This window comes from Anticarsia gemmatalis, chromosome 2 (assembly GCF_050436995.1).
Source record: "Anticarsia gemmatalis isolate Benzon Research Colony breed Stoneville strain chromosome 2, ilAntGemm2 primary, whole genome shotgun sequence".
Lineage (NCBI taxonomy): Eukaryota > Metazoa > Arthropoda > Insecta > Lepidoptera > Erebidae > Anticarsia > Anticarsia gemmatalis.
The window spans coordinates 4,000,297-4,072,385 of NC_134746.1; the positions used below are offsets into that span (position 1 = coordinate 4,000,297).

The 72,089-nt window shown below is 36.0% G+C and overlaps 4 protein-coding genes and 3 non-coding genes across 7 annotated transcripts; 3 read left to right on the forward strand and 4 right to left on the reverse strand.

Moving 5' to 3' along the window:
* The first annotated feature begins 1,869 nt into the window (after positions 1–1,869).
* On the forward strand, positions 1,870–14,659 carry LOC142986216 (gustatory receptor 5a for trehalose-like). The gene is made up of 11 exons (XM_076134569.1): positions 1,870–1,991; positions 5,116–5,260; positions 5,506–5,624; positions 6,043–6,222; positions 6,674–6,822; positions 7,333–7,455; positions 11,125–11,279; positions 11,699–11,746; positions 12,254–12,422; positions 14,121–14,210; positions 14,525–14,659. Exons 1-11 carry the CDS (start codon positions 1,940–1,942, stop codon positions 14,657–14,659), a joined length of 1,365 nt encoding a protein of 454 aa, XP_075990684.1. The 5' UTR covers positions 1,870–1,939.
* Positions 14,660–21,207: 6,548 nt separating this feature from the next.
* On the reverse strand, positions 21,208–31,679 carry LOC142986223 (gustatory receptor for sugar taste 64f-like). Its single transcript, XM_076134581.1, has 10 exons — positions 31,522–31,679; positions 30,186–30,304; positions 29,614–29,793; positions 26,788–26,933; positions 26,204–26,326; positions 23,018–23,166; positions 22,486–22,542; positions 22,032–22,194; positions 21,627–21,716; positions 21,208–21,261 (listed from the first exon to the last, which is right to left on the reverse strand). The coding sequence occupies exons 1-10, from the start codon at positions 31,677–31,679 to the stop codon at positions 21,208–21,210; spliced, it is 1,239 nt and encodes a 412-aa protein (XP_075990696.1).
* A 5,152-nt stretch (positions 31,680–36,831) lies between these two features.
* Positions 36,832–39,936, reverse strand: cyp33 (peptidylprolyl isomerase cyclophilin-33). Its single transcript, XM_076125034.1, has 5 exons — positions 39,631–39,936; positions 38,985–39,176; positions 38,223–38,423; positions 37,475–37,647; positions 36,832–36,993 (listed from the first exon to the last, which is right to left on the reverse strand). The coding sequence occupies exons 1-5, from the start codon at positions 39,838–39,840 to the stop codon at positions 36,849–36,851; spliced, it is 921 nt and encodes a 306-aa protein (XP_075981149.1). The 5' UTR covers positions 39,841–39,936; the 3' UTR covers positions 36,832–36,848.
* Positions 39,937–43,855: 3,919 nt separating this feature from the next.
* LOC142979847 (uncharacterized) lies at positions 43,856–68,313 on the forward strand. The gene is made up of 8 exons (XM_076125048.1): positions 43,856–43,981; positions 61,552–61,659; positions 62,149–62,445; positions 64,425–64,631; positions 65,334–65,546; positions 66,179–66,262; positions 66,579–66,664; positions 67,033–68,313. Exons 2-8 carry the CDS (start codon positions 61,561–61,563, stop codon positions 67,166–67,168), a joined length of 1,122 nt encoding a protein of 373 aa, XP_075981163.1. The 5' UTR covers positions 43,856–43,981; positions 61,552–61,560; the 3' UTR covers positions 67,169–68,313.
* TRNAT-CGU (transfer RNA threonine (anticodon CGU)) lies at positions 60,304–60,375 on the forward strand. The gene has a single exon. It is a non-coding gene; the product is annotated as a tRNA-Thr (tRNA).
* Positions 61,729–61,810, reverse strand: TRNAS-AGA (transfer RNA serine (anticodon AGA)). Its single transcript has one exon. It is a non-coding gene; the product is annotated as a tRNA-Ser (tRNA).
* Positions 63,817–63,888, reverse strand: TRNAT-CGU (transfer RNA threonine (anticodon CGU)). Its single transcript has one exon. It is a non-coding gene; the product is annotated as a tRNA-Thr (tRNA).
* Positions 68,314–72,089: the final 3,776 nt, after the last annotated feature.

A 72,089-nucleotide genomic window follows, 5' to 3' on the forward strand; every position in this document is an offset into this window, starting at 1 on the left:
ATTAAGTTTAAGAGGCAAACAGGGTAAGTTTACCTCAAATTCAATCTCTAGACGGCTGTTTAATAAGGGGATGAAATGACGAACAGAACCGCGCGAGTGAGCCAGTTAGTTTACTTTTCAATCAACTAATGTTAAAAGTATAGACTTAAGAGACCCTAATTTATCAATTCCTGTTTCTCAAACTAATAAATAAAGCAACAGAACAACAATTATTTGTTTCTGTTCAAAACATCAATCGTCATCCACTTTTAACTAATAATATTGATTACGAAATACACCAGAATCACACAAATTGGCCGGTATAAACAGATGTAGGTAATTACACAAAAAAAACTTTGGTTGTTTTTAGTTCCGTACACAGTAACGTATATATCTTAGGTTAATAATATAGTCCTAGCCGGTATCCCGGTACAGCGATCAGTTTCATTGAAACTGGCCAAAGGTGCAGGACTTGGTTTATAATGTCATAGTGTGTGCACAATACACAGGTCAGTGTACACTCTCTATTCTCTTACTCTCATAACCCGGTGGGAAGGATAACCGACACGACCAGTGAGAGGTCAGGCGAAGGATAGACGGCTTATGTGCTCTCCGCTCAGTTTCGATCTCGATTCGAGTTCGATAACAGAAAGAAATTGTTGCTCAGATCTTTACTACTATCGACTACCGACGACCGGCTTGTCATCGAGAAATTTTGTATGAAAATCCATCAGCGCCTCTATCGGTCGTCGTAGGAACAATTCTGGCAGTACATTCTAAATGTCAATCTCTCGATACTCGACAGTACAGATTATATATATAAAGAATTGCTTAGCTTAGCTCGCGTTCATCCATACATCATAACAGGCCTGTTAAGCTTGAAGGTGTAGGCAAATGTGTATGAAACACACACGCGTTTCGTCGTTTCCAATATTAATTCTCATGTTCACATAATTTCTTCCCTTATTTCAGCGCCTTAAAGACTGATTTAAAAAAAAAGAAGTTATCTGTGTCTGATTTCGGACACTAAACTTTATGCAAATTTTCATCAATTTCGTAGTTTAAACGTGACAAACAGACGGACGTTTGCGTTTATAATATTGGTCCGAAAAGGCCTTTACTCTCTATTACTTGTTATACCTACATGTACAAAAACAAATAAAATCGATATCTATTAATAGCTTTATTGACTGCTGTGGTTCGGGCGGTAGTCTATGCGACTGCTGATCACAAGGTATCCAGTTCGACATTCCCGGTTAAGGTACAGTCGGGTTTTTCATCATTTATTCAACTGGTTTCCCTAATTTCTATAAGAATATTCTTCATAGTAGCTTGGAGTTTTTTAACGTTCTCGGTGTATTGCATAAGACACAATATTACATGGTACTTACATTGTTAATGGCGAAACGTGAGTGTATTCTTATATTCTTCCTCCTGGCTCAGGGGGCCTCCAAACCCTGATTAATAACCCTTTTATTTATTGGGTCTTGTAGTTTAAGTGGAGAGGGACTTAGTTTATTTGCACTAATATGCGTGTTACGTATCTCAGTTGACAACTAGTGTACTACAAATTGATGGTCACTATTCAGTACATTGCTGCGTTAACATAACTTGTAAATCACTAAGACCAAAGGGATCAAACAAAGTACAGCATAGTGGCTTTCAAATAGTTGCCAACTAAAATACGTGATAACTCCCTAGGTAGATTCCAGATATAGTCAACAACTGAGATACGTGATAGGACCTCAGGTCCCCAAACTACTTACCTACTTCACTGGAACACTGGACCACACAATTTAAGATTAACGCGATGTTAAAACAATATATACGTCGAAGAGTCCGTAGAACCGAGTACGGAACTCTAATGGTTTGTCACGAAACTGGTAAACAGTCGGAGTCCATTAGTTGTTTAGCACTCGAAGTAAACTGTAAACAGAACACGATATAAAACGATACAGGAATGGGACAAAAGTGTTTTAAAAAGAACCTCTCCTTCTGGATACCTGCCAAGAGTAAGGATTCATTTTTAGTTACCTTTGTGAGAGTTAATGTTGTTTGGAGTTTGTGGAAGAGTATTACACGCAAAAACTACTAAACAGATTTTGATGAAAATGATTTTATATTCTGTAGTAAACAAAAAAATCTTTATTTCTGGCTATCCACGGGAACGAAGTTAAAAAAGGTTATAAACCGACTTTATTAGAGAGCTTTGATATGCATGATATTTCCCTTTTCTAATAATATTATTCTGTTTAATTCTTGTATCAAAACAGCCCAAGTTTTAGCTGCAAGAGCCTGCGGATCACTGTTGTTGCAAATTCTAAAATTTCAATTTCTTCGCCAACCGCAAGAAAAGACCAACCGTAGATTGCCAGAAAAAGCATTATTTATATCCCTGCACGTTATAACATCATTTTGTGAGCCATTTCATCATTTCTTTCAAGGTATAAGTATTCCAAATCAAATGGATTTTCGACTTAGACCATAACCAAGACCTTAGCCAAGTAGTAAGACATAAATAGGTTATAATATATAAGCGTATATTATTAAAACATGTCGTGTTTTCAACTTGTTATACCATGATCGTAAATCGTTTGTGTTTGTGGTTCAATATAAAACCAAACAATCTATGTTTACCGCGAAGTAGGTATATGACTAGCTCGTTGCCTTTGGTTCTGCTTGCTTTGGTTTGATTTCGTTGAAACTGTACTAAGTTTTCCTACAGTATCATATATGCATTACATCGACAAATCTAATGTTATCCAAATCGTTTGAGATTTGACCATGAAAGGAATACAAAACCAATGAAGTTTTCATTTATATTATTATTACACCGGGTTAACCTAACAAATTATACACGAAATCCTTCCTCAGAAATTGCTCTATCTATTGGTGAAGCCCGAATGACAATCTGTTCAGGAGATTTTGAGTTTATCGCGATCAGACAGACAGACAGAAGCGGCGAGGAGGCTTTGCTTTATAATAATATGTAGTGTTAGTGAAATATTGATATCTGTACATTATTATGCCTGTTTATTCAGTAGTATAATTTTTTCACCATTTCTTGTCTTCGTATCGAGTATTGATCACTGAAAACTACTTGCTATTAATATTACGTATTTACTTCTTGCAAAATATGGCAGGGGCGCTGAGAAATAACCCTTTTTATTCAGCAGCTACTCGATGGCTACGCGACATTTAGTCGACAACCACTCGACAGGCGCTCGATACTAACTCGATGATTACTTGCCAGCTACTGGCAGCTCGATATCTATTCGACTATTAATAATTTATAGCTATTCACAACCTACTTGATAGCTACTCGACTTACCTTTAAATACAAAAGCGCACAGATTCGTTCAAGTGCTAACACGATGTATCGTATTCGTAAACAACAAACAACAACATGAATATCCTTGGCCAAACTGGTGCAGCTGTAATAACATGTTTAAAATCGAACATACGGATAATAGACTCAAGACTTGACTTGCGCTAACGGTAGGAATACACTGTGTCCTCAAAACTGGTACTTTAAATGCGAAAGTTAGTCTCTATGTTAGGTTTTTACGACTAAACTGATAAACAGTAGCATAAGTATCTACATTCAGTACTGCGAGCGTTCGACATTAAAAAAATCTTTAGTAAAATAGTTCTAACTAAATACCCTGGGGGCGCTAAATTTTCGTACAAGCAAAGCTCAAATAAATTTAGGTGAAATCGCTACAACATAGTATAACAAAGTCGCTTCCCGCCGTTCGTCTTCGTCTGTCCCTATGTTCGTCTGTATGTATGCTTAGATCTATAGAACTACGCTACGGATTTTGATGCATTTAGTTTGATTCAAAAGGGAGAGGTTTATGCGTAAAAATTGTAAAGGTTTTTATGCAAAATAACTGTTTACCTTGTGCTAAATATACTATTGTTTCGCGAATAGTAAATACCGTTATTACGGGAACGAATCGACATTAGTATCAACACCATATAAACATCTTCCTTTTTCTTGAAAATTTAGGCGCTGTCTCCACGAGCGAGAGAATCGCGGCGATATTATCGTCGTGCCACGTATTTCTATACACTCTCTATGGAACCGTCTCCACACGGCGATAATATCGCCGCGATACGACGAGTAGCAACGAGCGTGCGAAACGTCAATACATCGTCGCTAGTCGGCCGCGACAAGCAGCGGGTCCGCCGCGCGATCGCGACGAGCGCGCTGTCAAATGCAGCGTCATTTATTTTCAATGTTGCCTCTTGTTTCGAGAAGCTTTTTAAACAAGGAAAACGCGGGGATACCGTTACGAGTCGCCGCGGAATCTCTGCAATTCCGTTACGACTCGCGACGATACGCGGCGGAATTATCGCTCGTTCGTGGAGATTGTCCGACGATACAAGGGCGGACTCGTCGCGATTCTCTCGCCCGTGGAGACAGCGCCTTATATAGGTGGTTGAGTAAGAAATCACCTTTCGGCAAACATAATTGTGACCGCGTCGCTTTTTAAGGCTACACATACAAGCAACACAAGTTGAAGCAAGCAATAATACGAATAATTTCTGTTTACTATTTATTAAGTAATATTTAGACATTTTGGCTAAGTAACTGTGAATTTGGAAGGTTCCATTACGAGCAAAAATATGCATTTTCGCACTATATATTTATACTACATATTAGGTAGGTAGGTATTTTATACAAAAAAAATGCGATTAAAATGTGACAGTGGGCCTTTGCTGACTGTACCGTCAGCTTAAAATGTGTAGTAAAAGCTTTTTTATAGGCATATGCGATGTCGCGGTTATTTACACAAAATGTGTCAATAGCTACTCAATAGTCGATAGTTAGAGCTAGTAAAAGAGCAAGCCGTGAGTTTCTTGCCGTTTCTTCTCACGAGCAACAGCTTTTCCGAAACGGTGGTGGATAAAAAATATTTTGACGATTTCAAATACTTGTTAAAGTTTATGAAATAAAGAATATTTGACTTTGACTTTGAGTTGTAGTAAAATCCTCTTTTCCTAGCTAGACAGAAAACAGTACGAAATTAAGTATATTTTTGGGGTATTTTTAGAGGTAGTGGTAGGACTAAAGAACGCCACTTATCTCTGCAAATTTTTAGCACAAAATAATCCTATTTTGTTTTCTAGAGAACAAGGTGCACGTATCCAAGCTGAAACCTAAACGCTCCATCACCACCTTCCAGCAGGCTCTGCGACCGACCCTCATCATTGGCCAGCTGTTTTCCCTTCTACCAGTCAGTGGCGTGTTTTGTAACGACGCCAATAACGTCAGGTATGTACTTTCTATAGTACGTTTAGTAATGCGATTCCTGCACTCGATAATATTATATTAGGTCGGAAAAAAAGTTTTTTCGCATTATAGTATGTATGAACTTGTAATAAAATCTCTTTGGCTTCAAGAATCACAAATCTCGTGCTCGTGAGGTACCCAAATATCGACCTTTTTTTATGTAGAGACACAGTGGTATCGGCGTGGCGACCTAAACCATATGTTCTTAAAAATAAATCTTCTTACAGATTCGTACTAACATCATGGAAATGCGTGTATTCGTTGCTATCGTTGATTGGACAAGCCTTCATAGCGGTACTCTGTGTAAACAAGGTGGCACATTCAACCGTTTCACTAAATGGGACGTGTAAGTAGTTTAAAAAGTATTGTTAGATTGTAAGCGACACCACCGGTGAGAGGTCTAGCGCAGGAGTCAGGACCGACGACGTTACGTGCTTTAAGCTTGTAACCCCGTTATAAACCCGTAAAACTTATGCCCAGTTTCTGGGGTACATTTAGAAGTAGGTTATCTATTCAAAAGCGTTTTTTTATATGAGCTTGAACGCTATTAAATAGATAAACTACCGCTAAATGTACCTCATAAACGCACGGTTATAAGTCCACGACCATGTAGTTCATCTATTTAATAACGTTTAAACTCATCACCATCACCTTTTAGGTACACGAATGCTTATACCACTCGGCTGTCATTGCATTCAATACATTCTTGTATATCTCTTTAGCACGTGTAAAAATTGTTTGCCATTTTGCTTTAAATTTTCCAGCGCCAGTGATATTCTACGTAACCGCTTGCATAACAATGATGATGTTCTTCCAAGTGGCTAGACGCTGGCCACAGTTGGCACAACACATCGCCAGGTCTGAAGAATTGGATCCCACCTTCGACGGCAACTTGAACAGAAAGTGCATTATCACTTGTGCTGTGGTACTAACTTTGGCTTTGTGTGAGTAATTTTAAGTGTAAAAATAAGACATGTTAACCATTGCTGTCCAACTGCTAGGCCTTCTCCCACAATGAAGAAAGGATTAGGTCTTGAGGCCAACTGGCTAACCAAGTACGGTTTGAGATAAATAAGGCTGAACTTTGATGTTTTCCATCACCGTTAAGAATTATTTGCAGCTTATTTCTTAAACACTCATAATATGTATACTCGTAAACATTCCGTATATTATAAATCCGAAAGCCTGTCTGTCTGTTGTGCTCTCACGGCTACACCACAAGAAAGATTTTATTACAATTTACCTTAAAAATCATTAAAGACTTGGATCTAAACCTAAAGACTAAGGTGAAAAACAAATTTTAAGCAGCATAAATCTTAAACGCGCGTATATCAACTAGCTGTTAATCAACACAGACGCTGATTTTGATTCTAAATAATAAAACCTTTATTTCAGTGGAACACATACTGTCCCTATTATCTGCGTTTGCCGGTTCTGCAGCTTGTTACGCTAAAATGGACACTTACCGGGGATTTGTAACTCACTTCTATCCCTGGGTCTTTCTCACTATACCGTACTCTCCAATATTGGGCCTTCTTACTCAGGTAACTAACTATTCAACCGATATTTTTTTTACTTATTCAAGTGTTTATTCAATATTGAATCAGGTGTTTGTCTTCCATCCATCTATATTTGATAATTCTATGGATTTTTGAGGATTGAAACTTTATGCATGCAGAAATCTAGACAGACGCCTGTTAAGCAGCTAAACCGCCAAACTAATTTGCAAGATCAACTTGAATATGGTAACAGTGGAAAAAGCTAAATGTAATGTAATATTTTTCAATTAGTGTTAACAAGTGAACCTGCATCACTCAGATTATTTTTTTAACAATAAGTATTAGCAAGTAAGTCTGTTTTTTTCGATAACCACACAATTTTTCCTCCCTGCTTCTCTTCATCTTTCTTCTTATCGTATGGTTAATGATCAACCTAGTGTCAAAGTTGTTCAAGCCGCCACGAAGGTCGTCCTCCCTGCTGTTGTGGACAAATACAAACAAACAAAGCAACAATTTGCATAAAATGCACATAAAATGTTTTTATCTTTGTTACAGTTCCTTCATTTTCAAGCGACGTTTATATGGAACTTCTCAGATCTTTTTGTGATATGTATGAGTTACTACTTGACCTCACGACTTGAACAGGTCAATAAGAAATTATTGGCTGCACAAGGAAAGGTTAGTAATATCTTAGACTAAATTGTATTTATGATATATAATATATGCCATCAAAAACATTCTGTAAAAACCTCAAGTCTCGCCGTAAAAAGTTGTGAGATCTATATAATACCAAGTCGATTAATCTATTTAGTCTCTACTTAAAGAACCCTCTGTCTTAAGTTATTACGTATGTTATTATCATGCCATTTTTTTAAAAAATACCTCTAAAACAAATAGACCGACCTGGCCATCGCATGATTTGATTATTAGTATGTATCACACTACACAGCACGACGAGAAGTCAATGCTCCTGAAATGTTAATGGCGAATTTGTGTTTTCTTGCGATGACCAAGTCGATCTATTTGTTTTAAAGGTATTTTTTTAAAAATTGGCATGATAATAACATACGTAATAACTTAAGACAGAAGGTCCTTTAAGTAGAGACTAAATAGATTGATCGACTTGGTATTATATAGATCTCACAACTTTTTACGGCGAGACTTGAGGTTTTTACAGAATGTTTTTGATGGCATCTCACTTCTTTTTGTAGAGCGAACATAAGTCCAATTTGTATGGAAAGACGTTTTTTTTTCATAATTCAACATATTTTCTTATGGGAATGTTGTTCAGTTTCATGGGCTAAACACCCTTACCCACCCTATACCCCCTCCCGTTATGCCTCATATAGTAGGTACCTATTTACACCTATTTATTTTTATTTTATTTTCTACAGTAATAATAATTCATTAACTGCAAATGTAACCTTGTAATCTTATACATTTATATAGGATTACAAAGTTATTGTTGCAGTTGGTGTATTTAGAAAACTGGACCGAAATTAGAAAATATTAAATTTTTCCCATGGTTAAGACACTAAACCCTATTTGTATTCTAAATTTTAAGCTTCTAGGTCTGCTAGAAGTACCTTAGACTTTTGATGATCGGTGAGTCAGTGAGTCAGTGAATCAGTGAGTGACAAAATTCAAAATTTTAACAAGTTGTCATTCTTAAACTACTGGTTCAAATTGACTGAAATTTTAAATATATCGTGTTTATACAATGGCTGATTAGTTGCTGAAAATCCAGGCTTCTTGTTTTATCCACAACGAAATTATAGGGGTGTCAAAAATTGCCCGAATTGCTTCGAGAAAAGGATGTTACGGCCGTGCCGCTTTTTTTTTGCTCGACTTGCGGGGGCACTTCCGTGCCCCCAGATACTAGCTGAGAGCAGTGATAGCCGAGTGGTATAAGTTGGCACCTCCCACGCAAGTGGTCGCAGGTTCGAACCCAAGGCAACACACCACTGACTTTTCGACGTTATGTGTGTATTAGAAATAATTATCACATGCTCCAACGGTGAAGGAAAACATCGTGAGGAAACCTTGCATGCCTAAAATTTGTTTAATACATTTATTGAGGGCATGCAAAGTCCCCAACCCTCACTTGGCCAGCGTGGTGGATTCAAGGCCTAACCCCTCCCACATTACGGGAGGAGACCCTTGCCCAGTAGTGGGACATTAATGGGTTACATATATTTATTTATATACTAGCTGACCCGACGAACGTCGTACCGCCTCATAGTTGAGTCTTTAATTTTTTATTTCCGTAAGAACCATCGGTATCGTACTTCTTCTAGGAATCTCTCTCTCTCTCTCTCTTCCTGGCTATTCGTCCCATATGGTTGTGGGGTCAGCCTTCCTTACACCTTTCCTCCACTTCGCCCTATCCTTGACGTCGTCTTCCTCAACTTCACATGCCATGGTTTTTCTTCTAGGAATATTATATGCCACCAAAAACATTCTGTAAAAAACCTCAAGTCTCGCCGTAAAAAGTTGTGAGATCTATATAATACCAAGTCGATTAATCTATTTAGTCTCTACTTAAAGGACCTTCTGTCTTAAGTTATTACGTATGTTATTATCATGCCAATTTTTAAAAAAATACCTTTAAAGCAAATAGACCGACCTGGCCATCGCATGATTTGATTATTAGTATGTATCACACACTACACAGCACGACGAGAAGTTAATGCTCCTGAAATGTTAATGGCGAATTTGTGTTTTCTTGCGATGACCAAGTCGATCTATTTGTTTTAAAGGTATTTTTTTAAAAATTGGCATGATAATAACATACGTAATAACTTAAGACAGAAGGTCCTTTAAGTAGAGACTAAATAGATTAATCGACTTGGTATTATATAGATCTCACAACTTTTTACGGCGAGACTTGAGGTTTTTTACAGAATGTTTTTGGTGGCATCTCACTTCTTTTTGTAGAGCGAACATAAGTCCAATTTGTATGGAAAGACGTTTTTTTTTTCATAATTCAACATATTTTCCTATGGGAATGTTGTTCAGTTTCATGGGCTAAACACCCTTACCCACCCTATACCCCCTCCCGTTATGCCTCATATAGTAGGTACCTATTTACACCTATTTATTTTTATTTTATTTTCTACAGTAATAATAATTCATTAACTGCAAATGTAACCTTGTAATCTTATACATTTATATGGGATTACAAAGTTATTGTTGCAGTTAGTGTATTTAGAAAACTGGACCGAAATTAGAAAATATTTAATTTTTCCCATGATTAAGACACTAAACCCTATTTGTATTCTAAATTTTAAGCTTCTAAGTTTGCTAGAAGTACCTTAGACTTTTGATGATCGGTGAGTCAGTGAGTCAGTGAATCAGTGAGTGACAAAATTCAAAATTTTAACAAGTTGTCATTCTTAAACTACTGGTTCGAATTGACTGAAATTTTAAATATACCGTGTTTATACAATGACTGATTAGTTGCTGAAAATCCAGGCTTCTTGTTTTATCCACAAAGAAATTATGGGGGGGTCAAAAATAGCCCGAATTGCTTCGAGAAAAGGATGTTACGGCCGTGCCGCTTTTTTTTTTGCTCGACTTGCGGGGGCACTTCCGTGCCCCCAGATAAAAATTAATTAGTGAAATATGTTCAGCCATTCTTCAGTTTAGCGCTTAGCAACACATTTGGCGATTATCTTTTATATAAAGATGATTAAGGTGGCGTCAGGTAGAATTAGTGCACTTTCGTTCGTGGCTGAAAAGGCCTATGCGGGAGTGGCAACCGCGACCACATTGACGACAGACAAAAGTGCCAGAGGAAGAGGAGGTGTTTGCGGTACGTTGGTGTCGTAGGACGCGTTTCTGTTCTAAGTGGCTGAGCCAGGTGGTATCGTGGGCAGTGACACCGTCAGCTAGGGCATGTCTCCAGGTGTCACGATCGTTAGCTGAGTTCTCCCAGGTTGAATATTGAATTTTGAAAGTGCTCATGTCTCGTTACCTTAATCATCTGCAATAGATGTATACAGGCCAATGATTTTGATTGAAAGATGATTAACAATTTGAAGTTAGACTGATTTGATAGTATCTTTAACAAAGTGATAGTTGAGTGGTATGAAATCACGCAAATAGTCAAGAACTCTTTACCTAGGCAACACATCTAAGTTATTTGAGTAACAAGAGCAATTTAAGTTTCATTATCGTTTTTAAATGCTATATGCCATTATTAAATGCCGTTGCTAATGCTAAAAGGGTGTCACTGCCATATTTTCTATTACCCAAAGATTTTCTCTCTCTCATTTCTAGAAGACACTCTTGCCCGAAAGTTGAACTGTAATATGTTAATTTAAATACCTTATTGTTTTGTTACAGTATCTGCCTGAGGTATTCTGGAGGGCGACAAGAGAGGACTATTGCAGAGCTACTCAGATAGTGAGGAAAGTCGATGAGGTCATCAGCGGCGTGGTCTTCATATCCTTCGCTAACAACCTGTTCTTCATCTGTTTACAATTGTTTAATACTTTAGAGTAAGTGTGACCTAGAAATATTTTTATGAATATATTTGAGAGTATAAGCTGATATTTCATAAGGGATTCAATTTTGAAAGTAAAGCAGCCTATATCACTTCGTTCATGAGCGCGATTCATCAACTATCTCCATACAAAATTTCATAACGATAGGTTCAGCAATATAGCCGTGATAGAGTAAAACAAGACAAGACAACACACACAGTAAGACTTTGGTATTTATAGCACGAGTACGGAATTGTGACTAACCTGGGAATTGACACAAACTTGCCTTTACACAATAATTTTACTCGACGTTTCGGCACTGGTTACGCAGGTTGTCAAGCAACGCTAACAAAAGTTCAAAAACTATATAAAACCAGATACATGCTTTTCTCGAGATTGGCTTACAATTTTTTTTATTTCATTTAATTTTTCAGAGACGGCTTAAAAGGTTCCGGGTCTGGATGTAATAGTAAATCGAAAAAGTAAGTATCAATAATATACAATTGGGTAAGTACACGTTTCATTTGCGTTACGAAACAAGTAAACTTTACATTGCTTTACACACATTATTATTCATACCCTTTTAAAAAGAGCAAGCCGTGAGATTCTTGCCGTTTCTTCTCGCGAGCAACAGCTTTTACGAAACTACTATGACGATTTCAAATACTTGTCAAAAGTTTGTGATATCCATACTAATATTATAAAGCTGAAGAGTTTGTTTGTTTGTTTGAACGCGCTAATCTCAGGAACTACTGGTCGGATTAGATTTTTTTTTACTGTTAGATAACCTATTTATTGAGAAAAGTTAAAGGCTATATATCATCACGCTACAACCAATAGGAGCAGACTACCAGTAAGAAATGTTAAACGGGGAAAATTATGACCCATTCTCCTATGTGACGCAAGCGAAGTTGCGCGAGTCAGCTAGTAAAACATATTTGACTTGACTTGAATATTAGTACAGATATTAACAACAATTTGTCTTCTAGGACCGGTGTACTGGGCGGTCACGAGGCGGCTACTTACTTCATATTCTCCCTAGTGTACCTACTATCGAGGTCCGTGGCTGTATCGCTGATAGCTTCTCAAGTAAACACTGCGTCTGCCGTCCCAGCTCCCGTTCTGTATGATGTACCCTCACCGGTATACTGTGTTGAAGTGAGTTACATTTATAATAGGTCGGGGAAAAAGTCTTTTCGCATTTATAGTATGTATGAACTTGCAATAAAACCTTTTTGGCTTCAAGAATCACAAATGAGTACACGGTTTCTTTCAGTGAGCTCGTGAGGTAGCCAAATATCTAGCATTTTTGTGTAGAGAAAAGATTTTATTAGAAGTTCATACATACTATAATGCGAAAAGACTTTTTCCCCGACCTAATATATCACTAGCTTTTGCCCGCAGCTTAGTCCGCGTGGTTTGTGACTTAGCATAGACTTTTCATGCAAACTTTCATCCCTTATTATATCCCCTTGAGGGTAGAATTGACCAAAATCCTTTCTTAGCGGATGCCTACGTCATAACACCTACCTGCGTGCTATCAACCCGATTAGCCCAGTGGTTTGGGTTATGCGTTGATAGATACCTATGTCAGTCAGTACCTAAAACTATAATTTTATAATGTGTATAACTCAAAGGTGACTACTACTTACTATTTAGACTAGCTACTGCCCGCGATTTCATCTGCTTTAAATAATTTCGATGGTTAAAATGTACTATGCGTTTATCCAGACTATAAACTATCTGTGAACCAAAGGAGAATGCTCAAAAAAAACCCAGGCTGTACACAAAAGTTATGTAACTCAAAAAATTAGTTATACTGTGTAATTGAATTCCCAATGTTTACCTCTATCAAATTCGATGGCTGAACATACTATTTATGTATACTATAACTTTTCAGTAGGGGTTTTCAATATATTTTTATATTTTTTAAATAAGTTACCTTTATAAATGTTTAATCTTTTTTGAGTCACACATTTTTAATATAGGTATGTAACTGAGTTACAAATAAAAAATATTAAAAAATATATTTTTGAAAAATGAGTCATCATCGCCAAGTCATATATGTCCCAACCGAGGGGCACGAGCCTCCCCTCTTAACAAAGAGGAGGATCAGGCCTTAGTCCACCACACTGGTCTAATGCGTGTTGGCAGACAATTGGAGGGCTATTATAAGGTAGAAAAGTGTTGTCATGGTGGTAGATTGCTAGCCTATAGCCTATGAAGCACCAAACCCTTCCATCCCTCTACCGACTTTTGCAGTATGCACGGGAAGAAATGCAGCTGGCACCTTCGATGTTTTTTTTTCGCTCTCAATCCAGCATGGGAGCAATGGGAGAAATGAGTGATACTGTGTAATTAATTCCAGATATTTACCTCTATCAAATTCAATGGCTAAACATAATAATATTATATTGCTATTACTTTTCAGTAGGGGTTTTTAATATATTTTCAATATTTTTTATCATGAATATAAAAAAGACATACCCGCCCACACTACTAGCTGGCGCCCGTAGTGCGGTTTCGATACAATTATATTATTCAAAAAATTATCATTGTGATGAATGTTTGAAAAATATTTATTTTTTAAATTCACCTTTTAAATAGTAGATAATAGCAAAAAATAGTATTTAGCCATCGAATTTGATAGAGGCGAATATCTGGAATTGAATCACTCAGTATCACTAAAATTCTGAGTTACACGCCGTTTGTGTACGGCCTGGGTTTTTATCCCATACATTTTGAGCATTCTCCTATCGTCACAATTCGTTCAGTAGTTTTGGCTTGATAAATAACTGTTTAAATGAATGTTTCTATCGTACATATTATTATACATAATTGTTATTTTGTTTGTAGGTGCAAAGATTCTTAGATCAGGTGAATGGAGACAGAGTGGCGTTAAGTGGCTTGCAGTTCTTCCTTGTGACGCGAGGGTTACTACTTACGGTACGTTTTAATGTATCTACGAGATTTTTATAAAAAAATTTGCGACTTTCCCTGGCCAAATACGCCTAACAAGCGCCTGTCCATCGTAAGGTAGATAGTCAACCTGGTGTCAAACTTGTCCAAGCCGCCCGAAACACGAATACGCTCAGTTAAACTACCACCATGTTGTCACCAATCTAAAGAATGACCGGGCTAAGTGTTGCGTACTCGTTTGGTGCTTGCTAAGCCGGGCTAAGCGTAACCGGCTATAAGAATAGTTTTAGGTTCCGTTTTTTGGGTACAGAATCCTATAAAATTATCCTGTCTCTTCGCAGGTGGCAGGAACGATAGTGACGTATGAGCTAGTAATGTTCCAGTTCAACTCCCCGACTCCTACAACGAACTCAACGATGCCTGTCCTCGATCTTCCGAACATCACCACCAGTCTGATTAAAGTCATTGGATCTTGAGCTGTTGTTTTAATTACTTGTAACATTACTCTGAACTAGCGAGCAGTCGAGAAGTAGTGTGTACCCAGGTAACTGGGTTGTGAAGGTCCGATAGGCGGTCGCGCCATGTAAAATGCTAGTTCGGCTGCGTCCGGTGAGACTGGAAACCGACTCCAACTTAGTTGGAAGAAAGGGTAGGTTAATGATAAGAGTTTGAACTAATCTATATTAATTCAAAATGCCAAAACACCTCCGTTTTATTCTTACTAATATTATAAATGCTATCCTACTAAATAATATGATGTGAAAGTTTGTGAATGATACTGATATGTGAAAAAAACCAACTAGTAGTAATAAACCAGTAAAGTAAAAGTAGCAGTAAACCAGTAATTTTCCCGACCCGAGAATCGAACCCGAGACGTCTGAGCGACGGTTGTAAAAACTAAACCATAAGCGCCACAGAGTTGATGTTACATATAAATAAACAAAACAAAATATATTAGATGTGTTTTTGAAATTCAATGTATTATAATTATCAATATTTTATATACGAGACTGTAAAGACTGTACACATTACGATCAATATGATAAGACAAATTCAGATAACACTATCAGTACCTAAGTACTTATAAAGGGTGGATAGAAAATAATATTTGTAAACAAAACTACTATGAGACTGACCATTTGACATGGCAATTTTTGAATAAATATTTTAATGTACTTATTATACAATTTCGAAATGGGCGTAATAGGTATCTCAGAAATGTCAACCAACTTTTTGAAATTTTGACAGATTTATGCAAACATAAAATCACTCATTAATCCCTAGAAACATACTAAACGCTACTTGTTTACTTGATCAAACAAGCCTATTATCCTCTGTTAGCGTTCTTACATTTGTCAGACTATACATAACATAACTATTCGGTTTTATTCACCAGTATTTAATCACACCTAATCGCCACCATCCTGTATTCACAACCGTCATCCAAAAATAGATATGAATAGAAATCAGTCTATACGATAACTTAACATAACGTTGACGATTTTATTGTAAATGTTATTAAAAATAAATCACAATGGCGTTGGGAAGTTTGAAGACATTCAACGTTGAAACCATGCAGTGGTCTACTTATATCAATCGTGTTAAACAGTTTATTCTCCTAAATAGCATCAGTGAGGATCTTCAAGTGCCACTGTTGATCACAGCCGTGGGTGACGACACCTACCAACTGATTTGTGACATCTGTACCCCCGCTAATCCCGACACCAAGTCCTTCGAAGACCTAGTCCGTTTAGTATCCGAAAATCTGTACCCGCGCTCATCAGAAATCGCTGACAGACACGCATTCCGCTCAAGAAAACAACATATTTGCGAAACCATGACAGAATATCTACAGGAATTGAAACGACTGGCTTCAAAATGTAACTTCGGGTCAAAAACTTCGGAGAATATTCGAGATCAATTTGTTTCTGGATTAGCCAATGCTGCAATTCAAAAACGGATATTCGATGAACGAATTGTCGTTGAAAAGGAGATATACGAACTGGCTCTGATGCTAGAAATGGAACGTGTCGATGACGAAGTTGGTGCAACAACGGTTATAAACTCAGAAGAAGATGAGGAACATAATTTCAATGATATTGATGAGTATCCTGTAGCTATCTACCAACCGCCAAGTATATCACCTAACCGGATAACAAGAAACAACTTAAACATAATGTACCAGCACGTAGACGAACTTAACACTTTGTTGTTGAGACGAAAAATGAGTTTACCAGTGATAAACCATGATGTTATAGGCGTGACTGAATGCATTCGGAGTACAGAGGAAAATGAGCTGAAAGAAGATGTAATAGAAAACTGGACAGTGGTGAGACGAAAACATAAGGCTTATGGTCGCGCTGTGACGCTTGCAGTACGTCCTGGGGTTAGTGTCAGTAGAAGAAAAGATCTAGAGTCATACAACGGAGAAGACGTGTGGGTGTCGTTCACGTCGGGCGGTCGTCTCGTCTACGTGTGTGTTGTGTTCATAAATTACAGTGAAAATAACGAAGAAGTGAGAAAGTGGTGTAACAAAGTTGAAAAGTATATTTACACTCTCAAAGGTACTGTTATAATATTAGGTCATATTTGTATACACGATACGAGTACGAAATGGAATAAGTATCATTTTAATACGTTTTTAAGTAACTGTTTTTTGGTCAATTTGTCTTCAAAATCTCAAATACTTTTGTTGAAAGAGAATGTTTTTTCTGCGATATCGGCTGCGGAAGGTATACAGCCTTCGTGGTCTGATGACCCATCTTTTAACATTAAAGTTTTAGTATAACATGTGTTGGCTGTTCTATAGATTGAACTGAGTTAAAGTAATATGAAGAAAGTTTCGTTCTTACTTTGGGCTAAAACTGCTGAATCCGATTCGATTATAGCAAGTTGATGAATTAGGTATGTATGGCGGCAAAGGAGGGGCGTTACGACATTAAAATGTCCGAGCTGTGAGCATTTGCTATTATGATGTAAAACGTAGCTATATGGTTCCGATGTTTCTATCATTTACTTCGGTGCCTAGACTGAAACCAAACTTTGTAAAGACTTTGTTTTTCTATTAGCGATGGCTTGAAGAACTTAAAGAATTAAATAAATTTAACCTATGATATAATAAAATAATGATTTGTTGCTTATAGCCTTCATTATTTATTATTAACCCTATCGAAATAGGTAAGAAAGTCGACAAAATTATAGGTGCCTACATTATATGATATAACAACAAAAAAGTGTTTTGGTTGATTGTCTGACTGTATTCATGATAAAAGATAGCCTATGAGACTGTTGATAACGAGGTTTCGATTCTAATCATGGACTGTTTGTACCGATACCTGTATTCATACACCCACAAAGTTACACGACGCGTGCTTACTTGTTTTAACAAACTATGAACGGAACTTGAGGTAGGCTACAGATTACATAAATAAAATAATAAATAAATAAATTTAACCCATTACTGATCCACTGCTGGGCAAGGGTCTCCCGTAATGAGGGAGGGGTTAGGCCTTGAGTCCACCACGCTGGCCAAGTGCGGGTTGGGCACTTTGCATGCCCTCAATAAATGTATTAAACAAATTTTAGGCATGCAAGGTTTCCTCACGATGTTTTCCTTCACCGTTGGAGCATGTGATAATTATTTCTAATACACACATAACTTCGAAAAGTCAGTGGTGTGTTGCCTCGGGTTCGAACCTGCGACCACTTGCGTGGGAGGTGTCAACTTATACCACTCGGTAGTAGTATACACTATTATTTAATTACTGTAATCACAAATAACCTTTTATTTATAAGAGGAAAAAATGAAGATTAAATATGTTGTTTTTCTTAGAATGCTAATGAAAACTTAATTCACCAACACTTAATCAAGTCCGAAATGTTTTAAAAGGGGTAATGTAACATGTGAATTGTCCGTACAGATACTAAAGGCGATAACGAAGTTTGGAACGGATTTGGTATTTTAAATCAATAACATAGAGGGACAGATAAGTTCTATTTGACCGATAAAATCTTTGGGGTTGGTGATAAGAGGTTATAATGAAAAAAATGTCCTTCAATTCCATATTTACTATGAAGACGCGAATCTTCAATATTAAACACTAGCTGACACGCGCAACTTCGCTTGCGTTACATAAGCGTTAAAAATTTTCCCCGTTTTTGTAACATTTTTCACTGGTACTCTGCTCCTATTGGTAGTAGCGTGATGATATATAGCCTATAACCTTCCTCGATAAATGGACTATCTAACACTGAAAGAATTTTTCAAATCGGACCAGTAGTTCTTGAGATTAGCGCGTTCAAACAAACAAACAAACAAACAAACAAACAAACAAACTCTTCAGCTTTATAATATTATAGTATAGATTAAGGTTAATTTCACTTACAATTTTTCTCAATAGTTCCTTTTTCTAATGACTAATTATAAAAATCAAAACATTTACCATATATCTGCTGATGCGAAAGAAATACAAAAGTACTAAGAGTATTTTATTCGCATTTCAGAAAGGTTTGCGTTTTTAAGATTGTGCTTACATACAAAATTCGTTCACCAAAAATGTGGTTCTTAGTAAAATTTTAACCCTACATCCAATTATGGAGGGTTACTCTAATAATTTGCACCCTATTAGGTCTTCAACTAAACGGATCATACGTAATTGAAGGCAGAACCAGTGGCGCTATGTCGACAAACGATATTATAACGATATATTGAATTATTTGTTATCTCGACATAGTGTATGTGTAAAGTTTAATTCTAATTAAATAATAATGAAATTAAAAAAAACCATTCGTACACGTTAATCTTCCTCGAAAATTGATTTATCTATATAAAATCAGGTCAATATTTTGAGGTTCTCTCAAAAATAAATAATATGGTCCAAGCGGACGGAATTGTAGGTATGTATTTAGTTAGTAGTATTTAGCAGTACGAATATTTGTAAACAGTATGTTACATTTCCTTTCTTTATACATCAACGATCGTTAAAATAAATTGGCTAATATCCAACATTACATTTGTTTTGTTACACAATAGGAACTAAGTACGGTATTACATAAGGTAGGCTTTGATGCCAATGTTGCGTGACCCGAGTTATATAAAATACTACTCTTTTTTCGGTACTTTTAGACCTTAGATAAATGAATAGCTAATGCCAACCTAATTTCTAAAAGTTAAAACTTTGACAATGACCCTTCTAAGGCGTGTGTTTACTAGAAATAGGCATCGCTTGTTCTAATGGTGAAGGAAAACACCCCGAGAACTATGTTTGCATAAGATTGTTATAGACAGTTCTTGAAAGAATTCCAACTGTGCTAGCGTGACTCGTCCGATGACCTTTTCGGACTGGAGAAGTCTCGTAGCCAACAATGGAATTTGGTTGTGGTTTAAGACGACAATTTTACACTATGTAGAAGAAGTTTGTGCCACCTACCAATTATATAATTAAATACCTCCATTTTGTGAAATCGGTTTATTAAAGAAAATTGGAGTAAGTGCATATCGTTTTGATATCGTTACAATATCGTATCGTTACCATATCGTCTGTTGAACCGTCAGATGAGAATCTTAAATTATTTTGAACTCATTAAGCATGCATCGTCGCGTCGCATAATGGTCTAGGGTTTGGTTCGATATTATACGTTATCGCCTTATAGCATAGAGTATGAAGCGCTCATAGCCAGTTGTGCTCACCGGTCGGTAAAAGAGCTTTGGGTTAAGCAACCGTTGGCGCGGTCATTCTATAGATGGGTGACCGCATAGTGGTATTTGAACTGAGCGTCTCCGTGCTTCGGAGGGCACGAAAAAGTCGGTCCCGGTTGTTGTCAATTATGATAACAGTCGATAAATCATGTCCAAGGCCTTTCGGGCGGCTTGAACACTAGGATGACCACTAACCATACGACAGATAGATAGATAGCATAGAGTATTTAATGCCCAATAGATAACTTGATAAATCGACGGTTAAAAAAATACTTAAAAAAAACTCATTGCTGTCCCATTACTGGGCATGGGTCACCTCCCAAATAAGGAAGGCTGGCCAAGTGCGGGTTGGGGACTATGCATGCCCTAAACAAATGCGTTGAAAAATTTTAAGACATAGAAAGGTGAGAGCAAATGACAATAGTTAAATTCTTAATTAAACCGATCCCGAGGCAACTCACTATTAACTTCTCGAAGTTATGTGTGTATTAAAAAAAATTATTACTTAGTCCAACGGAGAAGGAAAACATTTTTTTTAACGGAGGCAAAGTCCCCAATACTCTCTTAGCCAACATGGCGGACTCAAGGCGCAACCCTTCTTTCTATTCGGAAAAAGATCCTTGCCCAGCTGTATGACAGTAATAGGTCAAAAAAACATAATTGAATTATGTATTACATCTTTTAAGCCAATAACAAGCTTAATAAAGTTGTAAATATATGAAGTTAGAAGCTGATAAGACATAAAGAGGGGATATTATAATTTTCCTAGCTCAAAACCTACACTCAAGTGAATATTTAAATCTACGCCAACGAAATCTTCGTCTTCAATAAGCGGCTTTTGAATGAGATTTATTTCTCCAACTTATTTACATTTTTATACAATTTGTTGACAACACGGATTAACCCCTCACGTCAAAGCAAAGAGCACACCAGAAGAAAAAAGTCGTAAGATGTTATTCATATAAGGTCGCTTACGTTTTTTTGGAACTGAAAAGGTACTTTCAAATGAAATTTGGAACATCGTATTATTTTCTTATATTTGTTTTATTTATCATTGTTATATATTATGTGTATGTAAACTTCATATGGAACGATAACTTATTTGCGCGATCCAGCAAAAGTTGCATCAGACCTGGTTGTACTTTGAGTCCGTTGTTTGTATGTTTGTAAGAGTCCCAGCGAGACAATACTCTCTTAACCCAACAACAGCCTTACTAAAACTGCGTTGTAGTTTCTTCAAACTTGATGTTTTCAAAAGTAGGAAGTAATTATGAATCCTTTTATTTTGTATCCATTGAATTAAATATTATTATAATAATATACATTTTATTTGTTAAACTGCAGCAGCACTAACTCATAAGTCACTATGGTTCCCAGGAGCTGAAAAGAAAAAAACATCAGAATATTTTTTCAAATTAATGCCTTATGTTTACGGCGCTTATTACCATAGGTCGACTCGATGACAATAATACTGCCATAATCGAATAAGACCAAAGGGGATGATACCACCCCCTATTAAACGTTCGAGTTTTCGGTAGCAAAAAAATACACTCGAAAGTGGTAAATAGGTAAGATATTTAGAGTCTCAATATATAAAAAAACAAAAATTGTTGTCTTTGTTCCGTATGGTTTTGTGCTGCATTGATAACAGCCAGCTAATCAAGGTTTCTTAACCAGTCGCATACGCCGTGTATTTTATGCAAGTTATGATAGTAGTAAATATCGTATTTGCCAGAAGTACTTACAGTCAAAATCATAGTCCTCGTTACGTAGAAAAAATCCAAACCACTCATTGCTATTTTGATGTTAGTGATCTGAGATATAAATCTTTCAACCTGCGAATGGAAATTGGGTAAAATTATTATTTTGTTTGCATGATGTGTTCTGATCTCACAAATTAAAATACAATCCAGAAGAATAATAATAACTGAAAAATAGCCAATGATCGATGTCTTCAAGTACGTGTGCAGACGTCAAACTTGATAAAATCGGTTCAGCAGTTTTACGGTAAAAGTGTGGCAGGCAAACAGACAGACTTCCACATTTATAACATTAGTATGACGTCACGTCATTTCACGTCACGACAAGAGAATAATCTCGTTCTCGTTAACCTCTCGAAGACGGCTGCAAACTGTAAGTAAATCACTTACCTCTATGTCAAACTTAGCGCGTGGTAGATCGTACAATATGACTAAAGGAACAGCAGCATTGGAGTGTATTCTTGCAGCCAGTAACAGTACTAATAGCGTTCTAGTCGCCAGAAACGAAAAGGAGTAAGTGAAGTATATAGAATGTTCCACTCCGTGCAGAGCTCTGCGGACAAGAAAAAATAAAAGTTTTTCCCATTGTAGAATCCCAAATCACAATTTTCTCTTTCATCATTAAATCAAGGGAAAATTTTTTGTCTTTGGTATTCACTTTTGTCTTTGACTTACATTCGAACCCTAGACCATTTCAGGACATAAAAAGCCTGTCCTCAAAGTTGTCAATGAAGATAACAATCTTTAAACTACGTCATCGGGCTTCTAGCGACTTAAACAACTTTGAAAAAAAGTTGACTAATCATACGATAAATAAATAATAAAAACTAACTAAAATACTTACTGGGAACCTTTTGGGTCCTTGACTTTGCAAGCTATAAAGTGTCCCGTTTGAGTTCGACTGCAAAACAGAGAAAACTGTTAAAAACCTTTCAACGTCTGCAACTATGTAACTTTTAGGTTGCTCTACTTTGGCTTTTGGTTTCCATAAAATTTAAAGAGGTAGACAATAATGTAAATGTACATTTTAGACTTCATACCTTCGACTGGCGTTTATTGTTTACGGCCAATCAAATAGAAAACGAATAGTGTTTTGCCCGACCCAGGATCCCACCCAGAACGAGCCCGCGGAGCATTCAAATATTTTTTTAAAGCGATTGACCTTAAAAGTAACAAATTTATAAACAAAAATAACTTATTAACGATTTAGAACAATATAAACTCACTGAAAACCAAGTAAGGAGTAGGCATAGAAAGTCGCGCCACATCAATCAGCCCGTGACCACGGTCGATGCAATTCGATCGAAACGTCGGTGAACATAAGGTATCCTAACCTTTAAATTTCAATCGCGTAAGACCCGTTACATTATACTTACTTCAACGTATAGAACAGCTGTGTACAGATCCAGTACAAGTTGACGCCGAATGACGTCAGTATGTAGATGCCAAACTGACCATTAACGAGTTTCACCAGGCGCACTATCTTCAAGTACTGCGTACGAAATTCCGTACATGAAAAGTATTCCTGCAGAATAAAAATATTACGCTATTCTAAGGTTCAAATTGATTATCATTATTAAATTTTAATATCTATACTAATATTATAAAACTGAAGAGTTTGTTTGTTTGTTTAAACGCGCTAATCTCAGGAACTACTGATGCTGACTGCTCTGATTTGAAAAATGCTTTCAGTGTTAGATAGCCCATTTATCGAGGAAGGCTATAGGCTATATATCATCACGCTACGACCAATAGGAGCAGAGTACGAGTAAAAAAATGTTACAAAAACGGGAAAAATTTTGACGCATTCTCTCTTATGTTGCAAGCGAAGTTGCGCGGGTCAGCTAGTCTAATATGAGCCGCCCACGTTATTCTAAGGTTTACTAGTTTTTTTGCTCGTTATTATCTTATACAGACGCCCAATTTCGCCTGGGCTAACCTTAACAAATTATACACTCATCCTTCCTTCAGACTTGTTCTATATATTGGTGAAAACTGCTTGAAAATCTGTTCAATACATTTTGAGTAAATCGCAAAAAGACAAACAGAAGCGGCGGACGATATTGTTTTATTTTGTTTTTGTGCTTCTACGGTAATTAACTTACACCGGTACGTCAAGTAGTCCTAGGTAATGTTAGAATTAAATGATTTGATAATAGTATGTTTGTTGCGAAAATAGAAACTTAGCTGTTTTGAAACATAGATAGAACGGTTTTACGAGTCTAGAAAATTGTGCTTTTGTAAACATTTAAACTGTGATTATAAGATTAGTCTCGGCCTAATTTCTGAAAACAATAGCCAAGTCTAAGATAGTATCCACAACATTTGGAACAAACACTAAGCGCAGCGATTACTTTCAACGTCAACGACAAAAGACTGAGCTATTTTACACTACACGACACGGTCACGATACGGCCACGATACGGCAACGATATACATACATACGTATCTACGGTCTGCGTGAATAATCACTGTCACATTTACAAAAACATTTTTCATACATAATATCACACCTGCTATACCCAAAGATGTAGGAAAAGGAGTATAAAATACACCCACGTTTCGTCAATAACAATTCTAATCCACCAAAGTTAGTCCAATTACCAAACCTCGGACTACTAATGAAAAATATTCTAATATAGATTAGAAAAGATCAAATGTAGGTACTTCGCCCGGAAATCGAACTCGGGACCTCATCATCAGCAGTCGGATGCACGACTAGCCGCGCCACATACACAGTTTTTTATTCTCTTACTTTATTGATAGTGTAAGTCGTGTCGTAGTCGTCGATTGTAAAGAAGCCTTCAGATTACACCAAATCTGCTCAGTGGATGAACGAAATTAAGTGCTTTACTATCGCAGTAATTAGCACGGGTCACTACACTTAATTAGCTCGTTTCGTTACATCACTTGTTTCTACGCCTTTGAACATATTATAAAACTTTACTAAGTCCCACTGCTGGGCAAAGCCTCCACCATGAATGAAGGGTGCCTTAAGTACGTCACGCTGGCACAGTGCGGGTACTTTGCATCCCTTAGGAACTGATTTAAAGAACTATCAGGCATGCAAGGTTTCATCCTGATGTTTGAATTAGTTAGAACAATAATTAATAAGGATGTTTTAGTTATTACATAGCTTAAAATTTTTGTTGTGTTACCTCTTCGAAGCCTAGACGAGAGGCGAAAGCATAGACCACTCAACTCTCTTGAACACTTTACATAGTTCATAGCATTGTTCATCCCTTAAAAATATTGTTCATTCAACGCGTCCGTACAATATTTAATAAGGTGAATTTTCAATTGCAAATGAATCACAGCCTTACTGGATTCTATCCAACCAATCAGAATATTTTTTTTTAGAATACAAAACTTGACAGAAATTCCATCTTATCAATTCACACATTTATCCTACTAGAAATCAAATCTACGTGAAATATACAAAACTAGCCGACCCGCGCAACTTCGCTTGCCTCACGTCATAAGAGAGAAAGGGTCAAAATTTTCCCCGTCTATGTAATATTTTTCACTGGTACTCTGTTCCTATTGGTAGTAGCGTGATGATACATAGCCTATAACCTTCCTCGATAAACGGACTATCTAACACTGAGAGAATTTTTCAAATCCGACCAGTAGTTTCTGAGATTAGCGCGTTCAAACAAACAAACAAACAAACTCTTCAGCTTTATAATATTAGTATAGATATATAATATTATATAATATTATATTATTTCTAACACAACACTCGCACTAACTCTAAACTGCTAGTTAATGCTTATCGTTAGTAAGTAAACAATGGATAGATAGCGCATTGAAAACGGCCGTTAGTAGTGTTATGAACGCACAGCCGGTGCGAGAAGCATGTTTGGCAAAATGCCACGTTCAAAACAATCTCCTGATTATTAGTTCTACAAAAACAAAATTGGGGCGCAGATTTCGTTCAAGTTTCGTAAATGGCCATTTCCTTGTGCATCCCACGTTTGGATTATTCATGAATCCGTGTTTGAACTTGGCTATTTTTGTTTTCAATTTGCGGGGGAGATTTGCACATACTTAAGGTAACATTCGGTTCTTAGCGACCGCGACGCGCGACCGCGACCCGCGACCGCGACCGGGTCGCGCGACCCACTGCTTAGTATGGATTTATATGGAGTACTAAACAAATCTAGCGACCGCGACGCGCGACCGGTGGGCGCGGCTAGAGAGCAGAGTGGGTCGCGCGACCCGGTCGCGGTCGCGGGTCGCGGTCGCGCGTCGCGGTCGCTAAGAACCGAATGCTACCTTTACAAAGCCTGTGTCTACATGGTTTAATGTACTTCTTTCAAATGGTAAAGGATTTTCTTGACTAATGTATTTTTGGTAAAATGCAATTTTTTTTTTTAAGTCATGCTTAATCGACCCAGGTCTTCAAGTTCAACCACTTCAGTGATGCATAAAAAATAGTTTAGAGGCTACGACGTGAAACCCAACAGGCAGGCTTTTGCATTATAATATTAATAGATTGGGACAGTATAATGCTTGAAATTTATCTTTCTATTTATAAGAAAATCTTTATTTTAACTTACTTGATCTACGGCCTTCTTCAACAACTCGTTATGTACAAGAAAGTGTTCCGTCAAATATATGCTAATTACCATTATTAGAAGGTCATTGAAACTCCATATAAAGGTTGATTGTATGTTGAAAATCTGAAAACATTTATGGTATCAATAAATGTTGCCGCAAGCGCGATTTTCGGTCGGTACTATCGACAACGGCACCCGCTAGGGGCGCTTATTAGTTTATTTATGAAAAATACTAAAGTTTTCTAGTTGTTGCTCGCCAAATGTAGTAGGAAACGCACTATATATATAAAAATCGATCTTCTTTTAACTTTAAAACAGAGTTGAGTATGTGAAAATTGTGAAGCAAGACTGCCATAAGTCAATCTTGACTAAGATCTACGCTTCTTACTCCGAAAATAAATATAATGAGTAACCCTCTTATTCATAAACACACTATAAACCTATTTTAGTTAAAAAACTACTATAATATGTTTTCTCTTTTTCATTTCGCTAAGGAGTGAAAGAAACAAAACTCTTTATAAGCCTTTCATAACTTCATATATTTTTATGTATAAGAGGATAAGAAGATAACAGAAATAACTTACCTCGCTCACGACGCCCTTCCATATTGAGAAAGGAGTGTAATCAAATATCCAGGGCATGTTGAACTTGAAGTAATTCTCCGCTACATTGTTGGAATCACACGAATGGGCCACAGCCAGGCCGTAGATCATTGACAAGATGTGTTCCACTGTAAAATTACTAAGTAAGTAAGGTTAAGTAACAACAGCCGGATACGGATCAATCTCTGAGGTTAAGCTACGCTTGTCGAAGATGTTCTGTGGATGGGATCTTATACATATCAAGTATCTCCGTGTTTCGGAAGGCCCGTTAAATTGTCTGTCATTTTCGTAGATCTTTGACAGTCGTTAAGTGAGTCCCGGCTGTCATTTTCAAAAATCTTTGGTTGTCTTTAACAGTAGTCAGAAGCTTGAAAGTCTGATGACCAGTCTTACCGAAGTTTATCGTGTTATATTATTACTAGCTGACCCGCGCAACTTCGCTTGCGTCACATAAGAGAGAATCAGAATTTTCCACGTTTTTGTAACACTTTTTACTGTTACTCTGCTCCTTTTGGTCGTAGCGTGATGATATAAAATATGCTTTTTTTCACGAAAAATATTCTCAAAATGATTTATATCTCATAATATAACGAAGTTGCGCTAAGGCATATCCGCCATTAAAACAGTTGCCATGACAACGGAATTTTGTTAATTCAATGTCATTAAAATATTGATTATTCGCGACTTCGTTCGCCACCTGAATTTGTGGTTGTCAATGTCCTTTCTCGGGTATCAAAATATCTTCATACCAAATTTCATGCAAATTGGTTCAGTAGTTTAGGCGTGATTGAGTAGCAGACAGACAGACAGACAGACAGAGTTACTTTCGCATTTATAATATTAGTATGGATAATCCGATGAGGCTGAGACCCGTCTCCAACATATACAAAAATCACTCAAATACAATAGATACGATTTCTGTTTGCCGTTTACATACATATATAGTACTTGGCCGGGTTTTTCTATAACCGAATATTCCCTGTGTGAATGATAACAGTGCCACGTAGAGGCCGCGCTAGCTCGGGGCTTAGCTCCTGTCATTCTCCATTACCTAGTTGTTCTATCAAAAGTAGGTTATGTGACACTATGAAAAAGCACACATGACTGAATTAACTGAATATCGACTAGGAGGACATTATTCATCATCACCTTTTATTGGTATTATAATATATGAATCGACACCTCCAGCGCATAAGGTCGTAACACCATTTTTATCGAACATCCATTTTGTTACTCTATCGTAATTACGGGTATGATTTTAATAGATTCCTGAAATCCAGAGGTACGAGCCTCACAATACCCTCCTATGCGCGGTAACTTTTAAAATATATGACCATACAGGCCTTTATAAAACTCGTTAATTAAAAGTAATTAATACTATTCTGATTTCAGGGATCTATTAAACTTATAACCGTAATTACGATAGAGTAAAAAACGGAATTACGATAAAAAAGGGTCACGACCTTATGCGATGTCGATTTATCAATTACTATTGAGTCTGGAGTTTGATAACGTGCCTGGTAGATGGCAATAGACTCTCCTTTATTAAATCGGTTGTATGAACGTAACGACATAAACTTTGACCTACACCTTTGGGTATAACCACGCGTAATATTGTGTACTAGCTGACCCGCTTGCGTCACATAAGAGAGAATGGGTCAAAATTTTCCCCGTTTTTGTAACATTTCTTACTGGTACTCGGCTGCTATTGGTCGTAGCGTGATGATATATAGCCTTTAGCCTTCCTCGATAAATAGACTATCTAACACTGAAAGAAATTTTTCAAATCGGACCAGTAGTTCCTGAGATTAGCGCGTTCAAACAAACAAACTCTTCAGCTTAATAATATTAGTATAGATAGTATAGATGTATGTCGTACATTACGAAAGATTTGTGCAAAAGAAAGTATCCTTTCTATAAACTTAACACGATACAAGATACAATTCCAAGCGAATTAGAAACAAGAGCGAGAGGTAATTAGCAGGAACAAGCTCGGCAATTGCGCACAACTGGCAAATAAACCCGAGCTAACTAAGTTTTCTTACTACAAAGTAACTTTGTACCTGAGATATTCTACAGTTGCACTGCACTTAATACGTTCTAGTGCATTGAGACTTGTAGAACCATGTCTTACTTACATCTATGCTATGTTATTATCAAAGCGACAGTTTGAACGTTGGCATGTCTTTGTTTGGCAATCATGCCAAAACTACAGAACAAATTGAAATGGATTTTGGTACAGAGACAGTTTATAGCCTGGATTAACACACAGGATACTTTTTAGCCTGGTTTTTATCCGCGGACAGTCGTGCGGAGAATGAAAGCTAGTGGTATGTATGTTCGGCTAGTACTTTCGATTCCGGTAAAATATTTCAAGTCACTCAAAGAATATATATATTTATTCTCAAATAAACCAGGGGCGCTGATCAGTTGTTTTCATCGATAGCTACTGGGTTTTTGATAGTCTATGGTGAGCTAAAAGGCTAGTACGTATTTCAATTGACAACTATTTGAAAGCCATTACGCTGTACATTGTTTTCTTCCTTAGATTATAATTATAGAGATTAACACATTACTTCAAAGCATCAAGGTACCGAATAGTGACCATCAATTTGACGTACACTAGTGTTGTCAACCGAGATACGTGATACACATACTGAACGTCTCCGTGCTTTGCACATCGATCCCAGTTGTTGTCAAATAAATTAACAATTATTCAGCCATGTCAAACGCCTTCAGGCGGGCCATCACACTAAGTTGATCACTAACTACCTATACAATTAAAAATAAAGATATAAATATACATACCTGCAGCAGCAACAAGAATAAACACCATAGTCACAGTGGTAGTGGTGCCGACATTCCTGTTGAACGGAGGCAGCTTGGACTCCAAAGCTTCAGTGCTCGTCACCAACAGCGGCCAGAACCGGCCAATGTTCATCAAGATTAAAGACGATAACAAACTCGAGGTGTAGAAAAATGAATTGGCTGAAACACATTTATAAAGCCACTAGCTGACCCGCGCAACTTCGCTTGCGTCACATAAAAGATAGTTTTTTACTGGTACTCCGCTCCTATTGGTCGTACCGTGATGATATACAGCCTATAGCCTTCCTCTATATTTTTTTCAAATCGGACCAGTAGTTCCTGAGAATAGCGCGTTCAAACAAACAAGCTTTTCGGCTTTATAATATTAGTATAGATTACTGTGTTACTGTCTCCTTCAGAATTAAAGGGGCTTAGGCCTTGAGTACACCAGGCTGGCCAAGTGCGGGTTAGGGACGTTGCATGCCTTCAAGAAAAGCGATACATAAATTTCAATCATATATAAGCGCTTATTCGCTTTTAAAGAGAAAATATATTATATTGGATAGACTTACTGACGTTAGACAGGGAGATACCGTTCTGAGCGAGATAGCAACACGTAGTGATGAACATCAACACTTGGCCGAACAGTGTGATCGCATAGTATATTGTGTATGGAGACCATAGTGTAAATCTGAAGAAAAAAAAACTCATTATACTTAACTTTACCAATACCGTTTTGGGGGGGATTAATACCAATTTTACTTTTGCGTTCCGCTATTCAAAACCAAACTTGTCCCGTTATCTGAGAACATAAATGACCTGCTATCCGGTAGCATCACCGTCCCGGTTTTGGATAACCATGTCCCGCTTTCGGGTAACTATGGTCCGCTTTCCGGGGTCCCCATTTTATACTCGTTTTTCTGAGACAAATATTAACGTTTATTGGGTTAGTGTATTCGACGTAAGTCTTTCTTTTATTTCTGCATTTTTTTATAAACTTTCATAGAATTGAACGATTTAAAAAATATTTTTTGAACAACGGCTGTAACCGCAACCAATACACATGAATAAATCCAGTATATTTCAACGTAACGCGATTGTCTTGTCTTATTTATTATTCAACCCGCGAGCTCAAGACCTATTTAATTACAGCTAACATTTTAATCAGATGTGTCGTTCGTATTATAGTCGTAGAGGTAGCACTTGTAATTAATTCACACTACGCGAGGATATGTTATTAAAACAATACATCTCGTGGAAGTGATAGTTTGTGTGTTGAGAGCGCAGTGGTTACGAAATAAATAATGAACTAAACAAAAAATCTATTTCTAACTTAAGTATTCTCAAACAAATTTAAGAAAATTGCCGTAAAATTCTTTGGAATTTAAATTGATGAACCCTACAAATCTTTTAATAACTTTATGGACGAAATACAGCGTAATTTTGTTTTATATCTAGGTATACGTCGGACTAAACACCGTTCTTTTTCGACAATTTTGCAGTTAATTGCACTATTAGCAGCTCTAATTTTATTTTTGTTAGCTGTTACTATTCCACATCGCATCTTACTTCAAGATAGTCCATTAAATGCACCCGTTCGAATAGCACCCAGCCTATATTTGACAGGTTCTCTTCGTGGACGGTGCTAGGTGCTATACAAACGGGTGCTCTAGATCAGGGGCTCCCAACCTTTTCTTAGTCTGGGATCACTTTTATATTATTTTTGTTACCTGGGACCATTACATTTTAAGGTAAAATGCGTGTTCGCGTTAATTCCCGTATTCTATTATACATTAAGTGTAATAATCATCCTGAAAATTTTAAATTTTAAAATGCTTTGCGGACCAAATTTGGACTTCCACGGACCACTGGTTGGGAACCACTGCTCTAGATGGACTACCTCCTTACCTCAACTGATCACTTGTTTTGCTCGTCAAACCAGACAGCGGTAACAAACCCATAAAACGGCTGCAGAACAAAGTGCCTCTTATTATAGAATGGAGACCACCGCTTTCTTTTCTACTCCATCTTAACCTATCCATGTGGAGATTTCCAAAATTACCCATTTTGTTACCGACACTGAAAATGAAAATCTGAATGAAAACTTTGTACAAGTAATCAGTAAACCGACGAGTCGTCTAATAACCACGTGATGTTTTAGTAACTTTTATAAACCCTTTTTATTTCGTCAGGAAAATGCATTACTGCATATCCCGCTACAGGGAGGAAGCGGGGATCTGATGGGCTCTCCCACCGGCTAGGCGTTCCAGCTTTACATTTGGACATACCGACTAAGTACCTGACGGTGTTCCTTCAACAGTCACCATAAAGTGGCCAGGACGCGGTGCCTCCAATTGGATACTCCGCGTCCCAGTCGGACCTTTTTTAAACCCTGTCTCCCTTCTATTAGCGATAGGTATTGAAGATTTACCCTCTAGTCGTAATGTCGTGCATTTGATGGGAAAAAAATACTTCTTAATTTAACACAATGACATTACATGTTGAGCACTGTAGCTCGGTTCTCTAATACCAACAACCGGCTAGCTATCAAGAAATGTTGTATGAAAATCTGATCAGCGCCTCTAACGGGCTCCGTAAGAACTATTTTGGCAGTCAATTTTAAATGTCAAATCCTGTGATACTCGACAGTACCGACTGAATTGTCGAGCCAAGATAGCAAGCTTACATAAGGTAAAGAAAACATTCTGTCATTCGATTGTCACTCCTTTCCTTGTATTTAGTTAGAAAACACATCGAGTACTACAGTACCGGAATAGCGCGATATGACATTTTCTGACAGTCGAACGTAAATATTTTCACATAGAGTTAATCGATCGTAAGACTCGTCTTGTCTTTACTTATGATAATGTTGATAATATCAATACAAAACTGTGTGAGGATGTTTGTTACTTTACGGATTTAGATAAAACTTTACAGTTCATTGGCTACCACTATTCAAAAAATTAATCCCTTTTTGTTTTACCCAAATACCTACGCAAGAAGAACCGCGTGAGAAAAACCGTGCTTTTAGCTTTTTCTGCTCTTTGCTATTTACCATGTTATTGCTATAGAAGCATCATTGAATTCGAAGTTCTTTTAAGGCACCTGTAAAAACTAAAAAAAACGCGTCATTGTGAAAAACATTATTTGTGAATATTTAAGCTTTCTGGCTATCACGGTTGAGGTTGAGATACAGCCTGGAGACAGGCAGACAGCAGAGGCTTAGTAATAAGGTTCCGGTTTACCTATTTTTTGGGCACGGTACCCCAAATACACCTTTATAAGAATCCATCCATCTTTAACTTTATACGTAATTTCACTGATATCGAATATTATAAATCCAGATTATAAACACATAGCAAAATGAAGTAAACAGCCACGCAACCCGAATATACTGAGATCTACCTACATATTATACCTATCTATTTAGCACTCTACACAATGAAACACTGATTGAATCCCTGAGAGATATTCAGTAACATAATAGTTGACATCATGACGTAATTGAAATCCAATGTTATTCCACGATCAATCACAGATTATTGATATATTTTCTATAGATAAAGACAATAGAAAGGCAAGGGGCATGCACAATTTTTATTTTTGATTTTTTCTTTAAAGATTTAATGCAAATATTTTAAAGAATGCAGTTTTGAACTAAACATTTTAAAATTTGCACGACGACGCACTTAAAGTCCTTTGTAGCATTATTGATGTCAACTGTATTTTATTTAATACTAAAAGTAAGATTAAAAATATCAATATAGCGTCGATCTCATTCCAAACTTAACATATTAGGTCGGGGAAAGTCTTTTTGCATTATAGTACTACTAATATTAACTCAATTAACTAAGTACCCTACGTTTTTTGAATTTATTTTTCGCCTTATGCGCAGTGGCTTGTTATATTTCTAATTTATATTCTATGACTAAGCACAATAGTTAAATAGTACACGCTATCTCACTGTTTATTTTGTTAAAGACCAACAACTTAGTAGAGAGTATGCAAGATATACGGCTGGCGGAGATATACAAAGCTCAGAGTTTAGAACAGCAATGACCCGCAGGCTCATGCAGCTGACGGTGGCCTGTTATACAGCTATTCTGGTGTGGAAATTGGAAATACACATGACATAGTACAATAGATAAACCGTACATGCAAAGGCTCTCAAGTAAGTAAATTATAGGTCGGGGAAAAAGTCTTTTCGCATTATAGTATGTAATAAAATCTCTTTGGCTTCAAGAATTACAAATGAGTTCACGGTTTCTTCAGTGAGCTCGTGAGGTACCCAAATATCGAGCTTTTTCGTGTAGAGAAAAGATATTATTACAAATTCAATTCAATGTGAAAAGACTTTTTCCCCGACCTAATATGTAGCGGTTATATAAGAACCCCTCATATTAGAGTCAAGGCCTCCTCCATAGTTTTACATCGGTCCCTTGCTTTTTGTACCCATTCTTTTGCAATTCTATCTCAAATTTTTATAAAGAACACACTATAAACCTATTTTTATAAAACAACTACTAAGGAGCTAAGCAACGCTAAGGAGTGAAAGAAACAGTTAATCTCTTTATAAGCCTTGCATAACTTCATATATTTTTATAAATATGGTGAAAAGTCATTATCGCCGTTGTTACGATAAACAAGTAAAGTTTCCCCTCTTTACAATGATTACATAATTAAAACATAGCTCTCGATAATTAATTAATTCCAATCAAGTGAACAATTTGGCAAGTAGCGACTTTTTCTTACAACTTTGAACTGAAAGTAAAGTTTTCGATGATTTTTTAATATTAAAAATTGTTTAAAAGTAAAATGTAGGTAACTGTGTTTTTATTTTAATTAAATTCCCTTTTAAAGCGAATGAGTTGAATTTTGTACTGAGATACTGCTTTTTGCTAAATGGTTTTAGGTAAAATGTACATAGGTACCTACCGTAAAATATTTGAAAGGTTTTCTTTCACTATGACTCTATGGGGTAATAATCACTGTACTTGGACGCTCATAGCTAGATACGTTCAACGGTCGGTAAACGATTTGTGGTTTAGGCAACCCTCGGCGCGGTCATTGCATAGATTGGTAGCCGCCTACTGGTATTCAAACTGATTGTCTGCGTGTAGGGCATGTAAGAGCACGTAAAGAGACTTAAGGAAAGGATTTTTAAAAGGCTTGAGCAACTTTGGCACTAGTACTAGACACGCGATAAAATTATATAATACTAGCTAAAAATGTGTCACTTAGGTGTATAAAAAATAGATGGTGGCCGATTCTCAGACCTACTCAATATGCTCGCAAAACTTCATGAGAATCGGTCAAGCCGTTTCGGAGGAGTATGGCAATGAAAACTGTGACGCGAGAATTTTATATATCAGATTACTTACCTACCTACTTAATTAACAAACTTGTGCACTAAAAACAGTAATAACTACACAATGCATTTTTGTTTACTTTTCAAACAACTCTCGTATCACGAAATAACAAATTAGTTTATTGCATGTTGCTTTATCAATGGAATCAGAACGGACTCGAACCCACTATCTGTGGATCGCTTTGTTTGTTATGTTGTACCTATATATTATATGCCTATGTATACTTATGCACATGAATTCGTTAAAATTATTTTGGGGTCTTAAATTAGTTTTCTAAATCGCTACATGTTATAAAACAAAGTCCCCTCGGCGCGTCTGTCTGTCTGTTAGCGGTAACTCAAAATCTAGTGAACCGATTTTCAAGCAATTTTCACCAACAAATAGAGCTATTTTCGAGAAAGGTTTAACTGTATAATTTGTTAAATTTTTCCCGGTACAGCCCGGAAAAGGTTCGGTCTAGACCGGGTTATGATCGGTCAGTTCCGTTATTTCATGCACATAACACGCTCGTTACCTCCAAAGATAGAGGTGCATGAAACACACCATCACACTAATTACATACCGACCACAATATTACCAAACATTGAGAAATATTCCAATATAATAGACCAATAGCATCTTGGCTGACCCGCAAATCCAACCCGAATCCTCGTGAACCAGCAGTTGTACAATACATCTCAAACATAGAGGCAGTCTAGTGTCGCTTCAATCTCATCAAAAATGTTTCGCGTCTGATACCTAGGTAGGTACCTATCTATATTCAAGTCACGAAGTACATCGGCAAGGGGTATTCCCTGGGGCTCCTCTGACAGACTTGACGCTTCTGTCAGCATCAGCACTACTTACTCTACAAGAACAAGGTTTTGGCTGATAGGTATTCCCACAGTAAATAGGCACCTAAAAAATGTACGAAATAAACACGTAGACGACTCAATTTGGTGAGTGCTATAAGTCTTTCGTCAACATCTCTCCCTGCTGCACTCTCGAATATTTAGATATTAGATAGGTACTTACTTAATACAATTTTTTTTTTTGGGTGGTGCGCAATTGCTAGAACACACAAATACGTACGATATACGTACGATTACGATAGTAAAGTAACTTTAAAGTTAATATATAGTAGGTAGTAACATCAGTATTTTCACTATTTTCATCAACAAAATGCTTTTCACGCTGATCTTAGGTACTTAATTTGTTTCCTTTCTCATCTATAAGCACTAAAATGACCCAAATACAAACAAAACTAGACAAATACAAACACAGATTCCCCTTTCGTTTTTCTCAAGGCTAAGATTAGTATTCAATGAGTTCGGTTGCGAATAAAACAGGGATGCGTCGTTAAACCACAATGTTCGGCTTTTAATCTCACTACTCGGGGAATAGGCATCTTTTCCAGGGATTTGCGAATAAACAAAGCGAAAAAGGGAGTATTTGGTAAGAACCAATGCTAAACTTGTTGAAATTTTATTAAGACTAAGGTGACAAATGTTATGTTTGTTGCTCTTTTACGCCAAAACGGGATGAATTGATGATAGAATTCAGCTAAGATGTAGTTTACCTGCTTGTAACTACGGGACAGTCCAGGAAATCTTTCTACGCGGACAAAATTGCGGGTATAAAAATAGTAAGCAGTAGGACTACCTACTGCTTACTATTTTTATAAATGCGAATGTTTTGATGTTCGGATATATTAATGTTTAGAAATTGATTTTTGTTCCTCAATCAAGCCAAAACTAGTAAACAGATATTAATGAAACTACGCAGTTTTGTAGCTCATGTACCAGTACATAACATAGTATAGACGTATAGCTCGCGTAGAAGTCACAGGCAAAGGTACAAATAAAACAAATTATATTATAGTTAAAATTATTGTAATTCTCCACAATTGCTTATAGTGACTTTGGAAGTGACGGAGCCGCCTTTGCTCCCGTATTTCTCCATCTTCTTTAGCACATCTAGACCTGATATCACGTGACCAAATACCACATGCTTGTTGTCCAACCATTCAGTTCTGTAACAAAATATTTATTAATGCGCCATCTAGCGGCTATGCGTGTAAGTTCTAATGACTTCTCGTTGTTGAGAACAAACCGAGAGTCGAGTAGTGCCATGAGCCGTGGCCACCAAAGATTAACACAAGTCTTGTATTTATTACTTAGTAGAGAACCTTATATGCAAGGTTTTTGGCTAGCGGAGATATATGAAATTTAGAATTTATAGGGGTAACTGTGGTGTGTCTACTAAAGATACTTTATTTTGGAAATACACAAAATAATTTTATTATGAGTAATCTTCTCTGGTCTCTGCGTAACCCTATGACAAGAAGGCGTGATTTTATGTTTGTATGGAGACAGAATAATTAATAATTATCTATATCACGGCTCTCTACTAAGTTGGCGGACTATAGTATTACTCGTGTAAGTGCAAATCGACTGCAACCGAAGGTGGCCACAAGTACAAAATAATAATCATGGGTAAATAACATTACTTACTTAGCAGTACACAAGAAGAACTGCGACCCATTACTATTAGGGCCAGAGTTAGCCATACTTAAAATCCCAGGTCCTGTGTGTCTCAATGTAAAATTTTCATCTTCAAACTTTCGACCGTAGATAGACTTGCCGCCCGTTCCGTTGTGGTTCGTGAAGTCACCGCCTTGACACATCTACTGGGAGTTAAGGAAAACGAAAAACAATCTTAGAGTAATTGTAAATAATGCCTTTAAAGTCCAGGTCCATTAAAACCGGCCGTAGATGCGGGACTTTCTGTGAAGTGTCCAATAAATTGTGTGTACAATACACAGGTACACTCTCATAGCCTGGTAAAATGAAAAACTGACACGACCAGTAAGAAATGAAGCGCAGGACAAACGCTTTACGCGGTCTCAAGGCATGTAGGCCTACAACGTCAACTTCCTAACTCTGGGCAACCCACTAAACATTTCTTTACAGAAAAACCCAGCGATCATTTTTTGACACGTCCCTAAATTCGAAGCTGAGACATTTCGGCGGCCTTTAAAGACAGCTCCGGCACTAAGAATTGCTTTTGTATCGCGGGGACTTACAAACAACGGACACAAAGTACAACCAGACCCGAAACAATCATTTGTGGATTACACAAATATTTATTCTGAATGGGAATCGAACCCACCACTGCCCCATAAAGATCATCAAATTGTTTATTGCGACAAATCTTTCCAAACTTAGCTTGCAGGCAGAAGTTGCATATAAAAAAGGATACAAAATCAGGAATTATTCTGTGAAAGCAGCTGCCTTGGTAACCAAAGCCCTTCTCATGTGTACACAGTGCTCTAAAGTTCTCCGCAGTCTTGGGCACGATGTCTGCTCTCAGCATCATGATAACACGACCAAGGGACTGTTTACCCACACTGATGTCAAAATATACTTGCGGGTTGCGTTTCTCTGTTGGTTTTGCTGGTACCTGAAATAAAAAACATTTTCTTGTCAATATTTAATATTATTTATTGTCAAAACCAACCTGAACTAGTAAGTCATATGAGCAGGCTAGTTTTTGAAAGAATGCCTACATTTTATTCTATTTCACATATATTTCCTTGCAAAATTTCACTAAAATTGGTCAATTGATTTTGAAATGGTAGCATGATGTTAGACAACCAAATAATTATAAAGGAGATTTATAAGTGGAACATGCATAAAAATCTGTTAAGTAAATTTTCAGTTTATCACAAACTGCCGGGTGCGATGATTGATATATTGGCGATTATAATATGTATAATAGATACAAGCGTTTATTTTATTTTTGACAGCACCAATAAAGTGTAACTGTGTCATGTTACACAAAAGTTATAGTTATACCGTCTTATTCATAAAAATATATGAAGTTGTGAAAGACTTATAAAGTGTTTTGTTTCTTTCACTCCATAGTGAAATGAAAAAGAGAAAACATATTACTATAGTAGCATTTTAACTAAAATAGTGTGTTTATGAATAAGCGGGTTAGTGATTATAATTTACAACTTACTTTTGCAGTATCCGTATTTTCTTTGGTCCCTTCACTGTCTTTTTCCTTTTCTTTATTAACTGGTAATGTTTCACCCGCATGCTTCTGTAACCATGTGTCTTCAGACCACACTGGTCGGGTTGAACCTTCCTTGATGCGCTGTGGAGCTGCAATATTCACTCTGATTGTACGTCCAAACAGCTCTGAGTCATTCTGAAATTTATTTTGAAAATTGAGTTAGAATTCTGTATATAAAGTGTTAAGAGTTTTTAGGTTTTATATGTTAAGAGGAGGAGAGAGATACTCAATAGTATGGTATAATCTAGGTTACTAACTATTTGCGTACTTAATTTCATCAAAATCTCTAAAGTAAATATTGTGTTTGTAACTTTTACATTTAGTTATAATATTAGTACAAACAACTGTTGTGCAATGATAACCGATTACACCTTAAAGTGGGAACCTATGATCTGTTACCGGTTACAAGAATTAAAGTACTATCAGTAGTTGCACAGGAGATATTGGTCAACATTTACCACATCACAAATCAACGAATACACAAATAATAGACAGCAAACATCAACTCAACTGCAACTAAGGTAGTTTGCGATATCGAACTAAATTAAGACGTAAATACTATCAAAATTACTTATTCAATGAAACTTACCATATTGTCTATAGCCGCTGCAGCATCTTCAGCATTTTCAAACTCAATAAAAGCAAATCCTCTATGTTTTTCAGTCTCATAATCTAATGGAATTTGTACATCGACTAAATCACCGAAAGGAACAAAAGCCGCGTTCAAGACTTTCTCGTCTACCTCTTCTGCTAACCCACCAACGTATATTGTACGCTTTGAATTAGGTTTACTAGACATTTTTAATATAAATATGTACTTTTTCCCGGTAAAAAATATTATTGTTTGGGTATAACCTCAAAATAACTTACAAGCAACAAACTTTCAAGTTGACATTGACAGCTTACGTGTAGAAACTGATAATTATCAACGATGGTTATAGATACGTGTAAAAATGATAATTTGCAAAACTGTGTGAACTTTAATTATAGTCCGTAATATTGTTATTAAACTGAAGCAATAAAAACTCACTTATTATTTTATAAAGCATTTATGTGTAAGCTACAACATTTCCATCATTCGCAACACGTCATGTTTGGTACTGAACTAAATATCCTAGATAAGAAAAAAATACGAGGTTACAAATAGGTAAATAGTTGTACAGACGGCAAAGTCTGGCCTATTACAATGTTTGTGGTCTAGCTCTTACATTTGACAACCTCTAACAACCACTAAAAATCTGTGTAGGTACTAAAATATAATAATTAGAGTTACAAAAATTAGTAAATACAAATTATTATTACTGCAGCACTTACACAATAACAACACAATCCACATTCCACATTATGCTATTTAAACTAAACAGAATCAAAACTAATGGAACGAAATTTAACATAACATACTTAATCCTGTCTATTAAGATGCTGTTCTAATGGTTTCATCCAGATATTCCAGTTTCTTTTATCAGTAAAATGCTAACTTCCCATCAGTTGCTAAGGGTCTGGGTGCCTGTACTCACTCGGACCTAACATGTTTACTGCATATTGCAAATAATATTACAGAATTAATGTTGATTATAATATTATTAGTTTCTGCCAGCGACTTCTCACGCTTTCAAATAAATCCCGGAGTAAAAAGTAGGTATTTGTTAATCCAGGTTTTAAACTATCGATGTACCTACCACATTAAAATCCGTTTTGTAGTTTTTATTCTTCACAAGTATTTGTATCGATTCAACTTCGAAACATTTGACCGGCAACATTTACAGATGTAGAATTGTGTTTAATTACTTAGGTAACTTGAATTTTAAATGCTTTGGCTGTTTAATGACGAATGGAAAACGCGTTTAGTAAATTGACCTTAAAAATATATATTAATGTTTTCTTATTAATTCTTCAACTTAGTTTAATTAAAGTCTAAAAAGGATCATAGAAGGCTTACTTTTGGGGCGTTTAGTGCAACTTTTAACATAGTCGTCTTACTACATAAATTCAAATAAGTAGGTAGGTAGGTACTGGATCAAATCTTGGCTCGTTCGATCACGTCCGCATCCATTTGTCCAATTCTTGTCACTAATCTTAGTATTGACTTGACCTCTATTTGACCTTAAGATACGTAAAAACTTAAATAGATACAATCATCTTCGAGAATTTTGAGCAAAAAAAAGTAATTTCACCGTTTCCGATTCCATAGGTTTTTTTTTTCGTTTGTGGAATCGTCACAATTTAAGTACTTTTTGATACAGTTATCGTTTGTTGGTACTGTTGAACGAGGTATAATAAAAAGGTGACACTCAAAACAAATAAATTCTATACTATTCTAAGGGTCAGTTTCACAGCTTATAGGATAAGTGTTGGATAATCTATCCGATAGGTAGTGACAGCAAAATTATTCACCATTTAAAGGTAATTAAACGAACATTTATTTTAACTCATGACTGTCCCACTGCTGGCCAAGGCTCCCGACCGAGAGACTCGAGATAAACATAGTACCTATTTAAATTATGTAAGTAAGCATGTACTTATGGTATGTGCATCAGTCCACCACGCTGGTCAACTTGTGGAACTTTGCTATTTTTCAAGAACTGTCCAATAACTAACAGGTCGACTGCAGGGCACAGATTTCCTGCAACTCCTATTCCTAACGCTGACTAACATTCAAAAACCAGAAAGTAATGTCAAAGGCGAAGGCTTTAGCAGACACAAGATAAATTCGTACGAAAATTTGCGATACTACAGGCCCAATTACTAATTTTCATTTTTATAACATATTTAATTAAAAATGATGATTTTATCATTTTGTCATACAAACTCTCTTGCAAGTGTTTCGTGTGCTATATTTAATGATGTACTTAATCACTTGCGTCGTTGCAGAGTATTAATTACGAGCGACATAATAATATACATGTATTAACTATTATGGGCAGACATCCCTACTTACCTACCCAAGAACTAGTTTTTACCGGCAGTGATAAAAGCTATAAAAAAATCTTTATCGTTTTTGTATATAATAAATCTTTAAATCAACTTCACTACGCTCCCTAAACAAAAAATTCGGTTCAGACGTCATGTGAAAGAAATAGTTGTTTTGTACGGCCGAGCATCAACATCAAAACTTAGAGTTAACCTTTCAGAAATTAGTGGTAATTTCCCTTTTATTACTAAAATCGTCCCGTGTAGTTACTTGATGTCACAACAATATAGATATGTAAATATAATAGGTACCTACCTGACATTTAATAGGAGTTGCAATTATCGTAATTTTGGGGACAGTTACACAGTTAAGAAATAAATGTCAGGTAAACTACCCGCTGAATAAAGTGACAGCAAATGTATGAAAATAACTGTCAAAATTTCCACTGCTAAGCTATCTGATATAGTTATCCACAAGTAATGGAATCGGGCCTTAAACCTTCCAAATATTAAAAAAGCCCTTTTTGCATATGCGTCTACTGACTAGTTAACTACTAACCCCCGGTTTCTGTGATACATTTAGCGGTAGTTTATCTATTCAATAGTGTCAAAACTCATATAAAAAAACGCTGTTGAATTATAGATAAACTACCGCTTAATGTACTCAGAAACCGGCGGTAAGTTCTGTACTTTGATGTTTTTTATGTGTTACAAAAATAAATGGTTTAAAAACTGTATCGGAAAATTGAGCACACTCATCAATCTTATTTCGATAAGCTGCCATTCTTATAAAATCACGGGACTTGTCCTTCTCATGTCAGTCAACCGAACTTCCTTTACCTTCAGTACCTAAGTATCCTAGATCAATAGACAGATAGAATTTCCTGTTTTTATGCCTAATTAGATACATACATAACTACGTCCTGTGCGTATAACATTAAACTCATCCCGGTACTATAAAAACATCGCCAGTGGAACTTGACCTTGGCGGAGGGACCCTTTCTTCTGTTCTAAGTTGATGACGCCAAGTAAAGAGGGTCTGAGTAAAATGGATAGTTGAAGGTGTACTGTATACATACGGTCGTGGTGATCGACGCACTGAACAAATTGTTCGAGTTTCTGTATTGAGGATTCGTCGTCGTCATAAATGATTGATGATAGACGATACAGGCTAATAGGTAAACTAGGGCAAAGTCCTCTAAATAAAAACCTTCTAAGTGAATTATAATTCCAGTGCCAATCTAAATGTAGCTATCTTTGAACTATCTAATCTAACTGTTTATTTAGAGGCTAAAATTACGGGAATTGCTCCTCGAGCACCGAAACGTCAATTTAGAGAAGCGATCAAAGTTATTTTAAAAACATCTAAAAGTTCCAAAACTAAGAGAGCCTCCGAGAGTAGCTCAGAATCTCTCCTAATTTTGAAACTAAATTCAATTTTCAGACGTGGTTTCACCATTTTTTTCTTTGATTATACAAACAAGTTTTTTGATGTATAACTTGCAATAGCGAGTGCTTCGGAAATCGGCTCTTTCAACCCTGATTCCAGCTTTTTAAAGCAGCCTACGTAATATATCAATTTTCATATCTCAGAATGTACAAGAATTGTATCTTATCTCTTCGGTTTAATCTTCACGGGTAGCCATTTGTGACGAGTTTAACGCTGAAAAATGTATTTAAAGTTCTTGCAATAGACTTGTATCAACTCAGAAACACGGTTTAAGACCCCGTCTGTAAAACTATTTTCCCAATTTGATAGCAGTTTATAAATAAGGACCTAAATATCTGCGAAAGCTTAGCTTTGAGCTTTCGACTTCCAACATTGTGTAATCAACTCAGCAGTATGTATTATCAAGAAAGCTAGTATAAAACGAGTACGGGTAGATGTTTCGCGTATACTCGTCCGCCACAAGGTCAAGTGCGATCGTCCGAGTCATTGCTCCTCGCGTGTCGCTGCTGCGCCCGCGCGCTTGCCTCCGCGCATCCACTCTTGCGCACTCCTATTAGTGCCCGCTGGCTCACGGACTACGGTGAGTTGCATGCTTCACTATTTTTTAATTGTGCTTTTTAAAATATAGACAAAGGCATTGTTTAAAATTACGATAATGCGGATTTGAGAACAATATTAATGTTATGTTACTTTAGTTACAACATCTGATTTAGTTTTACGTGGTTGTAATATTTACGTACAAGTGAAAAATTACTTAAGCTGTGAGCTAAGTTAGACTTAGCTTGAGCTCTAGGTCTGCTACACACATAGCTTAAAAGAGATTGGTTTGAGGTAGTCTTAATTTATAAGAGTCGCAAGACTGTTTTGTATCAGAAAATGATTTATACCTACCTACTTATTTTTACACTAGCTGACCCGCGCAACTTCGCTTGCGTCACCTAAGAGAGAATGAGTCATAATTTTCCCCGTTTTTGTAACATTTTTTACTGGTGCTCTGCTCCTATTAGTCGTAGCGTGATGATATATAGCCTATAACCTTCCTCGATAAATGGGCTATCTAACACTGAAATAATTTTTCAAATCGGACCAGTAGTTCCTGAGATTAGCGCGTTCAAACAAACAAACAAACAAACAAACAAACAAACAAACAAACAAACTCTTCAGCTTTATAATATTAGTATAGATTTTTCAGTTGTGCATTTTATAATTTTATAGGCTTTATTTTTAAGTTAATCAAGTAATTCTTTTCTTGTAATTATGTTACAATAGTGAAATATTATATGATTAGCTTCAGCCTGTGACTCTGTCCGCGTATCCGAATAAATATATTTTATGAATTAATTCAGGTTGTAAACAATCAGTGTGGAAATATCGTCAAACTCGTTTCAGTATTTTTTGCGTAAAAAAGTAACAACTAAGAAATGTATGTACATCCGTCCTTATAAACATTCGCATTCATATTATTCATTACATTCATAACTTTTTAACTTTAGCGTTGCATATTCATTGTCTAATATTTTACCTTTACATTACATGCATTTTACCTTGAAATGCTTGACGTTTCGGCACGAGTTACCCTAGTAGGATAAACGCAATCCTTGTGCAGTCTTGAAACGTTGTAATTTTATTTTTTTCACTGCGTAAAAAAATATTACACAATGAAAACGAAATTAAAAGCTGTTACACTTAAGCTCAAATTGGGTAACTTTGAATCATTTGGGTAACATTGACAGTGGGAATAAAAAAGTTTGCAACACTAAAATAAACTTTTATCAATTGTGTTGGTTTCATATGAATAAATAATCGAAACTAGTTCAAATTCCCACTGTCAATGTTACCCAAATGATTCAAAGTTACCCAGATTGGCTGTACTTAGATTTTTTTATGGGACATCTCTATTTTTGCGATCCAAAGTGTAATGTGGGACACCCTTAGTTCTAATCTAAAGGGTTTAGGCGCGTTTTTTGTAAATTAAACGCTAATTAAAACACAATGACGTAACTACGAGTACCTACTTACGACCCATTTTTGTGCAGACCGTATCGAAGGCTGTTCTTTTAATCGCTGACAAGACGCCTGTCTGCGAAAACGTTATAGAAAACTTACAAGTGGTTACATTTTGTTACTTTTTAAATAGTCGTGTTATGTACATTGTACAATATTTGTACAGATGACGCCTTGGGGATGTGAATTTTTACTTGTAAGTAAAGTTGGTTTTGTCGTTTAAAATAAACTGCAAAAATAGTACTAACGTTGCCCGGTAGAGGCGCTGATCAGATTTTTATACAAATTATCTTGATAGCTTGTCTTATAGCGATAGCTAGTCGATAGTGGTAAATAATCATGCTGCAATAGGAATACTGCGTAACCATGGAGCTTTTGCTTCCAATAAAGCTTATATCGGAACAGGCCCTTAATGAAATCCCGTTAACCCATACAAAGATACAAAGGTTGAATGCCTAACCCGGTGAATAATCAAGATGAACCCTTCTGAAAAGGTTAACAGGAACTTGCCTTCTTCGAATTACTTCTGAATAAGTAGCGGTTAGCTTATGGATACTTATTGAATAACGAGTACCTTGGGGTATAAATTATAATAGGCATGGTGGTATAAACATTTTTTGACCCGTTACTGTCCCACTGCTGGGCAATTGTCTCCTCCCGAATGAGGGAGGAGTTAGGTTATAAAAATGGACACAATTTATAAAATACTTAATTTGTTGTGTGAGGACCTGAATATTATTAATAGAAGTACAAAATATGTATGTAGTTTAATGTCGCGTTATCATTTGTGTGTAAACTTCGCCCGTTAGAGGCGCTGAACCGATTGTCAAACAACATTTTTCTACAGCTAGCCGATTCTAGCAGATAGTGGTAGAGAATGGCGCCTTCTGAAAGACGGAGAAACTTGATTTGTGTAATATGGTCACCCATCTCCCGAACAGCCTCAGCAAGTGTAGCTTAACCTCAGAGGTCGATCTGTACGGCTATTGTTACTTACGAGTTCCTCCACACAGAATTATTAATTGTAGTTTCGATAAATCATGTACGTCGGACTTTAAGATAAATTATTTAAATTAAACCTATCCATTCATGTCGTCCTTATAATTACATTCAGTTTAACATTATTACTAGTGATTCGTAAGAGTTAATAAACACATTTATATTTTAAACTGGTCCTGTGTAGTTGCAAAATTACTTCCAATCTTTATATATATTATTCTTCTGTAAGTGTGTATGTCACTGAACTTCTCATAACGACTGGACCGATTTTGATGAAATTTTTTGTGTGTGTTCAAGGGAATTTAGAATGGTTTAGATTCACAATTTTGTCCGCTGGACAATGTTTTTTTATTTAATTTTTATGGCAAAACAACGTTTGCCGGGTCAGCTAGTTAATTTATAAACTTTAACGGCTATGTTTCCCGGCTTATTGATAAGTGTTGGAAAACTTATCTGACAGATAAATTGACAGCAAATGTACGGATCCACCTGATATTTTGTTAAAAAATCTCGCCTCTAGTGCGAGTAGGCGAGTAGTGAGCGCCGTAAAAACGAAATGAATTTTAAATGTCAAACTCTCGATACTCGGTAAATATCGTGCTACAGAAGTACTGAAACCGCGGCTTAGTGTTTAGAGTTGAATGTTTTCTACACACAATTTATAGTAACTTAACCTAAAGCTTCATTAAAAATTTTACATTTGTAAATAACATTTAGCATTATACTTCAGCCTTTAATCAAAATATGCACTAACAATTTATAACATCACCTGTCTTACCCAAAGATTAAGACATTTTATAAAGTGAGACTCACATAATAGGGGCGACTTTATTGCCATATAACCACGTTACCAAACTTCGAGCTAGACTTGCCCGGCCCGGGAATCAAACCCGAGACCTCGCAGTCGTTGACACTGTCGCCCAAACTGCAAACAGCCAACTAGACTACTATAAACATACTATTTTACCAATAAGCGTCGTTTAAGCTCTGATTAATTTCCTATATAATATAGTGTTGTGTCACTTTCAACGAATTTTAAAATTGTAGGTATGTGAATAAAAAAGACAAAACACTAACTAATCAGAGCTGACACGACGTTTATTACAAACCCCCGGTTTCTGAGTACATTTATCGGTAGTTTATCTATTCAATAGCGTTTTTTTATAAGAGTTTTAACGCTATTGAATAGATAAACTACCGCTAAATGTACCTCAGAAACCGAGGGTTAGACAGTTAGTCTTAAAACAATTCACTCACAACTTTTTCATTCAACTACACTTACGTGAACACCAAGCCGGAAGCGGCAGTCGCAATTACTTTTTTTTCTTCACCATAGACTTAATTATATCGACGCTAATCTTAGGCTGCACCGTTAGTTCCTGTGCTTAAAAAAAAGGAATGAGATTATGGTATTACTTCGACGGTTAAATGTGCGCGCCAAAAGAATGAATGATCGAATGTAATAATGACTCATGACGTTTGTTTTTTTTTCATAAGAGCGATTTTAATAGCTCCGATAGCTTGTACTTTCATACTTTTTTTTTATTGGGTGCTATTTAGTTCACGTCAGTAGCGTAGTGGTTTAGATGATAACTATCGTATAGTGAGTTCGATCCATGCCGGCACGGCAGTTATTGTACAGCGACAATAGTAACCCATAGAAAACAGAAAAGAAGTCTTCTATTTACTATGGTAGACAACGCCTGCGGCAAAGTTGTCAGGTATGCCTAGGTAAGGTTTTGTCAGGATAGGTAGAAATAAAAAACCTACACTTAGCAATGGCTTATATGGGGCTGTAAGTTATGATAAAATATGTACATTCATAAAATTTTGCATAGAGATAGACAGAGAATAAGGAACACTTCAAAGAAAACTTCCTTTGCTTCATTCAGTTCCATCATCTTGTAATCAAACATACCGGTTACGAGTAGGTACCACGCATCTGTCTTTTTTGCAAAACATCTACCGACTTAAATATAAAATACATATTTTAATTAAAAACATTACAACCGAAATAATTCCCATAATTAAGATTAATTTGCATAAACTTCAGTTAGTTATATGCTACTAAACGAAAAAGTTTGTGTGTTTAAGCGTGCGAATGGCACCGAGTGTCGTCTTCAAACCGGCCGGGTTATAATAACTGTTACAATTTTAGTCATACCGTTGTTCGTGTTGTGTTATTATAATAATGATGAAAATAAAACTACTTGTAAGAGAAATAGTCATGGGAAGTGCCGTTGGCTTAATACAAGAGCAAGAATATCTGATCTATATCCAGTTATTTCATATTTTTGAACGAACCAACAATTAATTATTATTACCAACAATAATTAATTAACAAATATAATTTGTATATTTTAATTACTTAACTGTGTAAATAATGTTGTAGGAAGCAATTTTTTCTGAGGAAAACTGTATGTAATCTTTTGCATACATCCATGTTACTACATTACACCCAGGCTCGCCAGTAACAGTGACTGAATATTTATCATGAGTGCGATTCGAACCCACGTAGTTGTGACAATGAGACCACCTGACTTTTGACTTTCAATGTTAGACACTCAATACAACAGTCGTATCGGATGACCGTTCCACCGGAAAATAAGAGTGATGAAATAGAGAGAGAAACTTGGACGCTATAAACAAATCCTGCTAGTTTCAATGAAACTGGCCGAGACGAAATAACAGCTTGGAAAACAATACAGGAAATTTATATCAACCAATTTATTTGAAAAAATCGCTTAAAAGAAGTACTATGGCTTATTTTTGCAAAACGTAAGTTGTCGTTTAAACTAGTAAGTTTGGTGTTGATCGCTTGTTCATAGTTTCTTTAATTTTAGATTCTACTCGTCTGCCTCTACCATCTGACCTTGTTCGAGACTTCATTCGTATGAAGAGAATTCAATGGGCGAAAAATCTTATGCTGTAATCGTTGTTACCTTTAACATCTGTGTACTAGATTTCATTAAAAACGGCCCAGTCGTTTTTGCGCGAAAGCAACAAACAAACATATATATACTCTCAATCTTTTGCGTATAACATAAGTTAAATGAGTAAGTTTCGCGATGATTGTAATAACAGTTCATAATAATAAGTTGTTAGTTCATCAATCTTAGTGACCTCTGAGAAATAACTGTATCCGCCATTTTAAATACTCATATCGAATCAATCTATGATATAAATATACAGTTAGCTTCGCAAACAAATAGGAACTTTCATTGAGGCGTGGTGAATTCATGTGGAAGCAATTAAAAATAACATTTTATATATTGTCTGTCATGAGCGACGACTCTAGGAAAGCGAGAAGCTCGTGGCTAAATAACAAACCATACGGATCGATCTTTCAGGTTAAGCAACCTGGTCGAGGTTGGCCTGTGAATGAGTGACCATATAGTATTGTATAACGAGTTCTTCCGTGTTTCGGAAGGCACTCTAAATTGTGGGTTGTCATTTCTAAAGATCTTTGACAGTCTTTAACAGTAGTTGGCAGCTTGAAAGTGTGACAACCAATATTACGCAGGGGTATTTTGTTATAACTCCGGTGACTGGGTTGTGGAGGTCCGATAGGCAGTCGCTCCACGAAAAATACTGGTATTCAGCTACATCCGGCAAACTGTAAGCCGACTACAACACAATTGGAAGGAAGGCTAGTCTGACATCACAAGTGTCGAAGACGATGCCAAATGAATGTCTGTATCGCAATTTTCGACTATCGACTGCCTGACATTTTAAATAACTTAAAGATAATACTTCGCTAGGGGCGAAAATCGCGCAACTACTCCGTGCAAAAATCATAAGCTGAATCTATTGAGTGAATCTTGAATAAAGAATTTGTTTTTTATCGATTCCTTACTGTTCAACTGTTAAGTAAACCTCTTAAAGTTCCAATGTTAGCTACAGGTCGGCCACCGGCTAAACAGGGGTTGGGGACTCTGCCTACTTTCACGAACTACTACTAAAGATCGAGATATTAATGATTTACTAACAGATTGTAACCGGCACTGTGCCATTTCTTGGCGCAGATATGCATTACGTTGAACGCTTATTGTTAGACTAAAACACTGCAATATAAATAATTTGACTACAATAGCTAATACAATGAATATTTACTTCCCGGACCTTCATGTTTCTATGAGAAAAGGCATACTTTACCTCAATAGTTCGTAAAAGCTCAAACCGATACATTGTTCTTAGACCATAACCTAGCTTTTACTAAACTCTATTTGTAGCCTAACAGTTGCACCTAAGTTGCGTTTAGAATGGCCGTAGACCTATAACAATATTGCGCTATAAGTTTGCACGATGTTTCTGAAAGAAGTAGGTAACCAAAAACAGTGAAGCCTTACATTTTTACTGAATGTAGAATTGGTGAAGTTAGGGTTGATAGAACTACACCGTGTAGATTCAAAAGATTGACTCTTTATGAGATCTGATATTTTTTTCCCAGGGCAAACCTTATGTGGGTGTAAGTTGGTGTAAGCTGTGGTTTTTGGTGGGATAAAAGTATTTCTGCTCAAAATAGCGTAAAAAACTAGAAATAAGATGTCAAACGATATCCAAGAAGTTGTGTAGTAATGTGTACATAGTTGGGAGGTCATACATAACAGTTGACGCCATGTGAGAGTAACGGTGTCTTGACAACAATCAACCGTAACTGTAGCACCGTTGTTTTGATGGGGAACTTTTTGTAACGCCATAGAAGTACCTATAGTATGTACACACGGACAATGCTGTCGCAATTATAACGTAAAAACTGCTGTTTAATATCGCCTGCGAAAGAGTTCGCTATTAAAGTAACATAAAGTTATTTATTCTATGTAGGCTAGAGGCGCCCACAGCCAACTGCACTCACCGGTGGGTAAACGATCTGTGGGTTAAGCGACCCCTGGCACGGTCTTTCCATAGATGGGTGACCGCATGTGTATCTGAACTGGACGCTTCCGTGCGACGGAGAGCACGCAAAAAGCCGGTCCCGGTTGTTGTCAACTAAGATAACAGTGGTTAAGCCACGTCAAAAGCCTTTGGGCGGCTTGAACATCAACTGTGTTGACCAATAACCATACGACAAGAAGATGAAGATTATTTAAGTACTAACTAGATGGAAATTTTGTGACAAAAAACTGCCTTTAAAAATGTCCTCCATTAACTAAAAAGTATTAAAATAATTCATTCATTCTTTTCGAGTCGGTGAGACAACTTCCTCTATTTTTAATAGTCGGCTACAAACTTCATTAAATTATCAAAACTGACTTCGAACCAATTTTTATCTTGAGCAAACTTTAGTTAGCATCGGCAAATATTCTCTTGAACATACGGCCTTTCTTCACGGATCGAATCAGCAGTAGTTATGGTCTAGCGGTGGAACCAAATTCAATGTTTATTATCTTCGTGGCCCCAATACTCCTATACGCTATCAATTTTGTTTACTGTCGTGACAAATGTGTGGAGCTTCAATTACTGATTCATATTCCATACATAATTACGGCTGTTATATCCGAAGGTGTAGGCAGATCAATATGAGATACACCCATGTTTCGCCATTGACAATATTATTCCTATGTAATATGAGTATAACATGTAGGTAATATGAGCCTATTGCCATATACCGGGTACGTTACTAAACTCTGGACTACTACGTTACTAAACTAGAAACTAATAGCTAACCCGCGCAACTTCGCTTGCGTAAGAGAAAATGGGTCATAATATTCCCCGTTTTTGTAACATTTTTCGTTGCTTCTCTGCCCCTAATGGCCGCAGCGTGATGTTATATGGCCTAAAGCCTTCCTCGATAAATGGTCTATCCAACACAAAAAAAATCATCCAATTTCAATTCGAATCAGTAGTTGCTGAGATTACCGCGTTCAAACAAACAAACAAACTCTTCATAAAGGTATATAAAGGTACATAAAATCTCACCCCCTCCTACAGGGGTACACGGAGACCAGAGAATGCCTCTTAGTACAAGAATAGAAAATATTCTAATGTAAATTAGAAAAGACCAATACTACATTGTCCAACCTAATCTTTTTTTTATACTTTAGACGTGGGAACCTCCTTTAAAGGTGTTCAAGAATATAACCATAGGCACCAGGCTTGTCATAACATCTTCTTAGAACTTATATCACGGCTTAATTAGATATCCGTTAACGCAATCTCCGTGCAAGTTTTTTGCGACGGATATTGCCTTCAATGCCTTCGCAAGAATAAATACAAAATTAGTTTCTGCCTACGACTTCGACCTTGTGAAAAGATTTCCCGGAATATAAACTATCCTTTGATAAACCAAGTTACAAACTATTCATATACTAAACTAGCGGCCCGGCCTGACTTCGTTCGGTACAGTCTAATTAATATATTTTTTTTAAATGTCAAACTATCGATACTCGCCTGTTAAGTTAGTTTGGGCGTCATTGATTCACGTCATGAAAATCCAACATTTCACATTTTTAAGTATCAGTCGTTTTAGTTCCGTATCTACTAGACTATAGTATTTGCAATTCTCGAAATAACACGAGGCGTATTTCCACTTAGGCCCATCAATTGATAAACGATAATTCTAGGCAAATATGCATAAAACCAGTCTGAAGATGGATGTCCTCTTATAACCTGCATAATCTTAGCAATTCCAAGCTTCGGAGGCGAAAGTATTCCTATTTTTCATTTTTAAATTCCCGACTTATTACCCATCGGTTTTTTACCACTGGCTACCCTACACATGACTAGAGGTATTCAAGAAACTTACTAACTAAATCTCACAAAAACTGACTAAAGGACTACACATTAGGTTCGAAATTAATCGACCTAGGCAGGTTTTTTTGTTCGAAAAATATGACGATAACTTAGACATGGAACCACGGATACATGGGGATATATCGTGGAATCTAAGATTTGTTCCACTAATTGGTATTCAGCTGTATTTAAATTTAAGCGATCAGTAGCGTAATTCTGTACAGTCGGTACTGTCGAGTACCTATCGAAATTTTGACATTTAGAATGTACTGCCAAAATAGTTCCTGCGACACCCGTCAGAGGCGCTGATTAGATTTTCATACAAAATTTCACGATGACAGGTCGGTTGTCGGTAGTCGAGAGTAGTAGAGAATCGAGCTACAGGTAGCCAGTTGCGCTCACCGGTCGGTAAACGATCTGTGGGTTAAGCAAACCTTGGCGCGGTCATTCCATAGATGGGTGACCGCATAGTGGTATTAGAACTGGGCGTCTCCGTGCTTCGGAGGGCACGTAAAAAGTTGGTCCCGGTTGTTGTCAATTAAGATAACAGTCGTTAAGCCACGTCAAAGGCCTTTCGGGCGGCTTGAACAACTTTGACACTAGGTTCACCACTAACCATACGATTAGTAGTAGTAGTAGGTAATTAAACGTACCCTAGGCCTAGACCTTTTACCAATAAACTATCCGCGTTGATTTTTATCAAAATTTGCACACAAATCTTCCTGTGTGAAATAGTAATGGGATCATCTTTTTGTTTTTTACGTCGTTGTGTATACTCGTAGTGTTTGCGTTATTTCAAAATTACAAGTTCTTATAGTAACGAATGATTGTGGGTAAGGCTTAGGTGAACTGAATTATACAATAAATTGCATTGTTCTCTATACTTTGTTCCCGGGGCAAACGTGTGGGAGGTTCTTAACGCTACGATTGTTCATAAGAAAATTGCACACTAATTAATTGACTGAAGTTAACGGAGCAGAAAATTATCGACATATTGTTATAAAATCTTACTTCCTTCTAATATTATTAAATATGTGAGAACGGATGCTGTTACTCTTTTGGGAAAACCTACAGAACTGATGTTGACACACTGGCAATTCTTAATCTGCATCAATTTGGACTTCGAACGATTGGAAATCTCTTTGATGGGGTAGGTGGGTGCAGTAGTTAGTAAAAAATATAACATCCCAACTAGCACACAAGCTGCTTATACAGTCGTTATACAGCCTGATAGTTGCATAAGAGTCGTTCAAATGCTGTACAATTCTCTATAAGTTGTATACTAGCTATTTAAAAAACCCTTTAACAGCTAGGCGGGACAGTAGCCGTTTAGTAGGAAACTAATGACTTATAGTGATATATGAGCATGTAATTGCATCGCTAGACAGCCTAGGGAAGTATAACTGAGTTAATGGAATCTTCTATAACACCGTTAACTGTATAAGGGGACTTTAGGAGATAAAGGAGTTTAAACGGAGTTATGCGTTGCGCTTATAGCGCTCAAGAGCGTAAATAAGCTTTTTGTAATGCCTTAGGTTCTATAACAGATTTTTTTAGGGCTAGTGTATTACTCATCTATAAAAGAGTTGCGTAGGTCTTTAATAGCGCCTTGAGCGTTATATCAGATATTTATATGGCTTCTGTACGGCAAATAGATGTATAAGGTATCATTCGAAACATTTTTACAGCCATGGGGATTACAGAATTATGTTAAGCACCTAAAGCGCTATAACCGAGTAATATACCTTTATACTAAAGCTTAAAATTATTATCATAATATATTTACATAGGTGCAGTGGTGGTTCAGTCTGTCAACTGTTTTTTTTTAATAAAATAAAATAAAATAAAATAAAATGAAATAAAATAAAATAAAATAAAATAAAATAAAATAAAATAAAATAAAATAAAATAAAATAAAATAAAATAAAATAAAATAAAATAAAATAAAATAAAATAAAATAAAATAAAATAAAATAAAATAAAATAAAATAAAATAAAATAAAATAAAATAAAATAAAATAAAATAAAATAAAATAAAATAAAATAAAATAAAATAAAATAAAATAAAATAAAATAAAATAAAATAAAATAAAATAAAATAAAATAAAATAAAATAAAATAAAATAAAATAAAATAAAATAAAATAAAGTAAAATAAAATAAAATAAAATAAAATAAAATAAAATAAAATAAAATAAAATAAAATAAAATAAAATAAAATAAAATAAAATAAAATAAAATAAAATAAAATAAAATAAAACAAAACAAAATAAAATAAAATAAAATAAAATAAAATAAAATAAAATAAATAAAAAAAAAAGGAAAAAAAAAATTTCAAACTATTTTAATATTCAACGACTGACCCCTAAAAGTACGAGTAAAATGCTGGTGTGCGACCAAAACAATTATATTGAAGCACTCCTATGCCACAACTGCAGAACCTTGAGGTCTACAACAGCAAACACTAGAGCCTTTGTACAGCTTAAGCCGCTAGAGCAGATGTAACCAACTCTGAGAGGTGCTTGATCGAGACGCCATTACAGCATTTGGTAAACATATTTTTTGAGGTTATTACGATCTTTTGAAGATCATATAAATCTATAGCCTGGTAACGTTAACATAATTAAAATCATTTTTTATTACCTATAACCCTAATTAAACTATCTGTAACACTCAAAGTCTTATTTATGTTCAAAATACAAATTTCAAATCCACATATCTATATAATTTTTGCATTTAAAACTGAATATTTTGAGGGCGCATGAAAATATTGACGATAATATACATATATATTGACAGCAAACTGGAACTCGCACTTTCATATCACGTACACAAAGAAATAAAAGCGATAGACTACTTGTTATTTTCATAATCCAATCCGTAAAAATAAAATGTCTCCTCATTTGTCACTGATGATTCATTTTAATACAATATATTTAGTTTACACCACAATAAACCGACCATATTACTAATTTAGAGCGTTAGCATTTATAACCGTTACACAGTAGCGCTAAAATAAGGTAAAGGTGGTATAATCGCGCTGCAAGAGCTTTATCGAACGCTCGTGGCGCTAACCACCTCTGTACAACAGCTGGTAAGCGCCACGAAGCTGCGAAAAAGCTCTTGTAGCGCGATTATACCACCTTCATCTTATTTTAGCGCTCCTGTATTACTACTATACTACGTTCTATTATAATTACTATTTACGACCACTGTAGATCCAATGTAGAGCTATAAGCTAGACAGTATGGGCCTATTTGACGCTACAAGAGATCTGTAGCCGCTTATAGAACCACTATACTTCTTACTAAGGAGCCTAAGGCGTTATAAAAATCCTTTAACCGGCCATTGTGCAGCTTGTTATAGCGCTTGTGTGCTAGTTGGGATGGTAGCTCACTCTCCACCTGATCGAATTTGAAATAGAGATGAAATGATTGAGCTTATACTTAGTACTTTTAAGTTACAACTTAGCGTATATTTTAATGCTGGTTCAAAGTGAAAATAATGTGAATCAAACAATCCATTAAGAACTTTAATTAAGCGTTCAATTATGCACCAGTTTGTAAACTTAGGGGTACGATTTGACATAAAGCTCGAATTCAAATTCGAGTAAGCTGTAAGCCTGCCGTTCTAAAACCGTTTGGTACGCAAGACAATCATAATGATGTAAAACAATCATGTTTTTATAACAAGATAAAAGCTATGAGTATTTAGATACACAATCGAAATCAAACTCGAAACGAACGTTTGATAACTACATAACGAGAACCTTACCCACAAATAAACAAAAAAAACATTAAATCAATATCTCCCTCCGTCTACATTGGCAACAGCTCACGTACCCTAGCACATAATTACTATTCACGATCATTCATCCATCTCAATAATTATTGTTTTGATCAAATTATCTGGCCGTTATGAGCTAGAGAGATGAGAAAAAAGCTCAATCATTATCCGTCATTTTTTTTTTAAATTACATACAAGGTGGGTCGTTGACCCCGCGGCCTTGCGATGCGATGCGCATCTGCCACTGGACTTGCGTAATGAGCTTTTCTACTCGACGCTACAACTTGTAAGGCTCGACAGTGTTGGCTTATTTATTTGTATTTTGTTGAAGAATTTCTTTAAGGTAAAGGATACTTGAAGGGATACGAATAGAACTTGTTTTGCATGGTTGAAAATCGAAACTATTCTCGGTAAGACTTGTATGAGGCATTGGAAGTTTGGCAATGATTTCAATTGACGATAAAAATCCTACTTTTGTTTGTTCAATGTTCATGCTCTATTTTAACATAGGTACGAAATACGAGAAAGATTCTAAAATAACTCGAATCGAGTTCGATTGAGATCGAATTTCATAGTCGGGCGTTATCCTACGTCTATGCTTCTACCACTATTAAAGCATTAAAGTGAAATTCTAAACGCCTAATGGCACGGTACAACATTGTATTGGTGATAAAGCCGTCAAATACAAAGTTGCAGACTGTTGCTGGCAGCATCGGAACATTAGCGTGTAGGCCTTCATTTATGTTCGTTGATTTACAACCTCCTTGCGACCTACGCATCATAGGTACTTTGTCTTACAAAATAGAGGAATAGTACACAGATCACAAAGTTTTAATATGAATTTATTTATTTTTATGCGGTTTTTACTATAAGATAGAGTAGTTTTAACGTTAGCCCGGGTAAAGGGGTAGAACACTACTAAAAAGAATATTTGACCAACTCACACACAGTTATCTGATTCCAAACTAAGGAGAGAGAACGAATTTTTTGTTGCGCTTTCATTCAAATAAGACTGAATAGATGTTTTTAAAACTTTACGCAAAGGTGCAGTAGCTCAATTCATTACTACTATCGACAAGCTATCGAAAAATGTTGTATATCAATCTCATCAGCGCCTCTAACGGGCATCATAGGAACTATTTTGGCAGTACATTTTAAACGTCAAATATTCGAGACTCGCCAGTACCGACTGTACAGAATCACGATACAGTACAGTACTTAGGTATACACTCTTTAAAACAATCTTTCAAGAAGTTACGTTCGTATTTAATTAATGTTATAACCAACAGCGTACCGTCTGCAACTGTGTATTTGTACAAGCAAGAGACATCCATCAGGATGTAAGCCGATAATAAAAAGTAATATAAATCATGCTCATTAATAAATCAGTAGCTTTGACAAGTTGTAGTACCGTATATCGTTGAGAAAAGTCGCTAATGGAAGTCTATTGGTTTTTATAGCTATTACTTTAGTTCACTCTATCTACTGTTGAGAATAGAAATAAGTTTTCTAAGCTATGAAGAAGCGTTGCCATTTATTTATGAACGAAAATTTGGATACGGATAAAAATGGGGTTTTAAGGGTACCGTACCTAAGGAGTAAAAATGGAATCCCATTACTAAGCCTTCGCTGTCTGCCCGTCCGTCCGTCACCAGGCTGTATCTCATAAATCGTAGTAGATAGGAAGCTGAAATTTTCACAAATTATGTATTTCTGTTGCCGCTATAACAACAAATATTAAAATTAAGGGGAGTTCTCACACAATAAATAAAGTCATGATTGTATTCGTCTAAAAGTCGAGAACACAGTACCTTAACACCGATAATCATGATGTATGGTGTTCCGTGTAGAACAGTGTAATTGAAGGCTAGTCTTTTCAATCCAGTCCGAAATAACGTACTCAGTATTAAGCTTAACTCAGATTACATGGAAGTAACATTATTTTATACCGAACTTTTACACATAAACAGTAATAAACAATACACGTCAACCTTCCTTGAGAACAGCTCTATCTATCGGTGAAAATCGACAACCACGCCAAGTCTTCATTTTAAGATATGACAATGATTGGGAGTTTACAAATATTTGGTTCGCCTGGAAATCGATGACACGACCTCACCCGACATGACATCAAAGATCAACAAAAAAGTATGAAATTCATAATTATTAATGTTAGTAATAAGCTCTCTCCTGCATGGTACTAACGACTTGTACGCGCGTTTAGCTTAACGGTTGCTCCGTGTTAATGAACCTCCAAGTCGAGAATTTATTAGTACATACACCCACACTTACAGATGTATTTAAATGTACATACTTTTACGTAACGAGCTTTCCAGGGAACTTATACATTTTCTAACGAAAGACAAGGATGGAGCTATAGCGGTTGCATAGCGCTATCTCTTTCTACGGAACTAGGGTTTTAAAACGCCAGCTTTTTACGGCTTACTGCTTGCGGGATTTTCCAGTTATTTCTTTAATACTCAAGGGAATATAAAATGCGTCTAAATGGTTTTAAAATTGACTAACTGGAGTTTTATTTATTAGCATGGATGTTAACGAGCTCTCGTAACCGAAGATATTCCTTATTTTTCTCTTTGTTAGAAAATACAACTCCCGCATTAACAATTTGATTGCTCTTGGGTCGCGGAGACTTTTACAAACATACAAAAAACGTAAACAAGGTACAACTAGACCCGAAACAACTGATATATTATTATGTGTATTGTATAAATAGTAGTTCCGTGTGGGAATCGAACCCACGACCTTTCGACGCACTGGTACGGAGTGGCGACCACATTAACCCCTGTGCTACGGAAGCCGCACATATCGGCTACCCGAAGTTCTATCCGTACGTATTATATTTTCTAGACTTACGGTCAACTGCGGTAACTTAACATGGCAACTCTACCGATGCATTATTAAAATAATGACAAATTCAATATGTTTTAATACATTTATATTGCGCTATTTAATTAAGTATTTTAGGAAAAGATATCATAAATAATAACTAGTTTAAAATGCGTCCACTTAACAAAGCGCCTAATTAAATAAATATATTTTTCCGTGGTAAAGTCAAAATTATTTATTTTCATGAGGGTTGTTAGAATTTTTATTTATTTATTATAATAACAAATATCACATGGCCTAACTAGGTACTTGACAAAAATATATTTCTTTACCCAAAATAACAATGTATTTATTACAAAATATAAATTAAATTCAAGTTCTTAAGGATATGTCAATAGGCTCGCACTTTATTCAATGTATTTACACTCTACCTACACCTACGGCCATAACAAGCGTGAAGTTATGCGTGTACTTAGTTTAAGTTCATCACTGTTAGTCGTGGATACACATACTTAATTTCGCACATTTGTTCAAGGCCTCTTTAGCTCAGTGGTAGAGCACTGGTCTCGTAAACCAGGGGTCGTGAGTTCAATCCTCACAGGAGGCAATTTCGCGTTTGAAATCCATTTTGGTATTTAGTAATTTATTTACATCTTTTGCTTTGCGTACTATTTTCATTTTATTTGTTCGAACTTAGTAACATTGTAAATTGTAATGTCCTTAATGCTACTTAATTTTATAATGTAATTTTTATCTCAGGATATATTTATATTTGATAGAATAAAATTGCGTTTAACAGACTATGATTTTTACGAAATATGATAAACGATCTGAAAGTTAGGCAACCGTTGGCGCGGTCATTCCATGGATGGGCGACTGGGTAGTGGTATTTGAACTGAAATACTCCGTGCTTCGGAGGGCACGTTAAAAATCGGTACCAGTTGTTGTCAATTAAGAAAAAAGTCGTTTAGTCGTATGAGCCGCGATCGGGCGGCTTGAATTCGGTTGACCACAAACGATAGAATATAATAGAAATATGCACTGGTACAGTGAAATAGGTTTGTATTAAAATTAATTGGTTAGTTGACCGGGTTAACGAAAAATGATTAAACTTGTACTTGTAAAAGATACAACTAAAATGCTCAGGCTACGCTATTTGTTTCGTAAATAATGTAGAATTTGTAATTATTACAGACGGAAACATTTCATTAGGCACTCATTCGACACCAACGAAAATACGAAACTGTGACGTCACTACATCGTATTTCTATACTAAAATGTTTTTTTGACATTTCGTAAAGAGTAGCTGATTTGACAGGTAGTCAACTATCCCATTGGCTAAGACTATGTCAGCTTCGGTTGCACTAGAATAATGTGCTATACATCAAACTCAGATAGTTTAATTCCACTATTATGATAATCGGTGTTTCTCTTCGCCCATCTTAGTTAGGTACTAGAGTTGCCCAACTATCGATACTTGAACTAGTAACAATATTGATAGTGCTGAGGTTACTATAGATAGTATTGGTACCTACTAAAGAAAAAATACCTAAATTTTTGTATTCTTTAGTATATATTAATGCGAGGTACTGGTATTAATATACAATTTTACAGGATTGTTTTGCGTAAAATTTTCAATTAATATGAGAGTACCGAACTTGACTAGCTTGATGGACTTCTAATACCTTCTTAATTCGGGGAGGATTCCCTTACCCACCAAGGGAGACATTAATGGGTTAATTTTCTCATGTTTTTTAACATACAAATATTTTTCTGTTCTCAGGTACACAAAATGCGGATACAAGTGTTGTTAGTATTCCTGGTCGGGGCGACCGCCCAGGCCCTAGACAGCGCTGACAACAAATTCATGAAAGATTATGCTATGCTAAAGGTATGCAAACATTTCCCTGAAATAAAGAAAAATCATTTGAAAAATATAAGAATGTCCAAAAAGACAATTCGCAGTCGGTAGGATTCGAACCTACGCTCCCAGAGGGAATCTGATTTCTAGTCAGACGCCTTAACCGCTCGGCCACGACTGCTTGTTATTATGTTGCCAAATTATACAACATTTTATCAACTTGCATAGTTATCTATTATTTAAACAAAGCAAACACTATCAATTGTTACGCAGTATTTTTTTGAAATTTAAATACTAATTAATGAAAATTGATGGTTATCTGAGATTTTAAACTAATAACAGACTAATAAACTTCATCCACACAATTTTGCATTTTAGTTGGTTTACATAACACCGATTTCGCATAACTTATCAAAAGTTTATGAAAATATACCCCTTTTTCGGCGAATAATTAAATAGCTGTCTTTGAAAATAAACTTTTTTATTATTATTTCTATTTTTATTCCATTTTATCCACAGATATACGAAAGCTGCTTCGGTACAGCACTTCTGAAACAAATAACCAAAGAGTTGAAAGACGCTTACACAAAGTGCTCAGTACCGCCACCTATGAAAGAACCAATGAACTCGCACATACCGCCGTTGTTCTTAACGAAACTACCGCCGGGCTTCGCAATGGACCCGAACTCGCAAACCATCACTAAGCCGCTAGATGGCGCTTTACACAATAAAGATGAAGAGGGAACTATTCAAGAACAAGGACCACAGCCACAAAAGCAACCTCTAGGAGGTGTTTTAACTTTCAGACCACACGCTGTAAGTGCATATTTAGAGTCAAATCGGAATATAGTTAACAAAATATATCCCAGTAAGTAATCATAGTTTGGTAAAAGATATCCCACAAAAACATTTCATGTTAAATGTTGCCAAGACGAGACCATATAGCTCGCACTGTCAAAAAGTAATCAGATCCCGTGTAGAGCCAAGTTTCTAACCCTACATGCCCAGACCTAAATCGATAAGCCCTAATTTCACACTCAAGTTACGGGGAAATTCTACAGCCATAGCTCGTACTGCGTTGTTCGTAGCGCGTAGCAGAGTTTTTACGCTATAATCTCGTAGGCGTGCAAACCTTGGACGTAACTGGCGAGTCGGCCGCACGGACTTTTTGCTATTCGTCATATGGGCTTGAGCTTAAAAATCTATTCAATCTTCTAAACTCTTTCCGTGCGGCCATCTCGCCAGTTACGTCCAAGGTTTGCACGCCTACGAGATTATAGCGTAAAAACTCTGCTACGCGCTACGAACAACGCAGTACGAGCTATGGCTGTAGAATTTCCCCGTAACTTGAGTGTGAAATTAGGGCTTATCGATTTAGGTCTGGGCATGTAGGGTTAGAAACTTGGCTCTACACGGGATCTGATTACTTTTTGACAGTGCGAGCTATATGGTCTCGTCTTGGCAACATTTAACATGAAATGTTTTTGTGGGATTTCATTTCTTTTTGTAGGTTGCTTATGATTAAGTTTCCCTATTTCAGATTTTTACCCCTCCGCGGCCGCATTCAGACCTCTAGCGTCAAAAGTTGCGGAAGTCTCGAACAAACTTTCACCCCTTAGTTTAAGGGGTTGGGGGGTAAAAGTTCCAAGTTTTAGGATTTTTTTGTTGTTTGGGTACTAATACTAGCTTACATACCAAATTTCAGTTTTCTAGGACTTCAGGAAGTACCTTAAGAATTTTGTTGATCATCAGTGAGTGAGTGACGAAATCGGGGTATTTTAGATATCAATAAAATCTAAAGTATAAGAGCTATGCAATTGAAACTTTAGAGGTTTATTAAGTCTACCACTGACATTATATCCTGAAAATTTTGTTTATCTGGTATAACCCAAACTCAAGTTATGAAGGTTCAAAAATACGACGAAGCGCTTCGAGAAAAGGTAGGTAGTGCCCTTGCGCTTGCGCTTCGCTTGGCTCGTCTTGGCGGGGGCACTACCGTGCCCCCAGATTTTATTCTATCGAATATAACTACATCCAGAGATCAAAATTACAACATTATAAAATTTTGTTGCATTAAGGACATACTATTTATAATGTAACCAACTTCGTACAAATTAAATGAAAAGTACGCAAAGCAAAAGATTCAAATAACTAAATACCAAAAAGGCCAATACAGTAGAAGACTAGTGCCTCCTGTGAGGATTGAACTCACGACCCCTGGTTTACGAGACCAGTGCTCTACCACTGAGCTAAAGAGGCTTTAAATAGAGGCAGCAAATATTGTCTCTTATGGAATCAGACAATAATAAAGGCACAGTATAAAAAAGTGTTATTTGTTTGCCTGTACACATTGATCTAAGGGAATACTGAAGCGATTAGTCAGTCATCTAAGTTATAAGTTTCAGGGTTTTCACGTAGTTTCGGACTTGAATCCACCGCTCTGACTTTGCGGGACTTTGAATCTGTAAAAATACTTAAATAGTTATTTATGTGTTGCAAGAACCCCACTCTCAAGACCTTCACCATACCCCCTATTGTTTTGGGAGATGAAACTTATGAATAGTATTAGGTAGGGGAAAAAGTTTTTTCACATTATAGTATGGCTTCAAGAATCACAAATGAATACACGATTCATTAGGCTTTCAGTGAGCTCGTGAGGTACCCAAATATCGAGCTTTTTTGTGTAGAGAAAAGGTTTTATTACAAGTTCATACATACTATAATGCGAAAAGACTTTTTCCCCGACCTAATATGGTTAGCGACTTTTATACTAATTATTGATGCGAATTTTTCAGGCTCCATTCCAGCCTCAAGCCGCGCTGCCTCCATACGTGGTGCCGGCTCAGTTCCGGCCGTACAACGCCAACCCTTTCTATCCGAACCCCTACGCTACGCCGTCCTTCTACCCCCCCAACGTACCTTACAACCCCTACATGATGCCGCAGCAATACCAACAGGGATATTACCCTCAACCCTATTTCGCAGCCAGCAATAGGATGTCGGTGAGTTTTCTAAAATTTATTTTGTTCTTTAACACAGATTTCGTCAGAGAATAATTTTATTCGCATCGTATAGCTAAACGTTTTTTTAAGGATGCTTGTTAGTAAAGTACAATGGGCTTGTACCGTCATTTGCCGTCAGCCTTTTGCATAGGCTTGTTCATATATACCTCTAGGCACACAAATAGAACTAAAACATAAAAATATTTATTTTTATCTGTTACAAAATTATTTTCAATGACTGCCACATTAAGCTTTGCCTGTGTCGTGGGCATCAAAACAACAGATTAAAACATAAACCTAATGCATTAATACTATAGAGAGACCATTTATGCCCGGTATCTGAGTACATTTAGCGGTAGTTTATCTATTCAATTCAATAGCTTTTCTTTCATATGAGTTTTAACGCTATTGAATAGATAAACCGCCGCTAAATGTACCTCAGAAACCGGAGGTCAGAGACGTACAGCTGGAGAGCCTTGATATGCACGATTTATCTATATTATAATTATTAATACCGAATATAAAAAAAGAAGCTGTATTAAACAGGCAACCTTAAGCTTCATATTACCTAATAAGCCTATGGGTCACTAATGTTGTAAATTCAGAATTTTCTATATCTTTACCCTTAAACATTGTTAACCCCTAGTTTAAAGAAACAGTCATACAGCTCACTTCCGTATACTATATTTATAAACCTTTCAGCGTCACCTAGGCCTTCGAGCGCGGCTAGGACTGAACGCGGCTCGAGCCCAAGCCGGGCACAACGTGACGTGCGTGATGCAGGAACTGGGGTACATTGACAGCAACATGGAACCGAACTACGAACAGATCACTCAGCGCATCAGCAACCTGCCCGTGTCCAATGAACTCAAGACTGACATACAAGAGGGATTGCAGTTCTGTCAGAAATTCTCGGTTTGTGATATTTTCATAAATATACATTAAAAGCATATCGACCGGATTGAGTACCTCCTACTTTGCGAAGTCGCATAACACGCCAGTTGGTACCTACTAATGATTATATAGAGCTTATAGCAAAAAGTTTTGGTACCTACTAATGTTTTACATTAAAGTCCCGTTTCGTAGCTAATATACAAGTGTCGAATAACCAATCCGATAGATAAAAAAGAAAAGTAGTAGAAAAACACATCACTCTTCTTTGTGTGGCGCAGTCGGGTAAAAATAAGTGATGAACTTTGCTAATCACGTGCACATTCTTTTACGATGTCACTTATCAATCTGTATTTTTTTGCTGTCAATGTTTTACACTAAGGTCCAGTTTCATAGCTAATAGATACCTAGGTGTCGAATAACCTTTCCAATAGATAAAATAGAAAATGAAAAACACATTAAGTACCCTCCCTGGCGCAGTCGGGTGAAAAGAAGTGATGAACCAATCTCACTAAGCTTCCCTTGCCATTCACATGCTTATTTTGATACCTAAGAATCCTATCGCGACTCTTAGCTACAAGTCATGGTATGCCAATTTTCTATTTAGCAATGTTGTATATAGTTTTAAAAAGGTATTTTTTGTAACTTTTTTTCAGCAATGCGTGCCGGAGGACAAACGTGACATAGTGCCTCGTCCTCATGAACAAATCAAGGCTATATTCTTCTTCAGGTGTTACAAGGTATGTACTGACATTATTCTTTATTTATTCTATATACCTATCAATGTTTTTCATTAATGATGTTTATATAGCAATCGTTTTGCAAAGACAACTTTAAACGACGGTATGCCAATGCTATAATTTTGCTCGTTCCTTGCCAGAAAAACATGGTTTTCAATAAGAAAAAAAAGATGTTTTTTAACTATAAAATCAAAAGGTAGCACATAATTATAATAAGAAAAACAATGGCTGGTCTTTCAAAATGACGGAAAACAATAACTATTAATTTCGTGTTTTTTTTTAGTTACTTTTTGAGCACCATTTTATTTTTCCACAGCACAAGAAACTGGAGGCGTGTATCATGAAGGACATTAACGAACATTTCAACAAGGAGTACATGTTTGATTCCGATAATGATTTCGCGTAAGTATTCTACTATGTCCTATGTAGGTACATCGAAGCTAATACAGTACATAGAAATACTGATAAAAATGTGTTTTTCATGTAGCCCTGCTTAGTTTGCAATCAGATTATTAAATTCTTATTCTTAAAAAAGACAACTCTCGCACTAAGAATTGCTCTTGTGTTGCGGGGACTTTTACAAACAAACAAACAACAGACATAAGACCCGAAACAATTATTTGTGAATCGCACAAATAATTGTCCCGTGTGGGAATCGAACCCACGACCTCCCGACACAATGGTAGCGGCGTGGTGACCTAAACTACTGGACCACGGTGTCATTCTAGATGACCGTGTGTGAGTTCTAAGTTGTTTTTTTTCTGCTACAGTCTATCCCGCCAAGCTCGCTCCATCCGCGATGTCCCTCTCCGAGACCCCAGCATCGAGGCCCTTGAAGAGATGGAGGTCTACCTCTACGACTACCTCAGTGGAGGAGGTGGCTTCGACTTCGACCTGTACATCTAAGACTGACGCTAGGTTACGTAATATAGTTCAGTCATAACATAGCATTTAATTTATAACTCGGTAATATAACTGACGTCATAACGTAAAATACAATTTTATTTAAAAAAAGTTCCGAATTCGTAAACAATTACGTCAATGTTTTACTTTTAATTTGTATTCGGAATAATATTTGCAATTTTATTTATTTAAACGTTGCAATTTGTTCTGAAATCAAATACTATTGAAAGAATGTGCTGGATTTATAAAGGCCATTGTTTTATTTTTAATTTGTATTTGGAATAACATTTTGATATTTTTTTAAAGAAAATACTCATATTATTTAAATACTTTTCACAATATTATTTACTTAATTTTTGAATATAAGTTAATTTAGTTTTAAATGAGTGCTCAAACTAAGGTTGCCCTTACATACGTATTAGTGTTTACTTATAAGAATTCAGAATTACTATTCTGAATTAAGTAGTTTTAATAATGTCGATCAAAGCTCAGCTCACGCATTTATTTTTTTAGTTTAATAATCATAGTCGCCATCAACTGCATTTAATTCATAATAATATTATTAAGGTAATTTTAGTTCTGGCAATGGGGTTATACTGGGGTGTTTGCTACAGCCATATTGACATCTTAGAAAATGAAATAATTTCATCACTAAAATCATTTCTAACATATATTTATATAAAGTACTTAATGACACATACCTACACATTTAATTATGAAGAATAGTATTTCCACAAAATACACATATTTTATTTCTGAGTCGCCGTTAAATTATCATATCTTTCTCATGCAAAAAGTATGTATTGTTTTTTTTTTCAATATTATGGTCTGTAGCAAACTTGAAGTTTTCGTCAACCAAGCTTGCTCGCTCAAGCTTTTTAGACGACTACATGTAGATTTTAAGATAAAGGTATAAACGCAGTCCTTTTCGTATTAATTATCATTTTAGATTATGTAGAATACAACTGGTATCAACATATCATAATACTTGCAAATAGCAAGCAATAGCAAACAAATTAAATCTAGTTTTGCATTTCTGTCCGATTTCTAGGTTATCTACAACGGTTTAACATTAAGTTATGTCGAGTTAATGATTTATATGTAAAATCGCAATGAAAACTGATCTAAATAAATAAATAAATTATGTATTAAGCATTTTATTATATACTTTCTAAGTAGGTACCTTTATTGCAAACCTAAAGAATCAATAAGGAGAAATAAAATAATTTATTTAATCTTAAATGCCAAATAATTGCTCAAAAATATGTCACTGACATTTTGTAGCTGTCATTTTTTTTTTAATTTTAGGCACACGTCGTACAATTATGAACAAAGATTATTGTATAAATATTATATGGAGGCAAAGGGCACGCGTGCTCACAATGGCCACTAAAGGTGACTGTCTATCAAACATCCAAATGTCATGTAGCACAATTTTCTTGTCAGCGGTGCAATAATGCTCTAAATAATTTTTGATTTCATGAATGCTTGAGGGTTTTTGCTTACGACAATAAATTGTTGAATAAGTGAGCAAAAATGGAGTCCGTTAAAAACTGTTTTTATTAGAATGTCAAACGTATTTGTTGGCTCGTTAACTGGCGTTAAGAACGACTTGGTATTTTCGGTTAAGCTGTATGTAGATGGTCGGTTTGAAATAGACTGATGGCAATAAACATGCAACACCCCTTCATTCAAGTTTCTGGGATAGATATTTCCAGGTTGTTAACAAACCTCATTTTTATTTCAGTTAGAAGTAGGTTAATACTTATTACCTACTAACTTGCAATTATTGCATGAACAGGAAATGCCTCTTAAAAGAAAAAAAAGAAAAATTCTACATTTTTTTCGTTGTTTGATGGCATACAGGTAAAGGATACATACACATCTTTGACAGATGTCATACACGAATATTACATTATTATGAATTAAAAGAAAAAAAAACGCATCTGTTTGTGAAATCTAAAACCCTTTTGTGGACCATTCGTTTCGGAGAAAGGTCCAATGGTCCAAACTTGGATTTTTTGCTAAAATCTCTAGATGCGCATATAAAAAAGTAGCATTATGTGTTTGTTCGTCAACGGATTCTTGTACAAAACTTTCACCGGGGGTCCTTTATTGAGGTTCTTAATTTTTTTATTGAAAAAATCTTACCTGTCTGTGAAAGAGGTTGATGGGAATATAGAGCAAGTACCTTTGCCGAATAGAAAAAAATCTTTTCTCATAGATGAGTCACTTGATTTTGCGAATAATATTTTTTGCAAAAAATATTCTGGAAGTTCTACTTATTTATTTGCAGGAAGCGCGTCTTTTTAAGACCTACTTCTTACACAATGGGTCAATGCATACAAACTGAATATTATAATAATATGATTATCGTATATTTTGTACTTATATTTTGATTTCACGTGTTCTTAACAACATTTTTCAATAAAATATGTACCTCTTATGTACGACTTACAATAGCATTAACATATATTTTGTTGAATTAAACATGTGCATTTGAAAGAAATGTAAGCACTTTTTTCTATAATCCAAGGTTAACATAATATTTAGCAAAGACGAACTAAATACAATTGACTCATGCACACATAAAATCACATATGGGTAGGTAGAGACCAAAGAACGCCACATGCTCCTTATAAAATTCCCTTACATACTTCATTCACATTCATACATTTTGTCATACAGGACCGCCAGTTACGAGTACTAAGCACTTTGCAAGACGTCACCAGTAGCGCGATTCTGTACAATCGGTACTGTCGAGTATCGAAATTTTGACATTTAGAATGTACTGCCAATATATTTCCTGCTACACCCGTCAGAGGCGCTGATCAGGGGGGCTATCACGTATTTCAGCTGACAACTACTTGAAAACCACTATGCTGTACATTGTTTTCTCTCTTATGGTGATTAACACGTTACGTCAAAGCAGCAATGTACTAAATATAGTGCCTATCAATTTGACGTACACTAGCTGTCAACTGAGATACGTGATAAGCCCGCTGATTTTCATACAAAATTTCTCGATGACAGGTCGGTTGTCGGTAGTTGATAGTAGTAGAGAATCGAGCTACAATACAATCTGTGTAAATCTTTCCTTACCGATGTTTCCATTTACTTCATAAAACAATAAATAGCACTGATTTACGACCATAAAGCGATTCTTTTCATTCTAAACAGTTACTCTCTACAAAGACATTTTGTTTACTGAAAACAGAGTAAATAAAGGAGAGTTAGGGAATAATCCAACAGTTGTTCTAAATAACAGGTATTATGATAACATCTTTATTGCTTAAACCGTTATTTTAATGCAGTTTCACTTGTTTATTTGTGTTTTGTTGTTTTCGATTAAAGTAACCCGCTTCTGGCCTTTTATTTTAGTTAAATTATACTATACCGTCTTTAAGTCTTTGAAATAGAAAGATTTAGATTTTCCAGCACATGTTTTCTTTCTTCTATTCTTAAATTTGTGAACTATTAACTAGCTGTATTTAGCGTCTCCTGAATTTTAAGTTAAAGAATTTTTTAATTAGTCATGATAGTGTTCTCCCTCGTTTGGGAGGAGGCCCTTGCCCAGCAGTGGGGCAAAAATAGGTAAAAAGTATTCTAGAATATTATACCTTCTTATGTAGCTGATTAAACGCAGAAACACAACAAAAAAAATAACAATATTTTTTTTATTTATATAAAACTATACGAATATAATATTTTGTTTGGGGTTTTAGTTGTCGGCCATAACATGCTTTGTAAGATACTTGGCTATCACTGCTCTTTTATATTTTTATAAGTACTTAGGTACCATACATAATATATTTTATACATCATACGATGTACAGGATATAACGTCAAATAAATATTTATATTTTTTGTCGTTATTCGTATTTTTTTAAATTTCAATGAGACATTTGTGTGTTATTTTCGTTACTTTTTTGTTGCATTTGTGCATTGTTCTGCCTTTTGATCAAGTTAAGAGATTGTTATAACGTATAGGCTATAAAAATAACACATTTAAAAACACATACTTATATTTTATTTTCATATTTTTTATCTCCATTATTTTAACCAACATTTTTTTGTGCTGTTTTGAGAAGGCCTGATGACGTCCGTAGAGCAGTGAAGCGGAGGCTCTAATTACACCACTTTGATTTCTGAACGGATACGTTATGAAAGTAAAGAAAGTATATCAAACAGGGCACCTTCAGCTGTATTATGACTGCGAGTCACTGATATTCTGAACTCTGAATTTGGTATCCCTACCTCTGCCAGCCGCAACCCTTGCATACAAGGCTCTTTACTAAGTTGTTGGACTAAAGTTTATCTTTACTTACGAAATTCTAAGTAAGTTATTCATCAAATCTTTTAGAAAGCGACCATTTCATAATAAAATATGAGTGGCGAGTGCATCTATTAGATACGCCAAAAACATAATGTTGCAGCGCAGATGTGTTCGCAAATAAACACTTATTAACAAAGCTTTTTGAAAATGTACTCAACCCGTCCGTGAAATACACCTTTTGGTAGGGTAACTGAACCAGTTATCAGCGCTACCAACATTTTGGATAAGGGAAATAAATATAATCCATGCATAGTCCGTCTGATTTGCTTTAACGGCCAATTCACTGAATTGATTTTCATTCATGTATAAAATAAAAAAATATATGTTAATGCACGGATTTTAGACGCTTTGAGATAGCTGAATAGTCTAGATCACATGGAAGTAGTTATAGATTTTTTCAAGAATGAATCTCCGAAAACAAATTAATTTTACGTAAAAAAATTGCGCGCATAGCACGGCTTTGGGAAGACTGGTGTGTCGTGCTTTAAATTATTTGTTTTATGTTATAAGCAGTTGAGTTGACAGTCTACAACTGGAACATTCACCCTTCTCAAATATGAACACCTTTAAAAGCAAACAAATAGTGAA

What these genes read in the sequence shown, in the direction of transcription:
- LOC142986223 (XM_076134581.1), bottom strand. Translation starts at nt 31,679, where the DNA reads ATGGGTAATTTTGGAAATCTCCACATGGATAGGTTAAGATGGAGTAGA. An exon ending in TATTCTTGTTGCTGCTGCAG is followed by an intron (nt 26,934 to 29,613) that starts GTATGTATATTT and finishes GTAATTTTACAG; the next exon opens with TGGAACACATCTTGTCAATG. An exon ending in CAGCTGTTCTATACGTTGAA is followed by an intron (nt 22,543 to 23,017) that starts GTAAGTATAATG and finishes TCTGTTTTGCAG; the next exon opens with TCGAACTCAAACGGGACACT.
- LOC142979847 (XM_076125048.1), top strand. Translation starts at nt 61,561, where the DNA reads ATGCGGATACAAGTGTTGTTAGTATTCCTGGTCGGGGCGACCGCCCAG. An exon ending in AAGATTATGCTATGCTAAAG is followed by an intron (nt 61,660 to 62,148) that starts GTATGCAAACAT and finishes TTTTATCCACAG; the next exon opens with ATATACGAAAGCTGCTTCGG. An exon ending in CAGCCAGCAATAGGATGTCG is followed by an intron (nt 64,632 to 65,333) that starts GTGAGTTTTCTA and finishes TAAACCTTTCAG; the next exon opens with CGTCACCTAGGCCTTCGAGC.
- cyp33 (XM_076125034.1), bottom strand. Translation starts at nt 39,840, where the DNA reads ATGTCTAGTAAACCTAATTCAAAGCGTACAATATACGTTGGTGGGTTA. An exon ending in CAGCGGCTATAGACAATATG is followed by an intron (nt 39,177 to 39,630) that starts GTAAGTTTCATT and finishes AATAAATTTCAG; the next exon opens with AATGACTCAGAGCTGTTTGG. An exon ending in AAAATACGGATACTGCAAAA is followed by an intron (nt 38,424 to 38,984) that starts GTAAGTTGTAAA and finishes TTTTTATTTCAG; the next exon opens with GTACCAGCAAAACCAACAGA.
- LOC142986216 (XM_076134569.1), top strand. Translation starts at nt 1,940, where the DNA reads ATGGGACAAAAGTGTTTTAAAAAGAACCTCTCCTTCTGGATACCTGCC. An exon ending in AACGACGCCAATAACGTCAG is followed by an intron (nt 5,261 to 5,505) that starts GTATGTACTTTC and finishes ATCTTCTTACAG; the next exon opens with ATTCGTACTAACATCATGGA. An exon ending in CGTTTCACTAAATGGGACGT is followed by an intron (nt 5,625 to 6,042) that starts GTAAGTAGTTTA and finishes TAAATTTTCCAG; the next exon opens with CGCCAGTGATATTCTACGTA.